The 72,089-nt window shown below is 40.0% G+C and overlaps 1 protein-coding gene across 1 annotated transcript; it reads left to right on the forward strand.

Moving 5' to 3' along the window:
- Window positions 1-2,825: 2,825 nt before the first annotated feature.
- On the forward strand, window positions 2,826-57,874 carry LOC124722989 (membrane-bound transcription factor site-2 protease). Its single transcript, XM_047248157.1, has 6 exons — window positions 2,826-3,270; window positions 3,401-3,679; window positions 19,648-19,751; window positions 30,106-30,352; window positions 42,990-43,170; window positions 56,808-57,874. The coding sequence occupies exons 1-6, from the start codon at window positions 3,196-3,198 to the stop codon at window positions 57,401-57,403; spliced, it is 1,482 nt and encodes a 493-aa protein (XP_047104113.1). The 5' UTR covers window positions 2,826-3,195; the 3' UTR covers window positions 57,404-57,874.
- Window positions 57,875-72,089: the final 14,215 nt, after the last annotated feature.

Consider the following 72,089-nt stretch of genomic DNA (forward strand, 5'->3'; position numbering starts at 1 on the left):
TCTCTTACATGTTTACTGATATTGCGCTTTTGTACGTACAAATGGTGTAGTACATTTACATTTTCTATCTTCCACCACTTGTTAGCAATGGAAGCCCACTACTCAACAAGTGAAATGGCGGAAGTGATATTCTGCTATGGTTTAGCAAATGAACATACCCTGCGAGCCCATGCCCTCTACAGCGAAAAATATTCACAGGACAGAGTGCCCTCTGATAGGCTGTTAGGCGGACTTTTCCAGCGTCTGAGGAACAGAGGTGCCCTTGCACCTCAGAAGACTTACAGTGGATGGCCCTGCACAGCCCACACACCTGACGTGGAGGAGCATGTGCTATGTTCAATGGAAGAAACGCCAAGGACTAGAGTGTGACAATTAGTGGCAGCAGAAGGCATGTTTCACTCTCTTATCGGGGGAGTATTTCATGAATATATTGGGTATTAATAACCGCTTCAGCCATATTTAGTCCTTTGTTATTAGATCACCACCTGTTTCAGGCATTAAAAGCCACATCTTCAGGTGAACATATGACTAAAACATTAGAGCAGAAAACCTTAGAATCTTTTTACCCAACATACGTTGTCTGTCAGGATAAAACACCGCTAAAAAGCGATGGATGGGTCCGCTTTTACAATCTATATTCCACTATATTGGAATCCTGCTGTTTTACCGAGTGAGGCGGCGCAGTGGTTAGCACACTGGACTCACATTTGGGAGGACTATGGTTTAATCCCGCGTCCAGCCATTCTCATTTAGGTTTTCCATGATTTCCCTAACTCGCTCCAGGCACATGCTGGGATGGTTCCTTTGAAAGGGCACGGCTGATTTCCTTCCCCATCCTTCCCTAATCTGATGAGACCAACGACCTTGCAGTTTGGTCTCTTCCCCCAAACAACCCAACTCAACCCTGCTGTTTTATTCTATGACATAACACCTTTTAGCGGTGTTTCGTTCTGGTGGACAACAAATGTTGGGTAAAAAGATTCCGAGCTTTTCTGCTCTAATATTTTAGTCATATGTTCATCTGAAGATGTGGCTTTCAGTGACACGAAACTGATAGTGATCCAATAATAAAGGACTAAATACAGCTGAAGCAGTTGTTAATACCCAAAATGCCTACTCATAGCTATGGTTGTCCCACCTACAAGATTGTCTGCACTTCATGAACAATTGCTGTATCCGCATCACCTAGAATGCGTTCAGGCCCTAAGGTCACAGGATCATCATGACAGATGGTGGTTCTGTCAGTGGCTGTTGGAAGTGTGCCGCAGATCGACTGGTCACATACAAAATTTTATTTACTGATGAGGCATGGTTCACAAGAGATGGTGTTGTGGATTTCCATAACCAGAGTGTATGGGCAGCTGCAAATATCAAAGAAATTCAGGAAAGAGAGCATCAACACCGATTCATGATCAATGTATGGGCAGATGTACTTGGTGATAGATTAATAGGGGCATATGTGCTACCACAAAGGTTAACTGGGGTACATTATCTGGACTTTCTCATTACTGTATTGCCTACCTTGCTGGTGGGTGTGCCATTGCAGCAACAAATACAAATAATTGAGTAACGTGAGCTAAGGCGACTTTATTACCAAATGTGCCCTAACAAGACCAACATGCTGCTATTATATTCTTGGCTGCCGAAGGACAAACACTGGTAGACTTCTTTTGGAGAGTGACAAATTTTTACAGAGCAGTATGTCTGTTAAAAACCACCATTATGGAATTGTCTGCCAAGTTCTGTGCTGGTTGTTATTCGACGCAAGACGCCAGTCGATCTGGGAGGCCAGCCACATCCATTCTCATCAAGCCAACTCAAGTGGGAGACACACGAGCACCTGCCCTATAGCCCTGATATCACCCTATGCTATTATCACTCCTTTGGCCCCTTAAAAAAGGCATTGAAGGGTTGGCGATTTCTAACGGACTAGGACGTGCACCAGGCAGTTACAGACTTCTTCACACAGAAGGACACATTGTTTTATCAAATGGTTATCTTCAATCTGGTGCGTTGATTGGACGTTTGCCTCAATGCTCAATTATGATAATTGGCATACCGATTCTGGACTACACGGCCTTCGAAAGGAAACTTATTGGTCGCCCCTTGTAGATTGACAGTTAACAATAAGATCAATACACATGCGGCCCGATGTGCCGAACCACAAAGTTAGTATTTGTCCTTGAGAGGGAAAGTTTGATGACCGCTGCACTAGATGAACAAAAAGCTGATTCAAACATGTTTCGCGCGTCAGATATGCGGCGATCTCCTGTCCACACGCTCCACCTTGTGTGCGCAGATGTGATTTGCCACTCAAATCTCCAACTCCAACTTCCAGATTTGCGCACATCTCATTTATGTGTAAATCTCTTTTTCACATGCAACAATCTGTTTGCGCTCGTGAGCTAGTGGCTAGCGTTGCTACCTCTGAATCACGGTGGCCCGGGTTCGATTCCCGGCCCGGTTGGGGATTTTCTCTGCCCGGGGACTGGGTGTTTGTGTTGTCCTCATCATTCACGAAAGTGGCGAGATTGGACAGTGTTCAGATTGGGAATGAGTATGGCCGCTGATGACAGCGCAGTTGAGCGCCCCACAAACCAAACATCATCACCATCACAATCTGTTTGCGCAGATATGATGTGCGCAGATATTTGCGCAGACAGATCTGCTTGTGAGTACTGGACAGGCCTTAAGTCACTGGTACCTCTTGGATTTACTCGAGTTTAGTGCACGAATAATGTCGTGTGAATGTTGCAAGCTGTAAATAAATTTTGTTCTTATTCAACAATTTCTAGTGCATGTTATTTAAGTGTTTAGTATTCCAACAATCTCACTGGCGTGCACTAGATAATGGCATTGGTCGTGACGAAGTACAGTGAGATCTTTGCCAGTTAGTTTGTATTGTAAACAACGTGTTTGTGTATGCGATAAGACATGATAGATGCATCGCTTGAGTGTTTTGTGATGTAATGTTAGATAGGGCGTTATGATAGTTCCAACACACAGTATTTTTGTATGTAATGTTAAATAAAGTGTGATGTGCAGTGTTGTTCGTACTTCTTTTTTTACTTCTTCTGACACATCGGTAGGAGTTCAGTGCGCTATGGAAACTTTTAGCCCCAGGTTTCAACACAAGTAGCTGTCAGTTTTCATTCCACATTGGTTTCGTAAATTCATTTGATTGTTACCCTGAAAATGACTTTCATAAATGTTATTGTCGGAGTAGTGGTCGTGCACTGTGGCCTTTACTTCTTCGATATACTATTTAAGGTAATTTGTAGAGAACTGAATGTATCTCGTAGCTTTCGGTAATTCAATAGATGTAAACTCTTCCTCGGCGAGTTAGCTTTAAATTTTCTGCATCATTGGCATATAAAACATTACGTTTCTTTCTTTTCAGAGCTGCTCTCACTACCCATACATCTATTTTCTTCAGAATGTTGGACTTAATATTGAACCGTTTAAAATAAAATGGTTTACTACAGCATTTAACAGGATATTTCAAAAATGGGGGACGTGGCACCCAAAGTTGTTGCGCTGCTGGTTCACAGTTGGTTCTTGGGTGTCACTAGCACTAGTTCCCCTCGCAACATACATAACGATTAAAACGTGTTTTGACTTCTGGCAAACAGCCTCTGTTGAGCACGATCGTAAGCATTCGGTTACCCTGGAGCCATTGGTGAGTGTTTATTTCATAGAGAACTAGGTACAAAACTGATAATAATTACAGTGGTTATTGCGTGGTTGATGCCAGAGGTTTTCAAATTTACATAGCTTATAGGAGGTCTGTATCTTTCAGTAGTCGAAATCTAATAATTTTCGATTTTTTTATTTCGTCACAACAGACTGATAAATCGATGATTTTTGTTCATTTCGCTACACATTTGTTATGTGTATTTAGTAACGATATGGAAGAACCATTTAATTTAATTTGCTGCATGGTTCATGGGTTTAGAACGTATTGTTGTCAAATAAAAGTTGATCTTAATACTTGTTTGTAACAGCCCTCATGAGAGCCAGTAATTTCAGTAATTAGTACCACTGAAGAAGCATTAAGTGGTAGGCAACTCACGAATGGTACAAACTTTCCACACCTGGAATGATGTGGGTGGATGGACTTATGTGTGGTGTACAGATATTTTGTTGGTTGTAAGTTGTTTTTATTGTGTATTATTATCAGTTCATTACACCTGGATCAGAATAACAATGCGATCACACCTGCTCCATTAACATGCAGTAGTGAAGTCACTTTGAAGGATAATATCTCAGCCCTATTGTGTGCATTTTTTTTATCCTGTTATGAACACCAGACTGAGAAACAAAGCACACAATTTAAATAAATCACATCAGTAAAACTGGCCTATTCTAATCCAGGTGTAGGATACTGTACAAAAGTATGAGTGAGGAGTAGTATTAGGGTTGTAACACCCCTTTGATGACAAGGTCATTACAGATGGAGGATAAGCACGGATTGGAGAAGGAAGGAAAAGGACATCAGCAATGCCAATTTCAAAGGAACCAAGCTGGTATTTGTCTTAAACAATTTAGAGACATCACGAAAAATGTAGATCCGGATGGCCAGCTGAGCATTTGAATCCTTTTCCTTCCAAATGTGAGTCCAGCCCCTTAATGACTACACCATCTCATGTGGTAAGGATACATGAATCATAAGAGTTATTTGAGGTTGAGGGTAGGTAAGAACACATAAATCAATAATGGTGACAGTGTATGAATGTAAAGCAAATGCAGTGTAGCATGAAAAGACTGAAGAAGAGGAAAGAAGAAGAAGCAGCAGCAGCAGCAGCTGATTGCTATTAATGCTCTGATAGTAATTTTTAGTCCGGAGAGTAATAAAACATTTTATTATTCTGATTTTTCCCTTCTTGCAAGTTGTGGATATGTTCAGATTTATTCGTTGACCTTTTGACACACCACCATGATTCATTTATATAAAACAAACACAAGTTATTGGTAGTTTCTTCAGTGGCCTTTAAGTATCTTTGTATTACAAATCAAGATGTAGGCTAAAATTGTATTTCTTGTGAATGTCATTATGTCATGTCATGATAAGAACAGTTTGTGTGAAACAGATTCACTGATAAAAATGTCAGCATTCCCCTGCTAGAAACGTAATGTTAGAAGAATAATGTTATCATTTGATTAATATGTTCTAGTCATGTTCTTCTCAAGTGGTTATACAACTGTACATTTAGCTTACCAGCATACATTTTTAAGATGGGCAAATGTGCCATTCTTTACACACTAATAGGGGACCAAAATGCCGTGTTTGCCATTATTTTGTACATTACTCATTCTCTGCCTACCCGACGGGAGGCCCTAGCCACACGACATTTCCATTTCCATTTGCTGTTGCACCAAAAATAATAATAATTTCGGTGTGTAAACTCTGTTAATTACAGTATAGCTAACTTATTTATTCTCATTTGTGGTGTACTCCATACAGTGATCTTTCTGGGGGTGGAAAATTACTGTCATTCAACAAGCTAGTATTTCTGTCTTTTTATGGAAAATACAAACTTTTTTGAATAATTGAAGTTTCAGTACCACTTCAGCAACTCAACCAAACTATCACCTTCCAACCTAATGTAGAACTCAGGCTGTGCTACAGGTCAGTCAGTCACCACAACCTACTAATATAGATGGAAAAAAAGTATTGTCAGTGTTCTGTTCTCTTTCTGTGTGCACACAAATGACATCACAAACTTTGTCAGTATGTTATGGTACAAAGCCGACACCTGGTATTGGTTGTCTCAGTTGGCCCAAAATTTTACTGTGCTTCACATTATGGAACTGAAGCTCTCACTCCAGGTTTGAAGTGTTAGATCCATGATTGGCAGTTTGTGGTCTTGTGATTGCAGTACAGTGGTATAATATGAGCTTATATTCAGGAAAAGGCTTGGGACTGTGATTTGATTTTAAGAGGGAAGCTAAAACAGCTTGGGTCTAACCCGCCACTACCCTCACCAAAACTAAGTTTATTGGCGGTATCATTCCCTGTATATCTAATAAAGCCCTTAAATAGTGCAAAGAGTCTCTCTACCAGTTTTTTGTTAGACACAATTTCTTCAGGTCTAGTTGTCCCGAAGATTCTGTATCTTTTACTCTCCAATGCCATGCATTCGAAGATTAGGTGTGATGCAGTTTCTTCACCCTCATCACAGATCCTACATTTAGGGTCTTCTTCCATTATATCCATTGTGTGTTGGTGTTCTTTGAAATTCCCATGGCAGGTGAGTTTGATCTCTTTCCTGTTCAATCCCAGGATTACAGAGCTTCTTTTAAAACACAGCTTGGGCATCATTACCTTGACATGTTTTTGTTTATGGACATTGGTCCAATATCCTACATGCTGTTTCCTATGCCATTTCTGTAGCTCTAATTTGATCATAGCCTTGGTGATTGTCAGGACAGGTTCTGGTCCAATAAATGGAGTTGTTGCCCCCATCCTAGCCAATCTGTCGGCTTGTTCATTGCCACAGATGCCTGAGTGGCCAGGGACCCACACTAGGTTTACCCTATTGCTTCCCCTTAGCTCCACCAGAGCCCTGTGGCATTCTGCAACAATCTTAGATCTTGTTGCAGGAGCTGCCAGTGGTTTCAGGGCTGCCTGGCTGTCTGAATAGATGTAGATGCTACGATCCTTGTAGCCTCTATGCATATTCTCCACACATGCCCTGATTGCAGTAACTTCAGCTTGGAATACGGAAACCAGTTTTCCTAGAGAGATGATGCCCTCCAGTCTTGGCTAAACCCCAACGCCAAACGATGTCCCCTGTACGGTGTCAAACTGTTTTTTCCCACTGTTCCCTGCTTCCAGTTGTTATATGGTAAGGCTTGTCGAAGCAGTTGGAAGTTGCTATATAGTCAGCAGGCATTTCCCCAGCCATTCCTATATTTACCTCACTCGCTAGCTTAGTGTGTGATTCTGGAGATCTGAATGAAACCCAGTTGTTGCCAGTTTTAAGTCTGTGTGCCCCAGCTTGCTGCCTCCACCTTGACCCAAAGGGGTAGTGGAGGTATGTCCAGCATGGCTTCCATTCCAGCAGTTGGTGTGCTCCAATTCCACCTGTTATGGCTAAGCAGGCCAATCTCTGCACCTTAGCAAGCTCCTTAGCTGCAACCCGCTGTTCTACCTTCTTCCACCACACTGTGGCCCCTTAGGAAATCCTAGGTCTGACCACTGTGGTGTATATCCATTGCATACCCCTGGGGCTTAGGCCCCAGTTTTGCCACAAGCCCTTCTAGTACTCACTAGAGTACTTTTTGCCTTGAAGCAGATACTCTTAATGTGAGGGGTCCATGTTAGCTTCTCATCTAAGGTTACCCCTAGATATTTCACTAGAGTTTCATTGAAGAGCCTTAGGTTCCAACTTGAGTGTTGAATATGTATCTTCGTAAATGGCACCACAACAGTCTTCTTAGGATTAACCCTCAGATCCTGTTTAATGCGCCAATTTTGCACGATGTCCAAAACTCCTTGTGCCATATTTCTAACTGTGTCAGTAAATTTGCCAAGTATTACTATGACAAGGTCATCAGTGTATCCTTGGTAGAAGCATTGTCTGGAATTTAATTCCTCAATGAGTTCATTCACCACTAGATTCCATAATAGAGAGGACAAATGTCCTCCTTGTGGGCACCCTCTAGTGATATTAATTACCATCTTTTCATTCATCATGGTAGCCTCTACCATCCTTCCACAAAGCATTGGCCTGGTCCACCTGCATATTGTGGTCCCCAGGTCATGCATCTCTGCTGCCCTTACCATGGAATCGAAGGTCGTGTTACTGAAGGCAACCTTGATGTCCAGGAAGATGCAGGGGGCTATTTCTTGGAAGTGAAGTTCTTTCTCCACCTTCACAACGAGTTGGCAGAGAGCTGTCTCACGTGATTTACCTGGTTGATATGCGTGTTGGTTTGAACGTAGAGGGCCCCTACTTAACCTCCTCTCCCCAACATATACATTAACCAGTTTCTCCAATGTTTTGAGAATGGAGGAGGACAGACTGATTGGTCTCACATTCTTAACCTTGGTATGATCAATTCTCCCACGCTTTGGAATGAAAGCAACCTTCATTGCCCTCCAAGCATTGGGACTGGTTCCTATTGCTAGGCTTACCCTGAACAGCCAGCATAGGATTCTTATGAGCTGCTCTCCTACCTGTTGCAGTAGAGCTGGAAAATTTCCATCTGGGCCAGGTGACTTGAACAGTTGGAATGTTCCCACTGCCCATTGGATTTTATTAAAGTTCACACACTCCTTGGCCAATTCCCAGTCCTCTCTTCTAGTGCCTGAGAACCATTGTCCCTCCGGTATCACATTCTGGTCTGTGTTGTCCAGCAGAGTATATTGAGGAAACTGAGTTTTGAGGAGCAGTTTCAGCGTCTCATTTGCTGTCTTTGTATATTCCCCATCCTGACAGGCACTTAAGTGTGAATTGCAGAGTAGCCATGTAGATGTAGATCCTCCTTCATCAATGTGCCTCCTTGATTGGTTGGTACTCTAGTAAGAATCTTGTGAAGTCTGGCTTGTGCAGCCATGCTCTCCACTTCCTCACAGAATGCCTTCCAGGACGCTTTCTTTGCTTGTCTGATTGCAAAATTGTAGTTGACAAGGGCCTTACAGTATTCAGCCCATGTCCTTTACATCTCGCAATATTAAACAGTCTCCATACCTCTTTTCTTTGCATTTCCAAGTTGTTATTCCACCAAGGCACACTCCTATTTGTGCACTTCTTGGTGAATGTGCAGTTGTCCTGATATGAGGTCACTACAGCAGAGGTAATAGGCTCTGCTACTTCCTCAAATTCTACTGGATTCCTTATCGAGGTTTTAATTTCCAGTAAGCCTAAATCAAGGTCCCTCCTATATGGCTCCCAGTTTGTTTTCCTGGGATTCCTGAAGGTCATGGTCTGTCTGATTCCCATTTCAACCTTGAATTTAACGTACATGTGGTCCAATGAGGATGGCTCCAAGGGAGGAGGAGAGTTGTATTCGTAAGGAAGGTATGCTGAGACCAAAACAATTTTCCTTGTGATAGCTTCCTCACATTGCTGCATTTTAATAGTCACTAAGTCCCTAGAGTAGAAATTCATCATTGGCATGAAAGAAATTCCATTTCTTAGATAGATGCATGTTCTGGAGTTTCTTAGATTTCTAGCATAAATCAGCTTACCTCCAGTGCCACCGAGGCTCGATACATCCCCTTTATATCCCTTGTATCAGGGCCACGTCCCCTTCCTGCCTCCCCAGGCAGCGACTCAGGGCAGCAGAAGCCCCTTTACTGTGCTGCAGATTAATCTGCAGCACCTCCGGTCTCCATCTTGCTGAGGGCTTCGAGAACCCTGATGGTGACCTGCAAGAACCGTAAAAACAATTTCAGGTCCTGCTCCCGCATTGCCTTCAGGGACTTCTCTCCGACCTGCACTACCAGGGTTCATCCTTCCGATGCAACCTTCTGGTTGATCACTCTCCAATCTTCTGTTGAGAATTTTGGGTTCTGGGCCCCTATTTTCCCAGAGTAGAGACTTCCTTAAGTATCTTTGGTACCCATATTGATACCTTTGCGGTCTTCAGAACCTCTGCTGTCGCCTTAATCAGCAGCTTCGCATCTTCCCACGGGGATATCATGGGCACCTTGTCCTTGAGCCGTTCCACCATGTGCACCCCCCCCCCCCCCCCACAGACAAAAAAGAGGGCACCATGATCTAGATAGATCCTCTTGAAGTTGGGTCCTGGGCCAGCGTTCCCCCCAATCTTTTCAAAGAGGGCCATCTGTACCAATTCCTCCTGCTGTGAGGTGATGGCCACCAGTGGATAGCCTTCCTGTGTAACTGCCAGCCTAAAAACCGAGACTGCAGTGCTATAGGTCTGTTTCCCTATTTCTTGCCTTGGTTTTTTCTGGACTCTTTATCCAGGGAGGAGGGAGTCTTTGATTCCTCCCTTATCCACTTGCTACCTGTCTTTGACGTAGCGGGGGTCTGTGTATCCCCTTCAACCTGAGACAGTTTCTTCCTGGGGGTCTTAGGTTCAAGTTCCTTTAATTCCCTCCACTTGTCTGTAGGAAGCCATTCTTTCCCTTCCTTTTTCCCCTGTTTCCTGAGTAGTTTCCTCCTCTGGGCCCCAGACAAGGCTTTGATCTTAATATGGTCTAGCTTCTCAGTTACAGTTTCCACTTCTGGATCAGGTCTAGACCCTGATTCAGTAGTGGGAATTCCTTCCATCAGTACCAGTCCTGATGTTTGGATATTTGAGGTCTCAATTTGCCCCTCAGTTTGTTTTTCTTTGTTTTCTTTAGACGTGTCCGTATTGGTCCCACGAGATTTCGGGATCTACAAGGTCCACACCACGAATACCCCACGTGGTGTAAGGCTACTTACTCAGGGAGGTCGCCCGGTATCCCTGAGGCTCTGTTTGCGACACATCTTCCCATGTGCCATGCACCCCTCAGCACAGATCGCGTCACACCTTGGGTTGGGTCAGAGAGTTGGGTACGATTAGGAGTGGATAGGGAAGATGGGACGTTCCGGGACACTCTTAGTCTGATCCATCAGCTGAGGTCTTTCCAGCAGTAGGTCCTCTACCTTCGGCATAGCCTTCAGCTTCACGTGGATACGCAAGCCTCTCCACCCGCATGGACAGTGCTTCGTCAAGGTAGTGTCCCCAGGAGAGGTCCACTGGACCTGAAGGGATACCAATTCGATTCTTCACAGAGTACGCGAAAGAACTTGCCCCCTTCTAACAGCCATGTACCGCAAGTCTCTAGAGGAATGGAAGGTTCCAAATGATTGGGAAAGAGCACAGGTAGTCCCAGTCTTCAAGAAGGGTCGTCGAGCAGATGCGCAAAACTATAGACCTATATCTCTGACGTCGATCTGTTGTAGAATTTTAGAACATGTTTTTTGCTCGAGTATCATGTCTTTTTTGGAAACCAAGAATCTACTCTGTAGGAATCAACATGGATTCCAGAAACAGAGATCGTGTGAGACCCAACTCGCTTTATTTGTTCATGAGACCCAGAAAATATTAGATACAGGCTCCCAGGTAGATGCTATTTTCCTTGACTTCCGGAAGGCGTTCGATACAGTTCCGCACTGTCGCCTGATAAACAAAGTAAGAGCCTATGGAATATCAGACCAGCTGTGTGGTTGGATTGAAGAGTTTTTAGCAAACAGAACACAGCATGTTGTTATCAATGGAGAGACATCTACAGACGTTAAAGTAACCTCTGGCGTGCCACAGGGGAGTGTTATGGGACCATTGCTTTTCACAATATTTATAAATGACCTACTAGATAGTGTCGGAAGTTCCATGCGGCTTTTCGCGGATGATGCTGTAGTATACAGAGAAGTTGCAGCATTAGAAAATTGTAGCGAAATGCAGGAAGATCTGCAGCGGATAGGTACTTGGTGCAGGGAGTGGCAACTGACCCTTAACATGGACAAATGTAATGTATTGCGAATACATAGAAAGAAGGATCCTTTATTGTATGATTATATGATAGCGGAACAAACACTGGTAGCAGTTACTTCTGTAAAATATCTGGGAGTATTGCTCATCAGTGTGGGATCCATACCAGATCGGGTTGACGGAGGAGATAGAGAAGATCCAAAGAAGAGCGGCGTGTTTCGTCACAGGGTTATTTGGTAAGCATGATAGCGTTACGGAGATGTTTAGCAAACTCAAGTGGCAGACTCTGCAAGAGAGGCGCTCTGCATCGCGGTGTAGCTTGCTGTCCAGGTTTCAAGAGGGTGCGTTTCTGGATGAAGTATCGAATATATTGCTTCCACCTACTTATACCTCCCGAGGAGATCACGAATGTAAAATTAGAGAGATTCGAGCGCACACGGAGGCTTTCAGACAGTCGTTCTTCCCGCGAACCATACGCGACTGGAACAGAAAAGGGAGGTAATGACAGTGGTACGTAAAGTGCCCTCCACCACACACCGTTGGGTGGCTTGCGGAGTATAAATGTAGATGTAGAGGCTTGGGACCTTAATTTTGCTAGTTTCTTTTAATGACACCACACAAATCCTGAATGGTTCCTTCGGTAATGCAACAGCTAATGCCTTTCCCTTCCTTGCCTAACTGAGCTAGAATTTGACTTCAGTGGTGATGTAGGTGTTGGAAAATGGAATGTAGATCCTTTGAAGCAGTAAAACAAAAATGTGTGATATGGCCCAATTATCATCTTCTTCTTGTCATCCATTTTAATTGTGCCTTCTGTCTGTGCTTGTACATAAGAGGTGTTCTTTGCTGAGGTTTTTTATTTGATTATTTAGCCTAATTGTTTTCTCATATCCAGCATAGCTTTGTCCATCCTAGAGGGATCAGACTATAACTGATAAATATTTAGGTTATTTCTGCCTCGTAAAACCTTGCAGGAAAAAAAAAATAGTTTTATTGTTTGCAAGATATATGTAACAAATTTAATCTGAACTTGGTGATTCATTATAACCAGTTTGAAAGTACTGTCAATCCTAGTTATTATAAATGGTTCTTATCAAATTTGTCAGGTCCCATGAGATGTTGGGTGTTGTTTTAGTAGAAGGATCTACACAGAACTTCTCTTTAACGGAAGATGAGTTACATTACTGGTTTTATCTTTGTAAGACATTTGTGTTTTTGCTTTCCACTGTTAAGTGTAGTTAATTTAACTTTCATATTTTTTGATTAAAAAGATTCAAACAGAAATGTATTGCCAATAAGCAACTAGTTTCTGGAACTAATGGTGTTAGAATGTCATGTTGAAGGAAAAACTGTTTCAATTGTGCTAAAGAAGTCATATCCCAGCTGTAGAGTTTCAGAACATTGCCAAATACTGAATAATGTCATTAGACAGGATGAGCCCATGCATTACACAAAGAAAATAGGGAGCTCTCAAAACACAACTAAAGCTATATGGTATTTGGGAAAAAATATTGTCATGTAAGGTAGGTGCTGACCATATTATAGCTATTCTGTAGGACAGTGAAACTGCAATTGATGTAATAGAGTTTTGTAAAATAGTAAATATTCTCTTCCTGTGAGAAGTTCACAAGTTGAATCAAAATTGTATTAGCACAGACATGTATGCAGAATCTTTGTTGGCTGGTGCTGGAAGATAATGATGTACCAAACAGCTATAGGAAAATGGTAAGAAGGAAACTGAATCAATTATTAAACTGCTAAACACTAAAGATTAAAATGGATGTTATAACATATATATTTATGAAGAACAGTGTCATACTAAGTCACATGACCAAAGTGTCTTTCATATTAATTTAGCTTCTAGAGGTGTAGGTGGGGGATTAGATGGGATAGCAGGGTAAGGGTGGGGGGATGAGCACACATTTATTTGGGGACAGGCCATGTTGGCTGCTTAGTGCAGAATGTGGCTGGGGAGGGGTGAACAAGAGAGAGAAGCAGAGAAAGGTAAAAGACTATGCAGGTTGACTGGGGAGATAGAGCACATGTGTGAGGCTGGAGTGGGAGGAGGAAAGGGTTAGAGGCAGAGGAGGATGTGGACGGTGAAGGTTGAGGCTAGGGGGATTACAGGAACAAAAGTTATGTTGTAGAGAGGTTTCTGACATGCACATTTGAGAAAAGTGGGCGTTGTGAAGATCCAGATGGTTGCAGGTTGTGAAGCCACCTTCCTTAGTGGTGACCTTCACATCACAGATGGCTCCATCATATGTCCCATCCACATCAACCACCAACAATACCGCCATTTCAATATCTGCCACTCATTCCACACCAAATAAGTCACTTACACGCAGTCCGGCCACCCACCTTTAAGGGCTCCGCATTTGTTTGCTGAGTATGAGTTCTGCAACCCCGGGATTCCTGAGCTAGGGACGGTAAGCACCACCAGTCCTTTGTCACCGTAAGCTCTTGACATGCTTCAGCAACCACCATGTAGCACAACAGTTGAACGTTGTATGTCTTGGGGATTTTGTCTTGACCTCCTGGATCGCGAGGATGGTAAAAACGTCTGTGCTGCATGCTGAGGAGATGCATGGCTGTTGAGGTGGAACAGCTGCTAGTGGACAACATCTGGGGAACCAGCCGCACATCAGTTGTATAAGGCTTTACTCAGGCATGTGGGGCTCTGTCTGGGCAGACTTTTAGTTCTCTAGCTGGTTCATAAGACCAAAATGGATCCTTCGACTTTTAATTTTATATCTGCCAGTGGGATGGGTGTACCGTTGGTAGGCACCAACACCCAACCTAATAAGAGAGCTCAGGTAGCCAGCCATCCAGGTGCAGGAGTAAATAAGAACATATAGAGTAACAGAACACAGGCTGGTAATCAGAATGTGTTTTAGTAATAAAAAGGAAAGAAGAAAATTTTGAGAAAGTCTCGCCTTTCGACATCCAGAAAGGTTTAGTAGAAATTGCTAAGACTCTAAAATTTTTAAAGTGGTTGTGAAATGGAATGCTGTTGGCAGAAACATCCAGTTCCCAACAAGCTGTTAACCCACAGACAGCGACGTGCCCGGGGGGGAATATTTCATCGACACTGAGCTCCATAGCACCTTGAACTTCAGCAAAGGTGTTGTGTTATACAGGGACTTAGTTGCTATTCCTATAGAAGAATTGAAGAGTGAGTGGGCTCAGGAGGAAACTGTTGATGTTCAGAACATTATGAAAAGGGTAGATGGAGCCCTAGTAAAATCCGACTCCTGTATTCTTACCTTCAATACCAACAAACTCCCAGACCATGTCAAGCCAGGCTTTCTTCATCTAAACATGTGGCTACATGTCCCAAACCCAATGTGCTGTTTTAAATACCAGTGTTTTGGGCATACAGCTGTTGGGTGTAAGGGAGAAGTGACATGTGGCTATTGCAGTAAGGCAGCTCAAGAAGGAGTTGGTTGTTCATCTCCTATCAAATGTATTAACTGCTCTGGAAGCCACCCTGTTTGGAGTATGGCCTGCAGAATCTTTCTAGAGGAATGTAAAGTACAGAAAATAAAAACAACAAAGCGTATCCCCCTACGGTGAAGCGAAAAGTATCTACAAGTCCGTACAGCCCCCTGCATTTGCTGCATCTTACATCTTTTGCATCAATCCTTCAGGTAAAATCAAGTAGTAAACCGTCGGACCATGTCAACATGATTCTACCTGATGCTTCATCTGCCTCTCCTCCAGGGATGGTGGAATATGAAGTATGTGTGAGGCGATCGTCTCACCACACGACAGAACCTCCACCTGCCGCAGTCTCTCATACTAAAGTGGAACTTGTGGGGATGTCTATTACCTCAGGGTAGACCACTGTGTTTGTGTTTCCGGGAGACTAATTTCAAACAATCGTACAGAGGAGGAGTAGGTATTTTCATCAGTACCAACTACCACTCCTCGCCTCTCTCCTTTACAATGAATTTAAAAGCAGTTGCAATATCAGTGCATGTGTGGCATCCGTTGACAATATGTTCCCTTACAAGCCCCCAAATGATGCGCTCTACGAAGAGTCTTTCAGTGACCACCTTACACTGCTCCCCACCCCTTCATCCTCTGTGGTGATTTTAATGCACACAGTGTGCTCTGGGGATCTACCACTACCAGCCCGAGGGGTAGAGCAACTGAGAGGCTTCTCGTGTCATCATGTACATATTTGCTAAATACGGGACAGAGCACACACTTCTTCACTGCAACTAGCTCCTTCTCTGCCACTGATCTCTGGTTTGCTCTCTAGCCCTTGCTCACACTGTTCAATGGGAAGTGGTCAGTGGCTTGTACAGAAGTGATCACTCTGCTCTGAATTCACCTGCCAAGTGGAATGGAGCACGAAAGGAAACTACCACAATGGGTGCTATGTAGAGCAGACTGGACGCTTTATAGTTAGTTAGCCCAGTTTGAACATTGTGTCAATGTCGAGGTATGGGTGGATCGTGTTACCAAAATGATCCACTGTGCCACTGACATGCATTCCACAGTCCACAGGGCAGCTGAAGAGGCAGCCTGTCCTTTGGTGGAGCGACGAGTGCTGCTCTCCAATCAGGACTAGGTATGCAGCTGTGCATAGCTTCAAGTGCCAGCCAACTGCAGAGAATCTTGCAGGCTTTCAGGTGGCGAGGGCAAAATGTCACCAGATTATTCTAGAGAACAAGAAGTTGTCATGGCAGCAGTTCCTGAACACCCTTAATCATTCCACTGAGAGTTCCGTTGTGTGGGAGATCATCAGGAGAATTTCTGGGAGAGGCGGGAGATGCCCCATGCCTGCTGTAATGAGGAACGGCACCTCCAAACCAGTCTGATGACAGACATTGCCCAGACTGTGGCAGCCTACTTTGGCACAGTTACTGCAACTGCCAGTCAGGATCCAGGTTTCCAGTGCCACAGAGTGGTTGCTGAGAGGAGAAGTTTGTACTTCTGGTCCACCATTGATGAAAATTACAACTGCCCATTCTCCATATGAGAGCTGGACACACAGACTGGTCATAACAGAATACATCACAGTGTGCTGTGGCACCTCACAAGGAGAAACAAAGATATCCTCTACATACTTTTTAATACCATTTGGGCATCAGGTCACTTTCCCAACTCGTCGTGTGAGGTAGTTTTAATTCCTTGTTTAAAACCTGGGAAAGATAGTACATGCCTGAGTAGTTATCATAGTGTTGCCATCTCTATCTGTGTGAGAAACACCTTGGATCAGATGGTCAACTGCCACCTTGTACCTTGGAGCAGATGGTAAACTGCCACCTTGTCTGGATCTTAGAATCCAGGCAACTCCTTAGTCACTTTCAGTGTGGGTTCAGGAGGTATCACTTCACCTTTGATAACCTGGCCCTCCTGAAGGCAGCTATACAGCAGGCTTTCTTGCGCCGGCATCACCTTCTAGGTATATTTTATGACATCGAGTACGCCTGTGATACTACTTGGAGGCATCTTATCCTCAAGCAGCTTCATGAATGTGGCTTTAGTGGATATCTTCCCATTTTTATTCAGTCCTTTCTCTCGCTATTGTATTTCCGATACCAAGTCAGTGGCGTCCTGTCTGATCACTTTGAGCAGGAGAACGGTGTCCCTTAAGGTAGTGTTTTATGTGCGACTGTCTTAGCCATAGCTATCAATAACATTACGCCAGTTGTGAGAAGTTCTGTCCAGTGTTCTTTGTTTGTGTATGACTCCTCTGTGTTTTGCTCATCTGTAGACCTTAACAGCAACACATCAGTTGCAACTAACTCTTCTATATTTGGATGAATAGGCACAGAAGAGTGGTTTTATTGTACTCTTTTTGACTGTTCTCATTCCCATTTTAAACTTTCCTGAGTTGAGGGTGAAGGACACTGATATTAATTTTAAAGACCAAGTGTGGTTTCTGGGCAAAAAAAAAAAAAAAAAAAAAAAAAGGGTCCCTTGAGGCTCTAAGTATTTTAAAATGTCTTAGTCATATTACATGGGGAGCAGACTGGACTTTTCTGCTCCAGTTTTACAGAGCTTTTGTGCGCTCTCAGATCGGTTATGGGTGCACAGTGTATGGGTCTGTGAGAGCCTCATATTTAATGATGCTAGATGTGGGATTCGGTTGGCCACTCAGGCATTCAGAAGAAGCACCCTACCAAGATTCTGTGCAGAGGCTGATGAACTGCCACTTCACATGAGGCGACAGCTCCTTACATTGCGCCAGGCATATAAAACACTGTCCACAACATACACATGTGCATACCATACCATTGTTCAGCCTCCAATGGAAATGCTTTTTTGTAACTGGCAATGGGCAACAAGGCTGTATGGGATTTGGGCACAGGATTGCTTTTTAGTGATGGGTGTGGTCGGTCTTAATGTTTTACATCGAGGTTGGACCAGATTTTCACCATGGCTCCTCCAGCGGCCCAGACTTATTTTAGATGTGTCCATTTTTAAGAAAGATAGTACTCCAGATCTTACATTTCAGTCTCTGTTTTTTAATATTTTAGGTTTGCACATGGTTTCATGGTAGTGTACACTGATAGCTCCAAACAAGGGAATTCCCTTGGCTGCTCTGTAGAGTTCCTCGACCGTGTCACCAGGATTCACCTTCATGATGAATATACCGTTTTCTCTGCAAATAAAGCAGTTTCATTCTGCTGGGTGCTAGGGCATGTGAGGATACGGGGAAAAGAACAGGCCGATCAGGCTTGCAGAGGACAGGATGTGGCACAGTGCCCTACTCCCCTGCAGGCTGTAATTTTTACACTATATAGGAAGTTTATGCAGTTGTGGGATGAGGAATGCCTGGCGGTAACAGACAATAAACTGCAGTCGGTGAAGTCAACTATCCGGCCATGATGTTCCTCCCGCCGGTTGCTCAGACAGGCCAAGGTGTCCCTCACGTCTTCAAATTCAGCACTGCCCTCTTACACATGGCTTTTTCCTTTGGCGAGAGGCTCCACCATTTTGCGATGCTTGTGGCGTGCAAATATCTGTATGCCATATTTCAACAGAGTGCATTTTATATCATTATGCAAGGGCAGAAACAAATATTAGTGGGGATCTGCCCTCTATTTTAGCTGATGGTGACACAAGTGTGACTTGAGTTTTAAAATTTTGTGCTGTGACTGGACTGTGGCCTAATCTTTTACGATGGAGGTTTTAGTGTGTTGCAGAGTGGCTGGCTCATCCTTTTTTATTCTTGCAGTCAACCAGCCACGTCCATTTGCTATATTGCTCTAACTCCTCCTACCACTTTCTTCCTGTTTAGTTAATGTTTTAATATTGGCAAGATACTTCATTTTAAGCCTCTGTGTGGGTACACACACAGTCACATCTTAGTACAAATAATTCACTCAAGTTCTGCACCATGGTTTCAAACAAGATACATCATTTGAAACTGGAATTTATTCTTTTATGCAAAGCACATGCAACTCTAAATTGAAGTCAACAGTAATTTTTGTTGTTGTAACAAAAGCATTTGAGTCTTTGAACATTTTGTACTTCTGGACAAGTTGGTGTTGCTCCAGTCCTGGGTGGTGCTAAGTCAAAAGGATGGCACTCATTTTGGTGGGTCAGAGGGTATGTGGAGGATAGTAAGTGACTGGGCAGACAAGGCACATGAGATCTGTTTTTGGACAAGGTGGAGAGGGTAACTGAGCAAAAACATGTGATCCTGAACATGGCATATGATACAAAAATAAGGAATTTTACAATCGTAGAATGATGAAATACTACAAAATCAAACCTTGCAATTCTAAGACCTGAAAATGGATGACAAGTGTTTGTGCATGTGTCACATTCAGAAACTTGTTCAGAAATTGAGTGTTGCAGTCTTCACTGTGAACATAATCTCCACTGGCAATGAAATGTGAAATATTGTTCACTTTGCCATATTTCCCACGCTATTACTCCCTGAGGCGCATTTTTTTGTGCTGTACATTAACAAGGAATATTCTTAGCCCATAAAGATTATTTTTTATTTTTGTTTAGCCGTCATAGTAATATTGTGCACAAATTAGTATTTTCAAGATGTGTACTTTTTCTCTCTTGTTTTCCAGTCATTTAAAAATTATGTAGCAAGTGTTAGAAGTATATTGCAAGTGTTGTATTATTTTGTGTATACTGGACTGCAAGTTTTGGCTGTCACTAATGCTGTACTGTATTCCACTACTGCAATCTAGTCGGCAGTTGTTGACAATTGCTACAGAGGCAGATATCCTCTTACAGGTACCTGGAGTAAATTTGCCAGCAAGTGAACTCGGATACTATGGATTAACAATGATTGCCTGCAGTATTGTTCATGAGTTTGGTCATGCAGTGGCTGCAGTTCGGTGAGTGAAGGTATTGTTATGAACCAACCCATATTTCCTAGTTTTCCAGTCGTGGAAATAGGTAGCCAAGAAATAGTCCTGATAAAATAATAATAAAAATAACAATAATTAAAAAGAGGCACACTCAATTGGATCTGCATCTTTTGCCCAGTAGTTCCATACTTATGCTGTGAGGTTTAACTTATATACTGTGTACCTCAAGACAAAGCCTCAGTGCTTTGAAATTGGTAAAAAAAAGGCAATTGTGGAACTTTTTTGCCTTGAATGTTTACTTCTGCACACACTCCAACATTTTGTTTCCAGAATGGTCTGTGCTTGTTTTCTTCTTTAGGCTCTATTTAAGTTTCTGACAAACTGATTGTTTCTGTTAAGAAACAGCAACATTTTCGAGCCAATGAGCATAATACTTCTCTGATTTAAGGTGTTTCATAACATTATTTTTCTTTTTGTGCCCAATTTGATAATTACAAAATCAATAGATTATACATTCCGATCATTCATGGGAATTCATAGCCATCCAACCCATACTTGACAATGCTACAGATAGACCCAGCAAGGTACTGAGCATAGAAGTAGCACTGAAAATAACTCTATTTGCACATTAAGGGAAGACTTTTAGTGTGGTTGAAATATGTTGACAGGTTTTGTTTTCCATTCGCTTTTGCAAAGAGTTGGGGACACTATAAACTGACATTCAGCCATGAGTATGCACAAACTAGAATTTAGACAACTGGAGGGGAGAGAAATGGTGAGGTGAAATGAGTCCTGCCTCCCTCTTGCAAGACAGCCAGTCTACACTCCTGTTCTGTGTTTCTGCAAAACTCGAACTGGCACATGGTCAAAAGGATTGCCGATCCTTTCTGGTTTCGTGAAGGCTGTAATCGAACTCCACGATGGACCTGGATTAGTCTCTTCAAAGAGAAAGGAAAACAATGAGCAACACACAACACAAAGCATTGAGTGATGGCTACTTCGAAATTGGTTACTGATGATGGCAGTGTCATAAAAGAGTTAGTTAAAGTCTGACCTCTACCGGTACTTGATGCAACTACAGCTCAAAACACTCACCACCTAACACTAGCACAGTAGTGTGCCTGTATTATACCAGCTTTTGAAATTTAACTATCTGATGAATGGATGTGTTTCTTTGTTCTAAGATATTAGGCCCCACAGCTGAGTCTATGTTGCATTGTGCCATGTGTATCTTTTGGAGTCCATTCAACCACATACAGTTGATGTGGCAGCAGAACATTGAGTGCATCGATACACTGTTGTGTTCATGCACTTTCAGTTTTGCAAACACATTATACATTATTGTTTTGTTTGGGCTTCACCATGATGATATGAAATACTAGTGACCAAAATTGCTAACATTTTTGATATTTTTTTGCAAAAAATAAAACTATTTCACTCTACCTCTGGTAACATAGCTCACCTGAATACAGCCTGCTATGAAACAGCATTTATTAAGTAATTTTGTGTTCTCGCCTTTTGAGACAGAATTTACATCAATATTTGGATTTATTGCAAGTGCAATTTTTTTTTTTCAGGTCCCTATTCATTGCATAGCAGGCTCAGTATATGTGAAAGTTTTTATCATCATTTTGTGTGAAAACACACTTGACCTCTTAGCAACAAATAATCCTGAGCTGATAATGGGCATCAAAACACATACTGGGACAGATAAATATTCGCTTGCTGCCTTCCTGAAAGACAATCTCCACTCCTTCCAAATTAACAGTGTAAGTCTAGACCAGATGTGGCTTGAATTGAAAGTAATAGTATCAACAGCAATTGAGAGATTTATTCCAAAGAAATTAACAAACAACAAAGCTGGTCCCCCATAGTACACAAAACAGGTCAGAATGCTGTTACAGGAACAATGAAAGAGGCATGCCAAATTTAAACAAAAGCAAAACTCACAAGACTTGCAATCTTTTACAGAAGCTCGAAATTTAGCATAGACTAAGAAAACTGTGTCTCAAAACCTGGCAGAAAATCCAAGTAGATTCTGGCATATGTAAAGTATGCTAGCGGCAAGACACAACCATGCTTTCTCTGTGAGGTAGGAATATAAATACTATCAATGACAGTGCTGCTAAAGCAGAGGTACTAAACACAGCCTTCCAAAATTCCTTCATCAAAGAAGATTAAGTAAATATTCCAGAATTTGAATCAAGGACAGCTGCCAACATGAGTAACGTAGAAGTAGGTATCCTCGGACTAGTGAAGCAACTTACATTACTTAATAAAAGCAAGTTTTCCAGTCTAGGTTGTATACCAGTTATGTTCCTTTCATGGTATGCTGATGCAATAGCTCCATACTTAACAGTCATGTACAACCACTCGCTCTATGAAAAATCCATATCCAAAGACTGGAAAGTTGCACAGGTTACACCAATATTCAAGAAAGGAAATAGGAATAATCCATTAAATTATAAGCCCGTATCATTAACACTGATGTGCAGTGGGATTTTATAATGTATATTGTGTTTGAACTTTATGAATTATCTTGAAGAGAACGGTCTATTGAAACATAGTCAACATGGATTTAGAAAACATTGTTCTTGTGAAACACAGTTATCTCTTTACTCACACAAAGTGTTGTGTGCTATCAAAAAGGGATTTCAAATTGATGCCGTATTTCTAGATTTCCAGAAGGCTTTTCATACTGTACCTCACAAGTGGCTTGTAATCAAATTGCGTGCTTATGAAATATAGTCTCAGTTATGTCACTGGATTTGTGATTCCCTGTCAGAGAGGTCACAGATTATAGTAATTGATGGAAAGTCATCAAGTGAAACACAAGTGAAATCTGACATTCTCCAAAGCAGTATTTATCTATATAAATCATTTAGGAGACAATCTGAGCAGCCGTCTTAGATTGTTTGCAGATGATGCTGTCATTTATTGTCTAGTAAAGTCATCAGAAGATCAAACCCAATTGCAAAACGATTTAAATAAGTTATCTGCATGGTGTGAAAATTGTCAATTAACCCAAAATAATGAAAAGTGAAAGTTCATCCACATGACTGCTAAAAGGAATCTGTTAAACTTTGATTACATGACAAATCAATAAAATCTAAAGACTGTAAATTCAATTAAACTCCTAGGAATTACAATTACTAACAACTTAAATTGGAAAGAACGCATAGATAATGTTGTGGGGAAGGTGAACCAAAGACTGCTTTTTATTGGCTGAACACATGGCAAATGCAACAAATCTGCTAAAGCAACTGCCAATATCACGCTTGTCCATCCTCTTTTGGAGTACCGCTACGCAGTGTGGAATCGTTACCTGACAGGATTAATGGAGTACGTTGAGAAAGTTCAAAGAAGGGCAGCACATTTTGTATTATCGAGAAATGGGGGAGAATGTCTCATGGACATGATACAAGGTTTGGGGTGGACATAATTAAAACAAAGGTGTTTCTCATAGCGGCAGCATCTTCTCATGAAATTTGAATCACCAACTTTCTTCTCTGAACACAAAAATAATTTTGTTGATGTTGACCTACATAGGGAGAAACAGTCATCTAATAAAATAAGGGAAATCAGAGCTCACACAGAAAGATATAGGTGTTTGTTTTTCTGCGAACTGTTCGAGAGTGGAATAATAAAGAATTATTGTGAAGGTGGTTCAATGAACCCTCTGGCAGTAACTCAAGTGTGATTTTCAGAGTAGCCACGTAAATGTAGATATCTTCATTGCTTGACTGCTAAAAGGAATCTGTTAAACTTTGATTACATGACAAATCAATAAAATCTAAAGACTGTAAATTCAATTAAACTCCTAGGAATTACAATTACTAACAACTTAAATTGGAAAGAACGCATAGATAATGTTGTGGGGAAGGTGAACCAAAGACTGCTTTTTATTGGCTGAACACATGGCAAATGCAACAAATCTGCTAAAGCAACTGCCAATATCACGCTTGTCCATCCTCTTTTGGAGTACCGCTACGCAGTGTGGAATCGTTACCTGACAGGATTAATGGAGTACGTTGAGAAAGTTCAAAGAAGGGCAGCACATTTTGTATTATCGAGAAATGGGGGAGAATGTCTCATGGACATGATACAAGGTTTGGGGTGGACATAATTAAAACAAAGGTGTTTCTCATAGCGGCAGCATCTTCTCATGAAATTTGAATCACCAACTTTCTTCTCTGAACACAAAAATAATTTTGTTGATGTTGACCTACATAGGGAGAAACAGTCATCTAATAAAATAAGGGAAATCAGAGCTCACACAGAAAGATATAGGTGTTTGTTTTTCTGCGAACTGTTCGAGAGTGGAATAATAAAGAATTATTGTGAAGGTGGTTCAATGAACCCTCTGGCAGTAACTCAAGTGTGATTTTCAGAGTAGCCACGTAAATGTAGATATCTTCATTGCTTTCATCCCCTGAACCCATTAATTTAATTTCAGTGGATTTAATCAATTTCATTCTCTGTATATTTGGCTCATCAGATTATTCTAATTTGACAATGCAGGAATACCAAGAATATTTAATTGTGATTGACTAGGTTCTGTAGGCTTTAAAGAAACAAAAGTGTAGTTCCCTTACTTCACATATGAAAAAAGAGAGCACTTCCTTTGTGCATTGTGTACTCAACCAGCAGGTAGCATTCCTTCTGTTGTGATACAGCAAAAAAATAAAAAAATAAAAATAAAAAATTACCAAGTAGTGTTGATTAACATAGATCAGTTTATTAAAAGGAATATGAAATTTTTAAGAGCTATCGGTTTTCATGTATATCAAAATGCTTAAACAAAAAATTCATGCTTTTATTCATGTGTGTCAAATATATACTTTCCGGATGTATTGTTTCTTTTTAGAATGCCAACTACATGCCATCTAAAGGAACTAATTTCAGTTAGTAGCAATGGTGCTGACATGTGTGTACTCAACAGTAAATGTTCAATGAATACATATTTCTCAGGACAGCAACAAACTTGTAACAATCAAATCATGTGTGAGTCCTTAGCAATTTGCTTAAGATGTGTTTCACGTTATAGAATAAACATATAGTGACAATTGAAAACCTATGATAGGTCTTCAAAATACATACACTCTTTCTTTCTTATGTCTATTATGTATTTCATTCAATGCATTTTAGGCTCTGTTTATTTGACAAAGTGTATGTGTCTGTTGTGCAGGGGTTCAAGAGACTCGAGAACTTTGTAGAGCTACAATTCCACACATCCTATGGGAACAGTGTAGTGTCACAGATTGAAGTCTTGCAACAAAGGCAGGTCACAACTCAACTTAAAACTGGATACATCATAGTTCACTTTTAACCATACCAACACTTTCATGAACTATGCCTTCGTGGTAGAGATGATTAAATGATAGTGACTCAGTTGCAGTTGTAACCCTCGCTGAATTCTGCTGTTTGAGAGAGTTTTGTGTAATTTGACTGACTGAATAGAAATGATAGTGTACAGTTTGTAATTGTAAGTTTGCATGCCAACACCCTATATTAAATTTCGAACTTTCCGTGTTTTCTGGTATAAGTGCACAAAAAGGTGTAAATAGTGATTATCATGGAGAACCTTAACACTTGCAGTACTTGTACAGGTCTTGATTACATGGTAACATCATGTTTCACTTTCTCCCTTTATTTATGCTGTAGATTCACATTATTCTGACCACTTCCTAGATGTGAGAACTACAGAATGTACATAGCTCATGAGAAACATAGTGTGATGTGCACTGTTGAAATAGGTACCTACGGAGACTGGCAGGCTACTTGTTCACATTTTTCTGACTGTTGCTTTAGACAGTGTAGCAATTTATCTGAGTTGCAAAAGGGGCGGTGACAAACATTTGGGCCAAGGAGTAAATATATTTGAAATAGTGAAATTTATAAACTTTTTCATTATGTCTGTGGTGAAAGTGCATCAAAAACAGACATAATGGCACCACTGTGAATAACTGCTGTGGAAACTATGAAACACTGTGTGCTGTTTATATCAACTAAAGTGGAGTGTGAAGTACAACTAGACTTCTACACTGGAATACCTCACTGCCCAGATATATCATAGGACTGACAGACTCTTGTTTAGCATAACAGCTTAGCAAATCTTACTGTGAATGAGGCCCCAAAGCATGATATTTACACCATTGTTAATGATGCTGCATCAGTTAACAAGACTATAAATTTGATTGCCAGTATCGAAGTTGGACCACTGTTGATTGACAGTAATGACCTTGTCCAATGAGTCTCATTTATTTCCTTTAAGGGACTATAGACATTATCATAACCAGCAAGAAACAAACATTCTACAGCTGTTTCTGAAGAAAAAAGGAAAAAGAAGACAATTTGGTCTTTTTCTAGAGGTAACAAATATTTTCATGGCATATCCTTAGAGCATTAATCTCCATGGGAAATATCATTAACTCATTATTACTTGGCAAGGTGAAGTGACCATTGTGAGAACTTGATCGTGTGACAAAGTACTGTCACATTCCATTATAAAACAGTGCACATTGTTAGCTCATAGTGTGAGTGCCAAAAGTGTTCATGGAGAAACGTTTGGTAGAAGCTGCGACAACTTACTGTTATTGGCCTCAATTTTAATGACATTGAGAATGAGAAAGGTGTGATGGTGCTGACAGAGATGGTAACGGGAGGTGCAAAAAAATGTGGACAAGAAAAAATTAAAGAAGCCAGTGATGTGCAAATTACAGGAGGAGAGTCACCATGCAAGGTGTGGCAGGATTCAAATATTTGCCCCAAAGTAGAATGAGTGAAATGCTCACAATATCTATTTTATTGGTGATGTAGATAAATGTGGTATTAGGCAGCAATTGCTGGAATATTTCGAACAATACAGAAAATATTATCTTTGTAAAAATTTCACAGCTTTGTTCACATAGAACTGGAGTTCCAGGCTACTAAATAAACTCTAAGAAATAATTGTTGCATCTGTGGGATTTTATTTTAAAAGGTGCCAGAATGAATGATAACTATTTGTGGCTGAAAGAACATACTTGCTAAAAGGGCATATAACATTAATTTTCTTACAAAAAGTGAAGCATCCAAATTAAAGTGGTCAGTAGCTAATTTAGATGAACTGTGCATTCATATAAACAGCACTGTGAATAAATGTTGCCAAGCAACAGCATGTAGAGAGCATTGTCAAACAACTGTCTCGGCCAATGTTTCATTGTTGTGAATGCTGAATTTTCTTTCATGTTCGCTTGTCCTCTATGTCTATAACAGGAAAAATGTAGTACTATCCTGTGGAAACTGAGAGAAGAAATTAAAAATATATAGAGATATGAAAAGGTGAACTTTTGACATTAATTAAGGAGCACCAACCCTCCCCTGATTATTCCACTGACAAAATTTTGCAAGAAAATGGTTCTCTTCCCAACTCTGCCATACCATATGAATTTACATCCTTTAGAAATGGTCAGGAATCTTGCAAAGAATAAGATGTGTAGTCATAATATGTCAAGCATCACACGATCTAACCCGAAAACACAATTGCTGATGCTTTTGCTGCTAATAGATGAACGTCATGTGTCTTAGAAGATAGATTAAGAAAAGACTAACCTACGTTTCTTGCATTTGTAGACCTAAAGAAAACTTTTGACAATGTTGACTGGAATACTCTCTTTCAAATTCTGAAGGTGGCAGGGGTAAAATACAGTGAGCGAAAGGCTATTTACAATTTGTACAGAAACCAGATGGCAGTTATAAGAGTCAAGGGGTACGAAAGGGAAGCAGTGGCTGGGAAGGGAGTGAGACAGGGTTGTTGCCTATTCCTGTATCTGTATGTTGAACAAGCAGTAAAGGAAACAAAAGAAAAATTCGGAGTAGGAATTAAAATCCATAAAGAAGAAATAAAAACTTTGAGGTTTGCCAGTGGCATTGTAATTCTGTCAGAGACAGCAAAGGACCTGAAAGAGCAGTTGAATGGAATGGACAGTGTCTTGAAAGGAGGATATAAGATGAACATCAACAAAAGCAAAACTAGGGTAATGGAACGTAGTCGAATTAAATCAGGTGATGCTGAGAGACTTAGATTAGGAAATGAGACACTTGAAGTAGTAGATGAGTTTGGCTATCGGGGAAGCAAAATAACTGATGATGGTCAAAGTAGAGAGGATATAAAATGTAGACTGGCAATGGCAATGAAAGTGATTCTGAAGAAGAGAAATTTGTTAACATTGTGTATAGATTTAAGTGTCAGGAAGTCTTTTTCTGAAAGTATTTGTATGGAGTGTAGCCATGTATGGAAGCAAAACATGGACAACAAATAGTTTAGACAAGAAGAGAATAGAAGCTTTCGAAATGTGATGCTACAGAATAATGATGAAGATTAGATGGGAAGATCACGTAAGTAATGAGGGGGTACTGAGTAGAAACTGAGGAGAAGAGGAATCTGTGGCACAACCAGACTAAAAGAAAGGATCAGTTGGTAGCACACATTCTGAGGCATCAAGGGATCACCAATTTAGTATTGGAGGGAAACGTGAAGGGTGAAAATTGTAGAGGGAGACCAAGAGATGAATACACTAAGCAGATTCAGAAGGATGTTGGTTGCAGTAGTTACCTACTCGGAGGTGAAGAAGCCTGAACAGGATATAGCTGCATCAAACCAGTCTCAGGACTGAAGACCACAACGACGACGTCACCTACCCTGGTGTAAGCCTTTCAATGTAAAACACTACTTTGGTGACTTGTGCAGCAATTTTGTTGCTTTTATATTCAGGCAGCTATTCAGTTGGTCTAACAAGGTTGAGTTAAACTCCTTTCAGGCCTTTCCACCCGAGAAAAAATTTAGGTGGTCACAGGGAATTGAACTCATGACCTTGATATTCCAGCAAAAATGAGAACTACTAGACCATGCAGTCAGTGTGCTTGTACTGTTTGGCTTTAGATTTTTGTGTTGTGACAGTATAAAACTACAAGGGCCACATATCAGGTAAAAAAAGTGTGCGATGACTATTGGATGAGAGAGAGTATGATGGATGAAGAAACTGAAAGTACAACAAAATCAGTCATATAAATGCATCTGGAGCTGAAACAAGATATGACAAAACAACATCAACAGCTATGGAAAACAGTGATATTGTGAGAGAAAGCAGTTTTGCTATACTGCCAGTGAAGTGTTGTGAGCAGCCAAGTTGAGATATACTGTCTCTCCTGTTTGTGTTCTTGTTCCCAATGGGCACTTCATTTAGAGGCATGTACAGACATGTATGTTGTGGTAGTGCTCCACTTGTAAGATTACTGGAGCATACACTGTTACTTCCTCCCCTTCCTGCGTCTTTGGCATAAATACAGTGGTACTGTCACCGTGGCTAGGTAACCAGGTCACTTTGACAGGTAATAGGTTACAAATTCATTTTCAGGGGTCACGTTTACCTCTACTCTACGATAATCTTTGCTGGGATTGATTTGATCTTTCGGCAGGTTGATGCACTATGTCAGCTGGCTAAAAGCGTCTTCAGATAGTTTTAAGAGCAGGATTGTGTGTTTCAAAACACTTGGTCTCCGAGTTCCACGTGTTTATTCAGCTGAGCTTCTGTGAGACCACCTTGAGGATGAAGTTTGCTGTGGAAATTCTCCAACATATACACTTTTGCGGCCACAGGAAGCACTGCAAGTAGCATGTCTCCAGGTTCTTGTGGGGACTTGACAGCACCAGCTTGAGTCACTTTTGACTCATTTAGCTGTATGCAACAGATGGCAATTACTCTCAATTGACAGCCGGCAGTTATAGTGTCACTACTGTGAAGTGCAGTGCCTGTTGAGAGACTTTGTGAATTTTTGGTACCTGCCAAGGGCTACACCGTACATGCTGATAACAGTCACTGCGACTTGCATGTCCCTAGTGAACAGACACTGTTTCTTCAGAAAAATCTGAGCAGGCACTTGCATTTAGCATGTGCTAGTTGTTGGGTGCTCACTTGGTATGTTTGACAAGTCACTTATTTTTTATTATAGAAACATCATACGAGTAGTTATTTTGGTTGAAGATGTAGTTAACCCCAAGTACTGCCAGCATATGACTCTTGGTTTATTAAAATGATACTTTATTTATCCCAGTAACTTCTCGGCGAGCTGAAGTACACTAGTCTTTCTCATGGAGGGTAAGTGAAGCTTGTAATCTCTAGCAGTTCCTATGTGATGAACATGTTGGTGCACTTGTGGCTTTTTAATGTAGGTGAAATTTTAGTACATAGTTTTTTGCACTTGTAGCTCCACAGAGTGATGAAGTGATTATTCATGGAATGTTTTCATTACCTCAATCATTTTTTCATATTGTGTGTGTATTTGTTATCTGAATGTGTAATAGTGCAGTTGCAAGTTTTGGTCATTTTCTCTCTTTCAGGGAAGATGTTCACATATCAGGCTGTGGCATAATCTTAATAGCTATTGTGCCATTAGCGTATGTTAATCTTAATTCAGATCAACTGGAATCCCTGTCTCCAAAGAGGCAACTACGAATTTTGTGTGCTGGTGTATGGCACAACATTGTCTTAGCAGTTTTTGCAGCTATATTCCTATGGCTGTTGCCACTGATTTTCTACCCAGCTTTTGATTCAGGCAGTGGTGTAGCAGTGCAGAACATCAGAGAGGTATTTGTCTGTTTACTGTTGATTTTTAGCTCTCATACAATGGTAATTGTATCAAAAGGCAAATTAAATCGAGAAAAATGTTAAAATTACAAATCGATAGAATGGCTGAGCAGTACTTACTTCGAGGGGGCAAAATTTCTAGTACTGATGAGAGAGACACTGCAAGTGGAAAGTGAAAGCTAGGGGTAGGTGATTTTTACTTGAAGTGTTTCTGTCACCAGTAATAGGGACTCTGCATACTGAACTATGGTAAACTTGTTATAAGATTAGTAGCGCATCAGTAACATCATAAACTCATTTCAACATTCAATGTATATCATGTAGTCAGTATTGATTTTCAAAGACCTGCAGTAAATTTTGCTAAAACTAATGTATGGTCTTTTTCGTAGTAAATCCACAACATTAGAAATATTGTACAATATAGGCAGACAGTAAAAGTCTTGCAATAAATTTCATGAATTTGCTATTTCTTTGATAATGACTCACTTCATGTTTATTTTTGCATACTCTCTTTCTCACTGCAACCTTTAACTGTAATGTTGTTAAACATTTTACAGTGTTAATATGGCACTACGTGTTGTATCAGGGTTTCAACACCCTGCTCTGAAATTAATTCTCCTTCTGCACCAAAAACTATTTGTTATCGACCAGCTTTATTTCAGATTCAAGCCACCATGAAAGAGTTATTGCTCCTACAGTTGCGCACCAACCGAAATGCAGTTATGTTGTGTCTCCCTGGTGTATTATAAACAAACAGTTACCAAAAAAGGTTAATGATTGATGGATATGCATGAGAAAATATTTTGCGAGGACAGTTATAGCAATGAAAATTCGTTTCACAAAATTATTCAGAGTACTGAAATCCTCCTCATTGTACTTCATGACACTTTCTGTAACGCAGAGAATTTTATGGAAATTGACTTTGGCAGCAAAAGCCTACAAACTTTCTATGAAAATTCTTGGTAGGTTTTGCTGCAGGTTCCTGTGCTGTCCAGTTGTTTTCACTCTAGGCTTCTGTGCTGCCCAGTGGTAGCATTAGTATTTATCAATTGTCACAGTTTACATTCAGTTACCGGTAAACCTCAATTCTTTAAAGAATCAAGCTCCCATGCGTAAAAAAGCTTCAAACGTCTGATCACTGTGCAAATGAGCTAATGTGTTAAATATTTGACTTTAAACATGTAAGCAAGAAAAAGTTTAGGAAAGGTTTGAAATTGCATTTAAAAGTTTTTTGGAAGTCACTAAGTGCTCTTATTATGGAACACTGCCTAAACATAGTCTGGGTAATTAACGTTCCATTTTAAGCGAAAGCTAGTTTTTCCTGCATTTAAATGTTTATGACATTATGTCTCCTGAATTACGTGTTGTACAGTGATCTAATTTTGCAGGTACAGTAAGTGGTATATGTGGGTACTGGTGCTGTGGTATATGTGGGTACTGGCGCTGCAACCTGTGTTGCAAGTATAGTAGGCAGTAAAGGAATAATAAACTAAAAAGTCATGCATGATGCTGAAGTTTTACTTCATTATAGTGAAAGAACTTTCTTCCTTTCATCATTTTGTGGGGGCTATCAGTAAGAAAAAGTTTTGGAAAGGTTTGTAATTATGTGTAAAGTTTATTAGAAGTCACTAAGTCCTCTCATCCTCAAATACTGGATGAATATAGTCTGGGTATTGCACCCCATCGGTTACACTGCCTCAAGACAAGCACACAGTTTCTAACTGTAATAATTGTGTTAAGCTTTAACATAAGATTATACGTCTTTATGAATAGCTTGCGATAGCTTTTTAAATTTGATCAACTATCACACAAAATATTGAAAATGAATTTTTTTTGCCCCTGTAACCAGTTAGATAGGCAACCTGCAACTAGGATAAGATTTTGGAATAGCAGTTAAGTAATATAGATACCTATCAGTCTTAAAATCTAAATCTTAGGAAGCTTGATTGTTTTTGATGTGAAGTTGAAGTGATGTTCTTAGAAAGGAAGTTTTGATTCCAATGAGTAACTTATGGTAATCATAAATGAACATTTTGCAGACCAATGGGAGAGTAAAGGTGATCTCCCCCTCACACACACACACACACACACACACACACACACACACACACACACACACACACACAGTAATTGTCCCAGTGCTGGGGATCCACTTGGGTGAATAGTTGTATTAGGTGGAATGGGCGAGAGGAGCAAGGGGCTAAAGGACAAATGGGCAACAAGGAAAATGTATGGGAATGTGAAACCAGCAAGGTGGTGCAGTCAGGGATACTTTTGTGCAGAGCTGAGGTTCTTAGTGAACAGATAAAAATAGGGGTTGTGGATTTTTTTTTTTTTTTTTTTTTTTTTTTGCATTGTACAGGATCTTGGAACGGAGTTTGTGGTAGCAAGACAGGGTCTGGAAGCTATGAGAGACTGGTAGGGTGAGTTCTCTGGGGATAGCACAGTGATTATCACACTAGGTTCAAATTTGGGAGAAAAACGGTTCAAATGCCCATCTGACCATCCAGATTTGAGATTTTCTTGGTTTTATGACTTCCATAATCTTCTCATTGGAGTTAGAACTTCCATCAAAAAAATTCTTTGATTTGTGAATAGACAGAAGCCAGAGGATACCAAATTTGATTAATAGAGTGTGTATGCCAACATTTAATACTACACATCCCAAAGCTTTCCATTGCTGAAGCAGCTTTGTGGTCAGGTACTTTGCCCTGGTTGAAATTTGTTTTTATTTTCTTTTAGCATTCTAGGTCTCTTTGCACATATTTCAAAAGGTTCAAATGGCTCTGAGCACTATGGGACTTAACTTCTGAGGTCATGAGTCCCATAGAACTTAGAACTATGTAAACCTAACTAACCTAAGGACATCACACACATCCATGCCCGAGGCAGGGTTCGAACCTGCAACCGTAGCAGTTGCGCGGTTCCAGACTGGAGCGCCTAGAACCACTCGGCCACCACAGATATTTCTTCCACCTAGTTGCTCCAGAACACTTTATAGTATTGGCAATGAAATCAACTACATGTGTGTCCGAAACCACTGGCTTCCACATACTGCTGTGTTCAATGTTTCCTTTCTAGCGTGGAGTGATGGAGACGCATCTTATCCAAAGTAAGAAATTGGTGCACAACTATACTGGAAAATTCATTTTTACATTTTCTCAACATTCAACTAATGTGGCATCCATCTTGTACAGTTCTTTCTCATAGTTGGTTCTCGATGTGAAATACAGTATAGTATTTCTTATGCTCAGCTATTTTATACGTCTTTAGTCATACAATACTACACTGTGCACTTTCTTACTGTGTTGAATTGATTTTGCGGTTTTCATATATCCTTCAGTTGGATCAAAAACAAGAGATGCACAGTCACATTTGAATTCAGCCACATAGCTATTAACAGTTGAAAATTGAGGAGCAGATGCCTTATAAACCTTCACCAACTTTTTAGTGAATTTTCATTGGTCATAAACTGTTCAAAATGAAGAATTTTTGTTAGGGCACAGTGTTTCAGTATTTCCATGTGAACAAAATACACACAGCTCTACTTCTTTACAAACTTATGTAAGCAAACTTACTTCACAGATCAAGTAGACAGTTTCTTATGTACTGTGCAGGCATGGCATGCAACTCAATAGGTACGGGAAGGGGAGACTGGCAAAGCTTATAGGTGACAGTGTAGTGGGTGGTGGTGGGATTACTCATGGAAAAATTCCTGTAGTAGTTGGTGTTAGAGCTGCACCTTTTTTAGATTGAAGTCAGCTGACATGTGTACATGCTTAACCCTTTAACTGCTGTGGACGTGTTAACATGCGCGCCCTTGTACCTGTCCCTTTGTATGCTCTGAACGTGTTTATGTGCGCCACCAGTCCTTCTACCTGGTACTCTGAATGTGTCTACATGCAGACACGTCCAGAGTACCAGGTAGAAGGACTGGTGGCGTGCATAAACACGTTCAGAGCACACAGGGACAGGTACAAAGGCGTGCGCGTTAACATGTCCAGAGCAGTTGAAGGGTTAAAGGAAGTCCCTCTAACTAAGGAATCACTTTCAGAGGACATTATGTTTCCAAGTAGAGAAGGAATTAGCATATTTCATCAAAATATAAGAGGTATTAGACATAAAGTTAGTGAACTGCTTATAGATGTTGAGTCTGAAATTATTGGTATATGGGAACACCACTTAAATTATTTGACAATTCAGAGGCTTCCTTTACCAGGATACAGATTAGCTGGCTGTTTCTCAAGCTGTTCCTTGCGGAGTAGGGGAGTGGCCATGTACATAAAAAAACCTGTATTCCATTTGAGTCCATAGACATATATCATGGCACTACACTGAACAGATATTTGAATGTTGTACAGGGGGAGTTGAACTTGTTGTTGTTGTTGTGGTCTTCAGTCCTGAGACTGGTTTGATGCAGCTCTCCATGCTACTCTATCCTGTGCAAGCTTCTTCATCTCCCAGTACCTACTGCAACCTACATCCTTCTGAATCTGCTTAGTGTATTCATCTCTTGGTCTCCCTCGCTGATTTTTACCCTCCACGCTGCCCTCCAATACTAAACTGGTGATCCCTTGATGCCTCAGAATATGTCCTACCAACCGATCCCTTCTTCTAGTCAAGTTGTGCCACAAACTTCTCTTCTCCCCAATCCTATTCAATACTTCCTCATTAGTTATGTGATCTACCCATCTAATCTTCAGCATTCTTCTGTAGCACCACATTTCGAAAGCTTCTATTCTCTTCTTGTCCAAACTATTTATCATCCATGTTTCACTTCCATACATGGCTACACTCCATACAAATACTTTCAGAAATGACTTCCTGACACTTAAACCTATACTCGACGTTAACAAATTTCTCTTCTTCAGAAACACTTTCCTTGCCATTGCCAGTCTACATTTTATATCCTCTCTACTTCGACCATCATCAGTTATTTTGCTCCCCAAATAGCAGAACTCCTTTACTACTTTAAGCGTCTCATTTCCTAATCTAATTCCCTCAGCATCACCCGACTTAATTTGACTACATTCCGTTATCCTTGTTTTGCTTTTGTTGATGTTCATCTTATATCCTCCTTTCAAGACACTATCCATTCCGTTCAGCTGCTCTTCCAAGTCCTTTGCTGTCTCTGACAGAATTACAATGTCATCGGCGAACCTTAAAGTTTTTATTGCTTCTCCATGGATTTTAATTCCTACTCCGAATTTTTCTTTTGTTTCCTTTACTGCTTGCTCAATATACAGATTGAACAACATCGGGGAGAGGCTACAACCCTGTCTCACTCCCTTCCCAACCACTGCTTCCCTTTCATGTCCCTCGACTCTTATAACTGTTATCTGGTTTCTGTTCAAATTGTAAATAGCCTTTCACTCATTGTATTTTACCCCTGCCACCTTCAGAATTTGAAAGAGAGCATTCCAGTCAACATTGTCAAAAGCTTTCTCTAAGTCTATGAATGCTAGGAATGTAGGTTTGCCTTTCCTTAATCTAGCTTCTAAGATAAGTCGTAGGGTCAGTATTGCCTCGCGTGTTCCAATATTTCTACGGAATCCAAACTGATCTTCCCCAAGGTCGGCTTCTACCAGTTTTTCCATTCGTCTGTAAAGAATTCGTGTTAGTATTTTGCAGCTGTGACTTATTAAACTGATAGTTCGGTAATTTTCACATCTGTCAACACCTGCTTTCTTTGGGATTGGAATTATTATATTCTTCTTGAAGTCTGAGGGTATTTCGCCTGTCTCATACATCTTGCTCACCAGATGGTAGAGTTTTGTCAGGACTGGCTCTACCAAGGCTGTCAGTGGTTCTAATGGAATGTTGTCTACTCCCGGGGCCTTGTTTTGACTCAAGTCTTTCAGCGCTCTGTCAAACTCTTTACGCAGTATAGTATCTCCCATTTCATCTTCATCTACATCCTCTTCGATTTCCATAATATTGTTCTCAAGTACATCGCCCTTGTATAGACCCTCTGTGTACTCCTTCCACCTTTCTGCTTTCCCTTCTGTGCTTAGAACTGGGTTTCCATTTGAGCTCTTGATATTCATACAAGTGGTTCTCTTTTCTCCAAAGGTCTCTTTAATTTTCCTGTAGGCAGTATCTATCTTACCCCTCATGAGATAAGCCTCTACATCCTTACATTTGTCCTCTAGCCATCCCTGCTTAGGCATTTTGCACTTCCTGTCAATCTCATTTTTGAGACATTTGTATTCCTTTTTGCCTGCTTCATTTACTGCATTTTTATATTTTCTCCTTTCATCAATTAAATTCAATATTTCTTCTGTTACCCAAGGATTTCTACTAGCCCTCGTCTTTTTACCTACTTGATCCTCTGCTGCCTTCACTACTTCATCCCTCAGAGCTACCCATTCTTCTTCTACTGTATTTCTTTCCCCCATTCCGGTCAATTGTTCCCTTATGCTCTCCCTGAAACTCTGTACAACCTCTGGTTCTTTCAGTTTATCCAGGTCCCATCTCCTTAAATTCCCACCTTTTTGCAGTTTCTTCAGTTTTAATCTACAGTTCATAACCGATAGATTGTGGTCAGAGTCCACATCTGCCCATGGAAATGTCTTACAATTTAAAACCTGGTTCCTAAATCTCTGTCTTACCATTATATAATCTATCTGATACCTTCTAGTATAGTGAAACTAAACTTCTAATTTTCGTTGTTTATAGGTCCCCTAACTCTGACTTCAGAGCATTTCTGCTCAAGCTAGAGAGGATTCTTGAGTCACTTTATAGGAAGTACCAGAAATTAATTATATGTAGTGACATCAATATTAATTTTGTGTATGATTGTGCAAAAAAAAGGGTGTATGTAGATCTCCTAAATTCATATGAACTGACGCAGCTGTGTTTTTTCCAACTAGGGTGCAGGGGAACGGTAGTGCAGCAATAGACAATATTTTTATTTATGCTTCATTACTAGATGGGCATTCTGTTAGTGAAAGGCTGAATGGCATTTCAGACCATGATGCACAAATTTTAACACTAAAAGGATTTTGTAGTCAAACAATTGTCACATATAATTACAAACTATGTACAAAAGTTATTCCAACGGCAATAGAGAGTTTTTTAAACCTCATCAAGGAACAAGAGTGGCAGGATGTTTATAGTGCTGATAACACAGATATGACAAGTATAGTGCTGTTTTCCATTAGAACGTTCTAAACAGGGTACTAGCAGTAAAAGGCAGTCTGGGTGGCTGACTAGTGGGATAAGGATATCATGTAGAAAAAAGCGGGAATTATAACAAAACGTTAGAGGTAGCCACAATCAAGCTACAGTAGCCCATTACAAACAGTACTGTAAGGTGCTTAAAAATGTTGTTAGGAAGGCAAAGAGTATGTGGTACACAAATAGAATATCTAATTCACAGGATAAAATTGAAACCATATGGTCAGTCATGAAGGAGGTGTCTGGTCAGCAGCACAAGATTGACGATATAAAGTCAGTTCATAGTAAAAATATGTCTGTTACTGTTAAATCAGATACATGTGCAGTATTTAACAATCATTTTCTAGGCACTGCTGGTGAATAAAATTAAAATTTAGTTTCTACAGGGAATCATATAACTCTCTTGGAAAATGCCTTTCCGTGATTGATGTCTGAATACTCCTCTGTGAGACAGATGATGGGGAGATTGAGTCAATAATTAAATGACTGAAGACTAAGGACTCTCATGAATATGATGGAGTGCCTAGCAGAATATTAAAGTACTGTGCTGCACATGTTAGCCCTGTATTTTACCACATTTGTAATTTTTCCTTAAGGAATGGACAGTTTGCTGAATGATTAAAGGACTCAATAGTAAATTCGCTTTATAAAAAGAGAGAGAGGGATAATGTAGAATATTTTAGGCCTATTTCTATGCCATCAAGGTTGCTAAAGTTATTGAAATGGCTGTGTATGTAAGGATAATTGATCATTTTATATTATACAATTTGCTATCAAATGTACAGTTCGGCTTTAGAAGTTGTTTAACAAATGAAAATGCTATATTCTCTTTTCTCTGTGAGATACTGGATGGGTTAAATAAAAGGTTTTGTACACGAGGCATACTTTTTTGATTTAACTAAGGCATTTGATTGTGTTGATCACAAAATATTGCTCCAGAAGTTGGATCATTTCGTAATACTGGGAGCAGCTCACAATTGGTTCACTTCTTACTTTAGCAACAGACAGCAAAAGGTCATTATTCACAGTGTTCAGAATGGGGTTTGAGAGGGGAACAGTCAAATGGGGGAGGTGCCTCAGGGATCAGTGTTGGGGCCACACCTGTTCCTTATTTATATAAATTATATGCCCTCTTGTATTATGGGTAACACTAAAATATTTCTGTTTGCTGATGACACTAGCCTGGTAGTAAAGGATGCTGTGTGCAAACATAGGCTCTGTATCAAATAGTGCCGTTCATGACATAATTTCATGGCTTGTAGAAAATAAACTAACGCTAAATCACAGTAAGACTTGGTTTTTACAGTTTCTAACACACAATTCAAGAAAACCTGACATTTTAATTTCACAGAATGGGCATATGATTAGTGGAACTGAACAGTTCAAATTTCTGGGTGTTCAGAAAGGTAGTAAACTGTCATGGGAAGCCAACATTCAGGATCATGTTCAAAGACTTATAGCTGCCATCTTTAAGGTTTTAATGGTATCTGAAGTAAGTGATCATTTGATATGAAAATTAGTCTACTTTGCTTATTTTCATTTGCTTATGTCATATGGTATTATATTTTGGGGTAACTCTTCCCATTCTAAAAAGGATATTTTTGGCTCAGAAACAGGTATTTTGACATTGCCCCCCCCCCCCCTCTCTCTCTCATATATATATATATATATATATATATCAGCTTATTCCCAAGAGTAAGCAGCTTTCACTCAGTTGATACTTGGCAGAAATCAAACCTGCATTTGGGTTGCGCTTCCTTAACTCTTGTGCAGAAAGGTGTGCAGTATACTGCTGAATCCATTTTTGATAAGCTACCACAAGGATTCAAAAATCTTAGTTGTAATCCATGCACTTTCAAATTGAAACTGAAGAGTTTCCTCATGGATCACTTCTTCTATTCTGTTGAGGAGTTCCTTGAAAAATTAAGCTGATTCATATGTTGTATTGTTGAGTGCGTTTACTTAAACTTATGGCTTGACTTTTTTGGGTTCATAAATACTTTATTTTATCTGTTATTACTTTTACGTTGTAATTTCATGTACTGACACGTTCCATGACCTTGGAGATTTGCTCCTCAATTTGGTCCTACAGAACTTGACATTTAAATAAATAAATACACTAGGGTGACAAAAGTCATGGGATATCTCCTCCTTTTGCCCAGCATAGTGCAGCAACTCAACATGGCATGGACTCAACAAGTCGTTGGAAGTTCCCTGCAGAAATACTGAGCCGTGCCACCTCCATAGTCATCCATAATTGTGAAAGTGTTGCCACTGCAGGATTTTGTGCACAAACTGACCTCTTGATTGTGTCCCATAAATGTTCGATGGGATTCATGTCTGGTGATCTGGGTGGCCAAATCATTCACTCAAACCGTCCAGAATGTTCTTCAAACCAATTGTGAACAATTATGGCCCAGTAACATGGCTCATTGTCATCCATAAAAATTCCATTATTGTTTGGAAACATTAAGTCCATGAATGCTAAATGGCAAATGGTCTTTAAGCTGCCAAAAATGACAATTTACAGTCACTGACTCAGTCCATTCCCTTCAATCACAGCCCTCACCATTATGGAGCCACCACTAGCTTGCACAGTGCCTTGTTGACAACCTGGGTCCATGGCTTTGTGGGGTTGGTGCCATAGTCAAACCCTGCCATCAGCTCTTACCAATTGAAATCAGGGCTCATCTGACCAGGCCATGGTTTTCCAGTGGTCTAGGGTGCAACCGATATGTTCACGAGCCCAGGAGAGGACTGCAGGTGATTTCATGCTGTTAGCAAAGGCACGCACATTAGTCATCTGCTGCCATAGCCCATTAATGTCAAATCTCGCCACACTGTCCTAACAGATAAATTTGTCATATATCCCACATTGATTTCTTTGGTTATTTCACACAAAAAAACACTGCTCTCAATCATGAATGGATCTCAGAATATTGAATTCCCTAATGATTTCCAACATGGAATGCCCCATGTGCCTAGCTCCAACAGCCATTCCACATTCAAAGACTGTTAATTCCCATCATGTAACCATAATCTTACTGGAAACATTTTCACGACTCAGCTGAGTACAAATGACAGCTCCGACAATGCACTGCCCTTTCGTACCTTGTGTACGTGATACTACCTTCATCTGTATGTGTGTGTATCACTATACTGTGACTTTCATCACCCCAGTGTATGTCAGTGTAGCAGAAAGAAGATGTAATTGATGTAAATGGTGTCATACCAAGAATTAAAAACTTTTATGAGACAGTATTTCTGGTAAGTACTTACCATCAGGAGGAGAACTGTGTAGTACTGCTAATAGGCACACGTTAAAGTACACACACCATCCTAACTTTTGTAACTGTTAATTCCTTCCTTGGGGAGGAAGGGGGGATAGGCTGGGGAAGGTTAAAAAATTGACAGGTCTCTCAGACCACAGAATGAGAGCCACCTTTCCATTGTGAGGATGAGGGGAAACAAAGATGAAGGGACAGGCAGTAGAGGGAGTAGAGAGTCAAGAGACCACCAAGCAAATTAAAAATATTGTTAGCCAAAGAAAGAGGTGAAAAAAATTGCTAAACACTGAAAAAAGTTTCTAAACATGGGAAGAGGTCAGTGTATATAGAATAAAATGTTACTGAAGACTGAAAAGATTGCTCCATACCAAAAAAGCCGGCAGGTAAGAATAGCAGCCAGCACACAGATGAAACAAAATTAGGATGCTGAAAAGGTGGTTAATTGTATCAAAAGAAAGAGTCATTTGAGATAGCAAAAATTTTTGCGAGTCAGAATTGCTGGCAAGTACAGGGTGGCGCAGGGAAACGGGAAATTTCGAAATAACGTCGTTTCCATGAATAAATTCATAAAACTAGTAATTTATTAACGAAAGTGAATGTATTCAGTATGCCATTATTCAGTATGTCTTTACAATCAAAATGTCCAAAATTGTCTCTTTACTTTTTAAAGATGATATCGGAAAGATGTGCTCCCATTCGGCGTTCACACTCTAACAGCCTGTTATGAAAATTCTGGAATGCACGGTGTAGCAAATCTTGGAGAATGGCAGTGATTTCGTTTTCAATGTTCTCCTTCAGTTCATGGATTGTTGCAGGACGTGTTCGGTACACCTTGCCTTTAAGATATCCCCACAGGAAGAAATCACACACACTAATATCAGGGGATCTCGCAGGCCATGCAATGTCACCGTTACGTGAAATAATGCGTCTTCCAAACAATTGACGAACTGCTGCCATTGATTGTCGAGCAGTGTGTGACATGGTTCTGTCCTGCTGAAACCACGTTTTCGACGTTAAGATTAAGCTTGTATAGTCTCGGTGTAAAGAATGTTTGAAGCATTTAAACATATCGAGCGGATGTTACTGTCACTGCACTACCATCCTCACGTTCAAAAAAATAAGGGCCGATGACACCATGACATGATACAGCACACCATATTGTGACCTTGGTGCTATGTAGTGGTCGCTGGTGAAACTCACAAGGATTGTCTTGTGCCCAATAACGAAAATTCTGTTTGTTCACGAATCCGTTCAGGTGGAAATGGTCTTCGTCTGATATCCATAAGTTACCAAGGAAATTCGCATCCTCGTTGATTTTAGCCAATATCTGGCTACTAAACTCCATACGTGACACTGGGTCTTGTTCGTGTAAGTGTTGCACTATCTGCAACTTATAGGGATGGAAGTCTAATTCGTGCAGTATTCTTTGTAAGTTTTCGTCGCTTAATCCCTAGCGAAGATGCATGCTGTCGAACGGAGCGGTGAGGACTTCTCTCGATTGCAGCTCTAGCAGCTGCAATGCTCTCTGGGGTACGTACCGTTGGAATGCCACCTGGAGGTTTCTTTTTCAAGGCAGATCCTGTTTCTTCAAAATTACGCACCCACGTTGTAATCACATGCACAGATGGGACACGTCCATGACGTCCAAGCTGGTAATGCTGTCGAAATGTTCTCTGCGTGGCAGTCGCACTATCACCATTTTTGTAAAATGCTCTCACAGCTACTGCATGTTCTGCACCAGTCCAATTCTCCATGATTACTAAATGGCAATGCATTCACATCAATTGTGCAAAGTTTCGAACACCTGCCGGCACTACAGTGCTGCCAACTGTAACGTTCAAAATTTCCCCTTCCCCTGCACCACCCTGTACTTACCTTCAGGTGGTAAAATTTCCTCTCATCATTGCAAAACTGCATTTAATGACCTACATTGTCCAGTGTGTCCATAAGCATTCCTGTAAAAGTCTCATAGTTGATGCAAATGCTTAAAATTAAAAGCAGATGTAGTGACATGAAGTAACGCTTGTAAAGTATCCTTGTTCTTTTTTTTCCCCCTGTATCAGAAGTTATGCAGTTTGATGTAGTTCCAAATAAAATGTATGTTTAATTTTTAGACATCTGTCTTATATTTTATGCATTGGGTACATGTTTTTATATATCAATTGTTTTAGGATTCTGCACTCATGGGGCCAACTGGACTGAAAGTTGGAGACAGGGTGGTGGCAATAAATCAGTGTGAAGTTTTGGATTCAGAGACTTGGTATCACTGTACTTTATTGGCAATCAAACAACCAAGTCCTGGATATTGTATATCAGCTGAGTTGGTCAAGGAACATGATGAATCTGTGCCAGGTAACTCCTACGATGTAGCTTATTGTTGTCACATGAAAAGTTTTCAATTGTTGACCCTCTATTCCAGAACTGTAATTATTTATCTGTGATATTTTTGTAAAACATATTAATCAGTTATTAATTTTGAGCCAGATACTTGTTATTGACATTCCCAGTAAATGAAGGATTTCAACAACTGTGTTGAATGGATGGAAAATCAAACTTGTGCGTGCGATGACTTGCTGACATTGCAGGATATGCTGCAATCTACTCACCTTGTGCAGTCATTCATGGCTTGTGTTTGCTTCCTTGATGAAGTCTTGAGCTGTTGAACTGCTAAAAAAAAGTATTAACACAGTGCTGCAGAAGCACCCAGGAGCAATTATCGCCTAGGCATAACAATATATTGGTAATAGGCAGATTTAACTGGACTCAGGGGCACCCCAATCAGTTGAAAAGGAAAATTCTATTGAGGAAACTAAAATTACAAGGATGTAGAATGGCTGGTCAGTTCTTGTCTTCAAGAAGTCAAATTCTGAGTACTATCTGATAGAAAAAGTTTATTTCCACTTTTATAGGAAGTATTAGGGATTTTACCTCCTCATGGTAAATATGATTCTTTGGTACTCTTATTTTAAGATGTCCAATAATTTTTGTGCTAGAAAGTTTGGAGAGAACGTAGGAAAAAGGGGGGGGGGGGGGAGTGAGGAAAAGAAGTGGCCGCAGGTGAGGTAAGTTGTGGATCATGATGTTAAATAAAGTGAATAATGTTAATTCACTTGCCGAACAAGCTAGTGGACCTACCTCAGTTGGACTCTTCATTCTTCAGTAATGTCCAGGTACTGTCACAAGACAAAAGCAGTTAATATGGATATGAATAAACAATTTGGGTGTTCTTGCTATTTATAGCATTGATAGTTTTATGATAGTGTCAACAGGCTGTTGTCTTTGGTGTTATATTTATCAGCTCTTATCACTGTGTTGACTTATCTCTTAAAATTAAATTATATTTAGTGACGCAAATTTTCAGGAAGAAATATCTTGACAGTAGCCAAGTACAACTATATGCTCTATGTAATTTTTATCATTATTATTTCTATCCCTTCACTTGCCTCATAAGTCTTGAGATTGAAATCTACTGCTGGCTTGTTACTAACATTTGAGGGGGTAAACAGAAACAAGGCGAACATGAAAAATGATTCTTTGTCGATAAAGTGCTTGGTCACTTTTCATCTTTGTATGACAATTTTAATTTTCTTACCAGAGTTGTCATTGAACCATGAGCAACTGTAATTATATCCTGTTATTCTTTATATGGGGTGGTTATAATTAAACTTGAGAGGGCCCTCATGAAAAACGAGTGATCGTAGGACAGCGAAATTTTGTTCAAATGGTTCAAATGGCTCTGAGCACTATGGGACTTAACATCTGAGGTCATCAGTCCCCTAGAACTTAGAACTACTTAAACCTAACTAACCTAAGGACATCACACACATCCATGCCCGAGGCAGGATTCGAACCTGCGACCGTAGTGGTCGCGCGGTTCCAGACTGAAGCGCCTAGAACGGCTCGGCCACACCAGCCAGCCGAAATTTTGTGGGAAGATTTGTAAGGACATGCAGAAGAGAAATAATGAATAAATCAGTGAAAGAAACACATTTTATTTTCCGTTTAAGAAGGTAATATCTGTTAATTGTGTACCATATTTACGTCCCAGGTTATAAAAATTGCTCAGTGCAACAACTGTCTGCATATACGACAGCCTGGAACTGCACTAGAGATTGCTCTACTGCTGCCCAAAACAATGGTGGACCACAAAATGTTCAGCAGTTGTGACACAGCTCGTACACTGCTTGAAGCTCACACATTGCATCCAGCATTCTCAGCCATTCCAACAGTAACTTCTTCAACAGTTTGTGGTGGAGCTGGCCATCAACCTCTTCCAGGGGAAATTCCCAAATTGCCAGATAATTCAAACTTCCAAACTGTGTTCTTCATGCCCAGTGTGGAAAGAGGACGTCTCTGTATTCCTTTAATGCATTGTTACTCGAAAAGAGCAGCAGCACTATTGCTGTTGTTTTGACAAAACTGCTTTGCGAATAAAGCCTTGCTCACCTTGTCTACTTCCATGTTGACTGCCTGTAACTGTAATGCATACTGATGCTTCTGTTTCAACCGTGCACTGTCTGAACATCTTTGCTACAAAGTTGGATATCCATACGGTAAATAGTTTCCCTTCTACACTGGCTCAATTAGCAAAAGTTTAAATATCATCACACTGTGTTGTCTTCCACTGATATGATTAAGCTTGCTTCTGGTTTTCCAAGATGTTCATTTGTGCTGCTCCAGGGGAACAGTTTTATGCAACAGTCATCTTCACAACCTGATGATGATTCCAGTTTAGGAGCAATTTCTATACATTACTTTTCCCATATTGCTGTAATTTTCCTTGAATCTTGAAGGCCAGCATACTTTAAAATACCGAGAGCCATGCTACATAAAATAGCATGATAGTCTTCATAATAGCTGCTTCATTTCAGGACAGCAGCAATCTGCCCAGCCATTAATAAAGGTTTTTCGACAATTGCTCCTTAAAATTTTGGAATGCTCACTTTACAGATTTCTGAACCATTAAGAGGTTTTCACCCTGCATATTCAGGTGCCTGGGTGTCACAAAGTTTGACTAAATGAAAAATAAGCTCCACTCAAAGCATGAGCATAGTCAGGAAAAGTCACTCATGTGAAAAACTGCTTGCTTTGCAGACAGTAGATGTTGATGGATGGCTAGATTCATTAGATGGTGAATGTTCTACAGAAATGAAAGTAATATTGACTTTACCCCAAGGGAGCATATGTTCTCAATATATGTAAATGGTATATCAGATAGGGTCAGAGGCACTATAAGATTGTTTGCCAACAATGCTCTTCCCTGCAAGGATAAAAAAAAAAGTTGACATGTTCCACATCCACGAGGATCTCCTCAGCATGGATCTATGGAACGAAAAACTAATCTAATCATTGGACAATCATAAGGAGATGGAGAAAGACATGGGCAAAGTTTCCACTTGATGTAACAAATGTTATCTGTTTGTAAATGTTGATTAATGCAAGAAAATGCTTATAACAAAGGGAAAGAACCAAATAGTACCCAAGATTAGTAGTGAACATATGAAATTGGACGAACATCTGATATCAGTATTAACAAAGGAGAATAGAGGAATTTTATTTGTGGTAAGATGCTAGTGCAATGAATTCTAGTGTATTGTTTCAGTGTTTGGATCCCTTATAAAGGTGGCATGGCAATAGACACTGAATGAATTTAGAGACACACTGCTGGGTTCATAATGGTTCGTATAACTACATAAATGTAAGAGAAATGATCAGAGAACTTAAATCAGAAGGTGACATTCTTATAAGGAATTCATTGGGTTAATTTAAATAACTTTTATTCAGATAAAGTAGTGTGACCATTATGCTACCACCATATAAGATGAGGTAGATTATGTTATGCATAGAGATATTCAGATGGTTATTTTTCTGTTGCTCATTATGCAAATGGAATATGATGGAAAAGCAATAGCATTGGTACAAAGTACCCTCTGCCATGCACTGTACTTTGCCTTGAAAAATATATATGTAGATGCAGGAAAATAAATATGCAAGGGAATGGATGGAAGTGACAGCACATTAAGAGAAATAAGCACATCACCAGAAGCGACAACAACTTCATGCGAAAACTGTCCTCCATTACACTGATTAATTGAGGTTAGAGAGAATATGTAAATGACAGGTCTCGAACTGATAATGTACTTGAAGGTTGTAGTGGGAAACACCCAACTGAATTCTGCATCAATATATGACGTATGCTATGAAAGAAGATATGCCTAAACTGTGAGGACTTGCAGGTAGAAGAGGCTGACAGTTTTAAATTCTCAGTGTGATAGAACTGCTGAAACTTCTAAATAAAACTATACTTTCAGTGTGAATGTGTCAGACATAGGTGACATGAAAAAAATAGACATACTATGCTTACTTTGATTTCATAATGGTATACTGTGTAATTACAATTATTTCTGGTTTTAACTCAAAAACATCCTGTGGAAAACTCTTTAAATAACTGTGTGTACTTACTACTATATCTCAGCATATGTATTACTCAGTAAAGTTTCTTTCTGTAACAGACAGTTCATAAAACCCATACTAAGATTTAGGACAGGTGACATAAAGACTTACTTTGGTCCAGAAAGGTGTCCATTTTTCAGTCCCACTGATTTCCAGTAATTTTCCAGTAACTATAAAAAGTTGAGGCACAAATAAAATACTGTTTAAGAGGAGCCTGAAGGACATACTGGTGGCCAACTCTTTCTACTTCATCAACAAATTTATTAACGGTACATATTGATGTATGTGTTACCAATAGTGTCACATAATGTGAGTGCCATGTAATTTACAAGTTATGCACAACTGATGGAATATAACTGTCATAACTGTCCTTCATCACAGCTCTCTCTCTCTCTCTCTCTCTCTCTCTCTCTCTATCTCTATCTCTAACACACACACACACACACACATGGAACACTGCATGCATTTGGTGAGTAGTGATCATTATACATATTAATGTGTCTATAGTCGCATGTTTGTGCAACTGTAGCATTAAATTGTAAACAAAAATGAGCCATTTTTAAAGCTTGGTTCCCATCCTCGAGGGCCACGTGTCTAAGTACCTGTAGAATGAGTAGTAAAGCAGAGTGTATTGATTCTGTGTAAAATATGCATTCTATGTTCTGTTTTAATTACATGTCCCAAATCCATGAGGATCTCATAACTATGGTGCAGGGATTGGCAGTACACCATAAATGTGAATAAATGTAGCATGTTACACAGATACAAATATTGAGAGACCCATTACTGTTCAAGCCTGCTGTTGCTGAGTGGGTTCAGACAGAACAGATCCTGTGCAGATAACCTCCTTATTTTACTACAGATCATGGAGAAACATAACAACAGGGAAGGAGCTACACACTGCCTTTGTAGATTTAGCAGAAGCTTATGATACAGTTCCTAGTGCAAAACTGTAGGAAGCTGTGAACAATATAGATATGGATGACCATCCTTTACAAATTGGTATTGAAATGTTCAGAACTAGTAAGGTACAGGTAAAAAGAGTGTCAGAATTATCAGAACCTGTTAATGTTACAAAATGGCTAAGACAAGGTTGCATTCGATCACCCACATAGACATAGACATAGACATAGAAATGGCTCTTCAAAGATGGAAGAATAGCTGTAGAGAAATGCGATGTACAGGTGTTTGTGTTATTTTCTCTGGTGATGAGGTCATTCTAAAATAAGATGAATACAGTCTTGAATTCATGGTATAACATTTGTGTCAGGAATATGACAAATGGGAACTACAGATAAGTGTAACAAAAATTTAATATCTGGAGGTGAATAGGGGCACTGGTTTTGAACTACACATTAATGACGAAGTAGTTATGAGACCGATAGAGAAATTTATATATCTAGGGACATGTATTGATGAAAGTGGATTGGGTAATGCAGAAATAAAATGGAGAATACAGCAAAACAGAAAAGTAATAGGGTGTATGAATTCTTGTTGGCGGGTCAAGAACATTTCTAACAACAATAAGAGAGGAGTGCCTAAGCCAGTGATTGAATCTGTCCTATACTATGGATCAGAACTATAGATTTTAAATGCTGACCTCAAAAGAAGACTAGTAGCTGTAGAAATGGGTTATTTACAAACGAGGGCCAGGGAGCTGAACAGGATGCTCTAGACACTGGCAAAATCTCACATAAGTGGTGTTCCAGTAAATGCTATTGGTAGGTGGGGATACACTACACATGGCCTGCACCTGAATAGGATGGGGAAAAGTAAGTTAGCTTCTCTATTAGCAGAAACTGTAAGGGGGTCCACAGTCACACAAGGGGTGATCCCTGTGGTTAATGGGTCCAGGCAGACAGGTTTTTTAGGTTAAAGCCAAAGTCCAGACAGATGACAATCAAGATAAATAGAATAAAAGAAACTTCACGTACATTTAATTGGGGTAAAGCTAAGGGCAGTATCAACATACTCCATCAAAATATCAGGGGAATAAAAAATAAAGTAGATGAGCTGTCAGTGTGTTTAGATGAGATTGATATAATCTGTCTGTCTGAACACCATGTAACTGTGGGCATGGATAGTGTCAGTATAAGTGGGTATAATTTAGCATCTTACACTTGTAGATCTAGGATGAATAACGGAGGAGTTGCCATTTTCATAAAACAAGGGTATAAAAGCAAAGCTGTAGAAGTAAGCAAATTTTGTGTTGATCAACACTTTGAGGTTTGTGCATGTGAACTTCAGCTATATAATGTAGTATTGATATTAGCAACAGTCTACAGGTCCCCATTAGGAGACAGGGAGCTGTTCATAAAAAAGTTTGACTCCCTATTATGCTGTCTGTCAGACAAAAGCCGGCCGAAGTGGCCGTGCGGTTAAAGGCGCTGCAGTCTGGAACCGCAAGACCGCTACGGTCGCAGGTTCGAATCCTGCCTCGGGCATGGATGTTTGTGATGTCTTTAGGTTAGTTAGGTTTAACTAGTTCTAAGTTCTAGGGGACTAATGACCTCAGCAGTTGAGTCCCATAGTGCTCAGAGCCATTTGAACTATTTTGTCAGACAAAAAGAATAACTTATTAATCTGTGGTGATTTCAATGTAAACTTTCTAAGTAATTCTGATAGGAAAAGTGAACCAGAAGTGTTATTAACAACATATAACTTAGAATCAGTGATCAATTTCCCTGCATGTATAGCTCAGGACAGTAGCACGCTAATGCCAGGTGTACTGGTATGAAATGAGCATTTTTTGTGAAAATGAAACACTAATTTTGAATTGAAAAGTAAAAACATTTTATTCAAAGTACTGACCATTGCTTTCTATACATTTTGACCACCTTTCTGGCAATTTGTGGACACCACGCCAATAGAAATGTTCGTCTTTTGAAGCAAACCAATCAGACACTCAATTTTCAACTTCTTTGTAGGAATCAAAGTGTTCCTCAGCCAATGCGTGTCCCATTGATGAAAACAAATGGTAGTCGGAAGGGGCAAGGTCTGGTGAATACGGCAGGTGGGGTAGCAACTCCCAGCCAAGTGTTTTGATTGTATCCTGAACCAGTTTTGCTTTGTGTGCAGGTGCATTGTAATGTAAAAAAATTACTTTGCCATGTCTTCTGGCCCATTCTGGTCTTTTTTCGATCAATGCATAGTTCAAATTGATCATTTGTTGTCTGTAGCGATTAGTATTCACAGTTTCACCGGGTTTTAGAAGCTCATGATACACTACACCTTTCTGATCCCACCAAACACAGAGCATTGTCTTCTTGCCAAATCGATCTGGTTTTGCAGTAGATGTTGATGGTTGTCCCAGATTAACCCATGATTTTTCTCGTTTAGGAGTCTTAAAATAAATCCATTTTTCATCGCCAGTAACAATTTGATGCAAAATTGATTTCTTTCATGTCTTTGAAGCAAAATTTGACAAATGGTTTTTCGGTTTTCCATCTGTCTTTCATTAAATTCATGTGGCACCCATTTTCCACACTTTTGGATCTTTCCCATATCCTTCAAATGGGTAGAAATTGTTTGTTGTGCAACATTTAACATTGCTGCCATTTGCTTCTGACTCAAAGTATCATCTTCATCTAATATTGCTTGCAATGTGTCTTTGAACTTTTTGGTGGTCTTCCATGTTCTTCATTTCTTACATCAAAATAATTATTTCTGACCCGTTGAAACCATCTTTTGCATGTTGCTTCTGATAGAGCATGATCACCAATGCCTCGACAAGCGTTCAATGTGACTCTGCAGCACTTTTTTTCAAATGAAAACAAAAAATTAATGCTTTCCGCAAATTATCGCTTTCTGGTACAAAATTTGACATTGTTAATGTTGTGGGTTGGCAGGAGAGCCAACACCGGGTTACTAGAGGAAGCTGAAAGGCACGCGTTTTAGCTCACGCAGGCTGGCGTGAGGTCTGGAACAAGACAAGGAAATTAGAATTTAGAAAAACGGACGTAGCTGGTGGAATAATTAACTTTAATCCATAACTGTTGAACATCGCTCTTGACTGTACATTATTCTCAATATCAATAGTAACTGAACATGGCACCTTGCTAGGTCGTAGCAATTGACATAGCTGAAGGCTATGCTAACTATCGTCTCGGCAAATGAGAGCGTATTTTGTCAGTGAACCATTGCTAGCAAAGTCGGTTGTACAACTGGGGCGAGTGCTAGGAAGTCTCTCTAGACCTGCCGTGTGGTGGCGCTCGGTCTGCAATCACTGATAGTGGCGACACGCGGGTCCGACGTATACTAACGGACCGCGGCCGATTTAAAGGCAAGTGTGTTGTCTGGCGGTGACACCACAGTTAACACGATGAAAACATATGAAGATGTTCGTTCCATGACTTGATGTATACTAAATATCTTTGACAGATGTCATACCAACCAAACAAAAAAAAATTAAGGCTCATTCACAACAAATGTTCCCTATCAACACATTTGCATCTTAACGCTCATTTCATACTGGTACACCTGGTACATAATGTATTTGTACAGAAAGAGGATGTAAAACAAACACGTGCTTTCCCTGTGGTAAACGGGTTGTCAGACCATGATGCACAACTGGTTAACTTACAAAACCTAACAGGGCGTACAGTTCAGAAACCATTTAGTAAAAGTATGAGGTCGCTCAACCCCCTATCTATACAGCACTTCAGAGAAAGCTTAAGAAATGTTAATTGGGGAGATGTATATAATGAGCCAAATGCTAATGATAAGTGCAAAACATTTCTTGATAAATTTAATCACTCTTTGAACATTGTTTCCCAAAGAAAATTACTAAGTGTAACACCACACACTTTTCAAAGAAACCTTGGATTACTACCGGTATTAAAGTGTCTTCAGAAACAAAAAGAAAACTGTATGAGACAGCAAGAAATAGTAAAGATCCAGCAGTAGTTTTACACTATAAAAATTATCGTAACATACTGAGAAAAGTTGTAAGGAAATCAAGAAATATGTTTGTTAGAGGCGAAATTAACAACTCCGGCAATAAAATATAATCAATATGGAATGTTGTTAGAAGGGAGACAGAAAAAGTAACCACTGGGGTAGGTAGTATTACTGTTAAGAGAACAAGACCATCCTAACCAACAGTACACAAGTAGCTAATGTATTTAACAATCATTTCTTAAGTGTGTGAGAAAAAATTGGTGAGAACAGTTCAAAAGAAGAAGCTAGGCAGAACATGGAAGAGTCTGTTTTGAAAAAATTTAGTCAGATTAAGTTTCACCTAACAACTTCTTGTGAAATAAGTAAAATTATTAAATCTCTGAAAAATAAATGTTCTGTTGGAATAGATGGCATCTCTAATAAGATATTAAAACAACGTGGATCAGTTACAGCTGATGTTCTGAGTCATATGCAATGCATCACTAACTCAAGGTATTTTCCCAGACAGGTTAAAATAAGCCATTGTCAGGCCTCTCTACAAAAAGAGGGGCACCACAGATGTCAATAATTATCAGCCAGTATCCTTACTTACAGCATTCTCAAAAATCTTCGAGAAAGCAATGTACTCGAGTGGTTAGCCATCTCAACAGTAATGGGATACTTAGTAAATCACAGTTCGGATTTCAAAAATGCTGTTCCACTGAGACAGCAATATACAATTTCACTGTCCACATAATAGAGTCTTTAAATAGTAAAATGTCACCAATAGGAATTTTCTGTGACTTGTCCAAAGCATTTGATTGTGTGAACCATGACATTTTGTTACAGAAATAACAATTCTGTGATATAAATGGAATAGCATATGAGTGGTTTAATTCATACCTACAGAACAGAAAGCAAAAAGTTTCCTTATATGAGTCAAGTGATTTAAATAAGTTTGCCACTTCATCTAACTGGGGTGAAATTACATTAGGTGTTCCGCAGGGTTCAATCATGGGTCCCCTTCTGTTGTTGATATGTGAACAACCTCCCTTCCTGAAACTCCCTGGCAGATTAAAACTGTGTGCCCGACCAAGACTCGAACTCGGGACCTTTGCCTTTTGCGGGCAAGTACTCTACCGTCTGAGCTACCGAAGCACGACTCATGTCCGGTCCTCAGGGCTTTACTTCTGCCAGTATCTCGTCTCCTACCTTCCAAACTTTACAGAAGCTCTCCTGCGAACCTTGCAGAGCTAGCACTCCTGCAAACCTTGCAGAACTAGCACTCCTGAAAGAAAGGATACTGCGGAGACATGGCTTAGCCACAGCCTGGGGGATGTTTCCAGAATGAGATTTTCACGCTGCAGCGGAATGTGCACTGATATGAAACTTCCTGGCAGATTAAAACTGTGTGCCCGACTGAGACTCGAACTCGGGACCTTTGCCTTTCGCGGGCACGTGCTCTGCCGTCTGAGCTACCGAAGCACGACTCATGTCCGGTCCTCACAGCTTTACTTCTGCCAGTATCTCGTCTCCTACCTTCCAAACTTTACAAAAGCTCTCCTGCGAACCTTGCAGAACTAGCACTCCTGAAAGAAAGGATACAGCGGAGCCATGGCTTAGCCACAGCCTGGGGGATGTTTGCAGAATGAGATTTTCACTCTGCAGCGGAGTGTGCGCTGATATGAAACTTCCTGGCAGATTAAAACTGTGTGCCCGACTGAGACTCGAACTCGGGACCTTTGCCTTTCGCAGGCAAGTGCTCTACCGTCTGAGCTACCGAAGCATGACTCACGTCCGGTCCTCACAGCTTTACTTCTGCCAGTATCTCGTCTCCTACCTTCCAAACTGTGGCTAAGCCATGTCTCCGCAGTATCCTTTCTTTCAGGAGTGCTAGTTCTGCAAGGTTCGCAGGAGAGCTTCTGTAAAGTGGCTAAGCCATGTCTCCGCAGTATCCTTTCTTTCAGGAGTGCTAGTTCTGCAAGGTTCGCAGGAGAGCTTCTGTAAAGTTTGGAAGGTAGGAGATGAGATACTGGCATAAGTAAAGCTGTGAGGACCGGATGCGAGTCGTGCTTCGGTAGCTCAGACGGTAGAGCACTTGCCCGCGAAAGGCAAAGGTCCCGAGTTCGAGTCTCGGTCGGGCACACAGTTTTAATCTGCCAGGAAGTTTCATATCAGCGCACACTCTGCTGCAGAGTGAAAGTCTCATTCTGGAAACCTCCCTTCCTATCTGAAACAGGAAGCTGAATTACACTGTTTGCTGATGATACAAGCATCATTATTAATCCAGTAAAAGAAAGTCCAATTGAAAATGATACAAATAAGGTCTTTGGAAAAGTCATTAATTGGTTTTCTGCAAATGAGCTTGCTCTTAACCTTGAAAAAACACAGTACATCCAATTTTTTGCTGCAAAAAGTACAGTTCCTTCAATAAATATAACACATCAATAGAAGTCAGTAGACAGGGTAGAGCATACTAAGTTTTTGGGTGTTCATATAGATGAAAATCTTAATTGGAAAATTCATATTTTGGATCTCCTTAAGTGACTAGGTTCAGCAACTTTTGTGATCAGAATAATTTCCAATTATGAAGATATAGAAATTAGTAGGCTAACATACTTTGCATACTTTCCCTCTCTGATGTCATACAAAATAATATTTCGGGGTAACTCAACATTTAGACAAACAGTATTCACTGCTCAAAAGAAAGTGGTTAGAATAATGTGTGGGGTTCATAGTCTCACATCTTGTAGGCATCTTTTTAAAATATTAGGAATTCTTACAACAGCCTCACAATACATCTACTCACTAATGAAATTTGTTCTCAACAACATAGACCAGTCTAAAAACAACATTGATATTCATGATTATAATACCAGAAAAACGAAAGACTTACACTATTCTTTGCTCAACCTATCTTTGGCACAGAAAGGGGTAAAATATGCTGCTATAAAAATTTTCGACAAATTACCAGATGAAACAAAGTGTCTGATAGACAGCAGTAATAGCTTCAAAAATAAATTGAAATCATATCTCCTTGACAACTCCTATACCATAGATGAATTCTTGAATAGGAATAAATAAGTTTATAAGTATAGTATATGCATTTTGTGCCATTTAAGGGAATGATGTAAATAATAGAAATATTAATCTATAACTCTGGATTGTAATATATATATGTTGAAGTAATAGCTAGAATGAAGGCAAATGAAACAGTGATAGATAGAATTGAAAGAAAATCATTAAAGTGATATGGGTATTTGCTGAGGAAGCCAGATCACTGGTGGCCAAAGAAAATTTTTGAATGGAAACCACCTGGCAGATCATGATACTCTTTGAAAACCACATCAACAAAGTAATGCAGCATGGCAGGGTACCCAAGGAGGCTTGGCAGAAGATAACAGGAATACAGCAAAATATTGTTATTAAGTGAACCTGGTGTTATTAATTCTGTAATAATAATAATAATAAATAGCAACAACAATAAAATATCTCAGAGTCTGTATCCACAGCAATCTATAATGGAACAGCTTTATCAAACTAATTGTGGGCTTCAAATCAGTGAAATAATTCTAAGGAAATGTAATTCATTCATGAAAGAAGTGGCTTACATACCAATTCGTGAGTATTACTCGTTAGTCTGGGAATGTTAATAGTAGGATTAATAAAGAAGATCCAAAGAAGAGTGCCCTGTTTGCTCCTAGGTTTGTTTAGTGAACACAAGACCATCGGAGATTATGCCATCAAACTCCAATAGCAGGTGCTGGAAGAGAGGCATTGTGGATCGCTTAAATGTTTACTGTTAGAACTCCAAGAGCATAAGTTAAAAAAAGAATCCGGCAACATACCTATGTCCTCCCTCCCTCTCTCTCTCTCTCTCTCTCTCTCTCTCTCTCTCTCTCTCTCACACACACACACACACACACACACACACACACACATTCACACAATAAATATGATTAGAAAACGGGAGAAGTTACTGCCCATACACAGGTTAACTGACAGTTATTCTTCCTATGCAACGTTCACAAATTAAACAAGAAGTGAGGAAATGATAACGGTACTGGAAGTACCCTCTGCCAAACAGCGTGAAGTGGCTTATGTTGTATTGATGTAAGTGAATATATGGGATGCATGCTATATCTAAATTAATTGTAAAGTCAGTTATGTCTTCCATTCTTCATCAATCACTCAAGACTTGTTACTCATGATTATTTTAAATATGCTGACACACTACATCCAAAACCATTGCGATAACAAAAATATGTCACATTGAATGGTCATTCTTTAGTAACACCTCATAAAAATCTACCTTATATGTGTAATTTAAGTTTTGCTAGTATACATTTTGTATTTCAGTAACTCTTAATTGTAAATAACAGTATAGTCTCGATTGCAGGATGATTCTGTACAGTATTGATTATAATCAACTTTTATTACGGCTGCATATGTTGTTGCACTGTTGGCACAACCTTTATCAGTTATTTTTTGGCAATTTATTGCAATGTATTATTTGATGTCAGTTAGATCATACCTTTTATATTGTCATGTATATATTGCTGTTGTTTACTGTAGATGTAAAAAAGAGAAAAGAAATCTAAATTCTACCCAGTCATTTGAACCATGTCTCAAAAGATATTTTTATTCTCACTTTCCAGTTCGACAGCTTCCTAATGGTGCAGTTGACTGTTGTGGAATGAACAGCCCAGATCACCTCTGCTTTGAATATTTGGAAAAGGAAGGAGGAACACTAGAGTTACCTCAGCATTCTTGTCTACCAGGTCGAAAAGTGGTTGAATCTGCTGCACTTATGTGCTCAAAAGCTACTGACTGCACATCAGATCTCCACTGCTTAAAGCCATCCCTTGAAAATTCAACAAGACTTGTTCGAATCGAAAGATTAGACGCAAAGGTAGTTTTATTTTTGGGTCGACCAGCTGAAATCTATCATACAATTGCAGTTAGTGATTATGTTCCTTTATATTTCATTCCTTCAACGTTGCCTGAAATGGTGACCCAAATATGTAAATACTGCATATTATTTTCATCTGGATTGGCTGCAGTTAATGCCATACCATGTTTTTTTCTAGATGGTCAGTACATAATGAGAGCCTTAATTGATTTCCTGCTAGGTAAAAAAATTCCCTTGAAAAGTGTAAGGCAGACATTAGCAGTATTTATTACCATCATTGGTACATTTTTTCTTACTGTAAATGCACTCAGCATTGTTATAACAAAAGTTTATTATTTGTAATGACAGCCTACCACTGTTGCAGTTTTTCATTTGTGTATATATTACATTAAGTCTTCTTGTCTTTCTTTAGTAAGTAACTACTGTTAAAGCAGTATTTTTCATAGTGCAGCTATTAAAATTAGTTTTGATAAAAAAAATTGTGACTTAAGTTATTATTAGTGATATGATCTTTAAAATAGAAGTAATTGAAATCTCTTCAGCGGATGTGTGTTATACATCTTTCATCAGACATCTCAGCTTGTATATGGCATTGAAGATAATATTATCATCTACCACTAATTCAGTTAGAGACTACAGTCAACTTCAAGGTTGATAATGTACAATGCACCAAATATGGTATGTCCATGGAAATGCTACCTTGACAGCAGTTGTGTGTACCTTCCGAATAGTTATGTTATTCATTTTTGCCATTCACATTATTATGGAAATTGCAGGGGAAGAGTTGGCAGTGTAGGGGAAGAAAATATGTGAAGATCCATATTAGGAGGGGGGAGGGCGGGAGGGGGGGGGGGGGGGAAGCTGACAATATCACAATGTAAATGTTTTTAACTACATCTCATTAAGCAAAGTGAAAATAAAATTGGCTTTGTTCAGGAAGAGTGCATCATATTCAAAGACATAATAGTATTTATTATTGTATTCATATATGGTGACATTAAAATGTAATGAATACATAGTGACAGTTAAAAATTTACGGCAGACTGGGTCATGAACCTGGATTTCCTGCTTATTGTTACTTTAACTGTTAGGTGATCTGTACATGCCTCCAGGCCTGACTCAAACTCATTGTCACTGTTGCATCCGCATATGATTTTCAAACACTATTACTAGAGGTTCTCTTATGGAGTGTGTGGGAATTGCATCATTGGAATAGCGGAGTGTGTCCATGACCACGGTGCACCCTGCCACAAGGGTATTCAGTACATTTAATTTGTTTCAGGTATTAACTGGGATGTGGCTTCTAAAATCTTTCATTGATAACATGAAATGTGATCAAAGCATAAGGTATGATAGAAATGACAGACAGTATAGACTGCTTTGAATAGTCGGCTCATAATTTTGTAACAAAAATGTAGCATTTCACATGTATAGAAAGTATCTTTCTGCACGTTTGCTCCAATGTTATTATTTGTCCAGGGGAGAAAAATAATAATGAGACCCATATCATGGTGGTAGAAAATAGAAAGTCAGAAGGTAAAACCAAAGTGAAGCCATGAATACAGACAAAATACATGTCTGTTCAATGTAATGCAGTATCATCACTGAAAAGTAGAAAATTCCCTAAGAGTTGCATACAAGTATTATTTTCACGCATGTCTAAGTGTATTGAACAGTACCCTTGAAGTTCTTCCATTGACACAATATATTTTCTGCAATCAGTTGCATGTTGCTCTTGTTGAATATAAGTAAATACTACCTTTTTTAAAAGCCTTTTTGAAACGTGTTATCACTGATGTTATAATACTTATAGTCAACAATTTCCTTGTCTTTATTAATGGAAATGAAACATGTGGAACCATTAATCACCACGCCTAATATGATATCCACACAAATTAGTTTACTAACTGCTCAAGATAATTTATGGATAATGCATGCAGTGCAATACCAGAAAGTCCTTGACTCTGATAACAGTTTTAATCACATGAGTTTCCCAGCCCATAGCTCACTAAGTTGAAATTTCTAGCTGCATCACGACCAGGAGGATATTTAAACACAACATTCTCAGAATCATTGTGCCAGTACAACCTTTGAGGCAGGTGGTCCATAAAGTCAGCTGATGTCATGTTTGACCCACCTTTAACTCTTACTGCATCCATCAGCTGTCTAAAGGAACTGAAGATGGCCTCTGTACTCAGTTGGCCAGTGCCACTTTTGCGAACATGTCTCATGATTTGCAGGCAGTGCATTTAGCAGCCACCACCGGAGCCTCTTCCCCATTTCAAAGGAACCAACGCCCCCCCTCCCCCCCCCCCCAAAAAAAAAAAAAAATCCTCACCAACCAGTAGGCATATCGAACGTATGCACTGACTTATTTCCTGTCCTGGCAGGCATTTCCCTGAGAGACTGTATTGTCTGCATAATATTGCACTCTCAGTAATCAGCATACCCATCCTTGGCACTTCTGCTGCCCTTTCAGGAACATCAGCCTCCCTCCTAGCAAATGAGGTGTTTCTGCCATTCACACTCAGATGAGAACAAATTAGCCAGGTTAGGCGTATCAAAAAGCGAAGAAACATCAGGAATCTAAGACAGTATGAGATTCTTGGCACAAATCATCTCCCTTGTTGCTATCTTCTTAATATAAAGCTGTAAAGTTGATAATAATTTGTCAGCCTTTGGATTCATCGCCAATGTTGTGTGCATCACTCTGTGTGCTACAGAGAGGTATGGAGATTAAGCCAGGATATTTGGCATATCAAAGGGTAAGTGCTATACCACAAATCAAAAGGTCTGGAGTTCAATCCTCATTGGGTCCTAAGATTTTTCTGTCATATATCACTGCTTTTACCTCTGGCAGTAATTTGTTAATATTAAAAATGCTAAGTTGCACTGTCATTTCGTACTACTGTAAACTTAAGTTATTATATGGTTTTAACAATTAATTTTGTCTAGATTACATAGTAAATAAGTGTATTATTATTACCTGTTCCACTTAACCTTCCAGTCATATTACTCGTTAAAAGTGAAAAGTTTGTAAAAATAGAAATCATACTTTCAGGTTTTAATTTACTTGCAATAAACATCATCTTGATTTACTTTTTTTCATTTCTACTTCATGTAAAAGACTAGGTATCTGAGTACTTAACACTTTGGAGACTAAGCCCGAGCATAGCTCGGGTCACAATGCTGTGTTCCAAAAATTTTGCTTGAATGTAGCTCGGGCTGCGATTTTCTCGACACCCAACGCACCTGTTTCTCGGAAAGTGTACTGATTTTGTATGAGAACACTTTAAGGATGTCTCACTATCTGTCCCTCGACAGTTGCTGCCCTTTGTTGTCAATTTATAGAATTATTTGAAAAGCAATGTTAGTACCAGCTGCTGTTGCGAATGGCTGAGCCAATATGTGATAAGTTGATGTAATTTCGTGCCTGTACGCAGTATGTTTTGCAGTTTACAGTAATTCTGCTACAAATACGTAATTTTTTTTGAGTAAGCGAGAAATTTTGGAAGCTCAAGAAGAAGAAATTGCACAGTAACTCACTTCACACTTTTCTTTCTGGCCCCCCCCCCCCCGCCTCCCCCCTCCCCCAACCCGCCCCCTCTCCAAAGGACAATTATACAATTATACTTTCTGTCATCATTACTTTAAAATTTGTAATGTATGAAAGAACTAAAGCAAATTTGAAAAATAGATCTTGAAGCTTGGTCTCTTCTTTTTATTATCCATTACTCTTGAAAATTTATCAATCACACGTGCCAGTAATGCCTTTGAGTGGCTGGTCTCCAAAGTGTTAATTTTCTTATAGACAAATAAATGTAGGATTGATTACATTTAGTTTATATTATGTTATTTAGTGCTAGAAGACAAGACCAGCTGTTTACGTGTATCTTCACGTATAAGCCCAACTGTAACATATCACTAACACATACAAATACATTTATATCTGTGTAATTATTTTTAATATTATAACCATAGCTGACAAATGTGCATGGTGCTGCAGATTATTTCATAACATGTGATTGGTGTGAGAGGATTGTGAATTGCAATTTCACTGGGGCAAATGCAGTGGAACAGAAAAAGCGATTGTTAGTGGGGCTCTTCCATGGTTACGTGTAAAAGACATAAATATTGCAGAACAAAAATGCAGATAATTAAGCCTCAAAAATCATATTAGAGCAGTCTGTGGGGAAAATAGGATGAGGGAAAAGGTAACAGGAAATGTTTGGATAAGTCAGCTACTATTGAGATAAAGAATAGACGAGAGGAATCTTATTCAGCTGTAGAAGAAAGTAGGGTGCAGTATACTGTTTATAAGAACTTCCCCACTGGGAAACGCAAATATTCTTAGGAAAGTTTGAGTCATTATCATACCATCTAGTAGAGCAAAGAAAGCAGATGATCATCTGTGGAGATTTCAATATTAATTTTCTGTAAGACACAGACAAAAGAGATGGCTTGGAAATTTTACTTAACACTCGTAAAATGAGTTTTTGATGCTACCACTTGAAATAAACAGAAAAAACAAATAACATTTTTGTAGATGAACATTTAATCAAAGATTTAAATATTTTTTCATAAGCAAATGTGCTCTCTGATCATGATACACAACTACCCATACTAAATAACTTACGTTTTTGGAGTGAAGTTGTATCGTGGAAAACAGTTGAGAGTAATATCATGGTAGTTATAATGGCTATTCTTGGCAAATTTAATTCTTAATTGCCATTTGTGAAATTATGATGAAATGTATACCGATTTACAGAAGAAATTGAAATACCTAGGCTCTTACATGCAAATGATGGAGGACTGGAGGCTGAAGTACAGCACAGGATAAATAGTGGATGGATGAACTGAAGGAAACTGAGCAGAGTACTGTGAGATAAGAAGGTTAGCTGCAGAATGAAAGGAAAGCTTTAGAAGTCTGTGGTGATGCCTGTGATGCTGTATAGTGCAGAAACTTGGCCAATTACCAAAGCCCAAGAGAAGGAAGTGGCAGAAATGAGAATGTTAAGGCGGATGAGTGGGGTGACATGAAACGATAGACTAAGGAATGAGTACATCAGGGGAACAGTGAAAGTGGGGCCCATAGGGGAGAAGATCCAAGAAAGTAGGCTAAGGTGGTATGGACATGTGCAGAGAAGAGGGAAGTTCTACGTGGGGAGAAGAGTTGGGGACCTAGAAATCAAAGGATTAAGGAGAAGAGGAAGACCGAAACTGAGGTGGAAAGACAAGGTAGCAGGGGACCTATGGGAGAAAGGTTGGCTCAGAGAAGAAGCACTGATAGGCATTTATGGAAGAGAAGGATCCAGCAAAGCAATTCCAACCCTACAGGATGTGGGAAAATGGTGAGATGGTGGTGGTAGTGGTGGTGGTGATATAGTTGTTAAATTTTGTAAAATACCTGTAAATTTTGTTAGGTTTTTTTTGTTGTATATGGCATCACAATGTCAAATTAAGAATCTAGTTAACTCCTCCAAAACCAAAAACTCTAATGGAGCTGATAATATCTTGTGGTGATGTCAGTTTCTGTGCAAGTAGCTGATGCAAGGGGTAGAAGATAATCACTGGCTTGGCAGAGAGTCTTAATTATTGATAGAGAGTTTCATTGAATATTCTTTGTGTTTACTTGTTTGCTCCAACTTAGTGTCCACAGCTCATGGTCTCGCAGTCACATTCTTGCTACTCGGGCATGGGGTCCCAGGTTCAATTCCCAGCAGGGTCAGGGATTTTCACCTGCTTCAAGGTGACTGGGTGTTTGTGTTGTCCTCATCATTTCATCATCATTCATGAAAGGGGTGAATTTGGACTGAGCAAAGGTTGGGAATTTGTACGGGCACTGATAACCGTGCAGTTGAGCGCCCCACAAATCACACATCATCATCAGCCAACTTAGTGTGCGTGCAAATAAAAGAACATACTGAGTGATCATTGTATCCGCAGTTTTCATATGGGAATTTTTTCTTGTTGACAAAATACCCTTAGTGGTGCCCCAAGGTGATTCTGTGAGAGGAGATTCGGACCTGAGTATTTCTTTTGCAATAATGAAGGACACAACATTGAAAACACCAGAGACTGAATATGAAATGGAACAAACCCTGTCTCTAACTACACTGCAATGTACAGCCACTGACTTAAATCGGCAAAACGTATTCCATGACCTGTTTTAATCATGTCACATTTCTGTTGTTCTGTCCTAATCACCCACTGAAATGGTTCCCACATGTAGAGTGCATTTTTCAGCAATACGGAGTGCGTACCGATGATGACAAGTACACAATCATGGACATTTAGAAGGAGCGGTGATAGGAGATACAGATGTTCTGCTGCAGTGGTACAACACATCAGTAAAGGGGGCATTCGTGTAACACCACACAATGTTGCTGGAGCTTCGGCTGCAGAAAGCTTTTAACGATGAGCAGCTAGGCAACAGATCCCTATCTCAAATGTTGCAAGCTTTACATGCTTTTGCTGGACCTGATGTGCTGCCTGACCAGTAGCTTGCTATGGCTTCATAAGTCGTCAGCCAGTATTCACACAGTCATGTCAACACATCAAGATTTGTTGTTGCAGGTGTTGGCAGAGAAGGGTGACGCAGTAGCGAACATCCTGTCTGAAGTTCCAGTATATGCTAAAATTGAGAGCATGACTGACAACGGCCACAAAATCCATGTTGAAGCAGCAAGTGTCACCACTAGCCCTGAATCGTGTATAATGGGCGCAGATGTATTAATGGAGGAAAGAAAGATGGAACAGTTAGAGGATCAGATTGTGTACCTGAAAGTGAAGCTGTTGGCACAGCAGTGCAAATTCTGTTGCCACTATGAGTGTACTCCTGAACGGCAGACAGGACACCAGAAATATGATCAGCATAGATTTGATGTGACTACTGGTCAATGGTGCTGATATCGCAGGCATTTTGGAGGTGCAGCTCACAAATTCACCAGCCCCTGCTGTTGCCCAAACACCACAGACAGACGTTAGAGGACCTTACGTTCATCATCAGCAATATATGCACCCGCAACTGAAGGACGAAAGACAAAATCACCGTTAAGAATTGTCTTGTAGGTTCCAGGTCTGCGGTGAGTGTTTACCCCAAATGCAGGATTCTAGTGAGAGTCATTTATGAGGTATCATATTTTAAAAAGTTGTCCAGCACCGAAAAGTTCTTCAGCACCGACACTAGTACAGTGCCTTTGGTAGCACACAGTAAAGAACAACACAAGTGCATACATTACTTATGTGGATTCTGACCAGAAACGAGACAGTTGACCATCATAGGTTGTGTTCAAAATGACCACCAGCAGTGGCAATACATGCTTCTAGTCCGGTACGGAATGACTGCTGCACACATGCTAGCATTTCAGCAGAGATGTCCGAGCAGACTGCAGTAATACAGCGTTAAATATCATCAAGTGTGGTTGGTATGTCCTTGAAGATAGCGTCTTTCAGTTTTCCTGACAGAAAAAGTCTACAGGTATCAAATCCAGGCAACGGGCCTGTCAAGGTACGGGTCCTCTGCATCTAATTGAAAGATTTGGAAACAATTTGTGAAGATATTCTGTAGTACTTTGTGCACTATGAACTAGACAGCCATCATGCCGGTATCACAGATTCCTCCTAGTCTGCAGAGGAGTGTCTTCTGTCATACGTGGAAGATGGTCTGTTAGGAGGCTGTGATACTTCTGCTCATTCAGTGTTGTGTTTATGAGAAACTAGCCTATGAGCCAATGGTTCGCTATCCTACACCACACATTTGCACCCCATGGACGCTGACATTCCACGTGATGAAACCAACAAGGATTTCAGCAGATCAGTAATGCATGTTTCGGCAGTTTAACAGGCCATGATTGATAAATGTGGCTTCATGACTAAACAAGATACACAATACATCTGGAGTATCCTGTCTTAATGCCCATGTATAGAAGTTAACACAATTCCCATAATCATTGCTGTGCAGCTCTTGCTGGAGAGAGATGTGACGGGGATGGAACCTATGTTGACAAAGAAGGCGCAGGACACTTGCCTGACTTGTACCACTTCCTCATGCGATTGTGTAGGAGCTAACGTGCGAATCAACTGCAACAGCAGTGAGAACATTAATTTTCCCCTCTTCTGTTGTCACATGTTTCCTTCTGTTAAGTGTTCTAGGTGCTACACTACCATTTCACATAACTGGTTGAAGGTGTTGGTAAATAATTGCCGAGATGGTCAATGGGATGTATTGCCACGTGCATCATACAAGGACAAACTGCATTTTTTCTACACTCTCCATATACCATGAGTATATCAGCTTTTTCTACATTGATAAATCCTATCGTCCACTCATAACCTACTGCTTGAATTGTCCCACGCCAACTGACTAGTAAGTCACAATTCCCTCAAGGAACACACAAGCACGTTGTAAGCAAACATAATAACATTGTACCTTGCAGCTATACAGGTTGAATGGCACAAACAAGTGTCAGTGTGGAAACTTTTCAAACTATGCTGACTCGTAAACGACTTGCACTAGAATCCTGCAACAAACACCACTGACATTCTAATTTACCCAACTTTTAGTTTGTTAATGTCAATAGGCATTGTTCCATTAAAAAAAGTGTATGTTTGCACAAAAAATACACTTACTAAGTATTATTACAGTCTTTGTATTGGCTAACAATAGGAGCCCCTGACTAACAATCCATTCTGTGAAAACTATACACCAATAATGCTTTCCATTTCCGTAATATTTGTGGTGCAAGTTTTAGGTGATTCATCCTGTATAGCCCAATTTACGATCGATGTGTGTCACATTTCAGGTAGAAACAACATTGTCGCATTTTGCCTGTCACATTATTGTGCCAGCCTACATGCGATGCTGTGGGCTTAGATAGTAGTGAAGCAATAAGAATGCAAAGTGCTGCACAACTTGATCCATAATGCACAAATAACCCTGCAACTGAAACATATTTCTGTCCCATATTATGCCATAAGTGTCTGGTGCAACACATCCCAAGGCAAACAACTCCCAACATTCTGAAGCACTGCATAATCTGGCTCAGCTGGGCAACTCCAAAATACATGGCAAGTAGGGTGGCGTGGCCAGAAATCCAGAGGTATCGCTGAGCTTGGGCGCAGTGCTGACTCAATTGCTGTGCACAGCAAAGTCAGCCGACATACCTTTGCACCGGATGTACATTTTCCAACATCGCATGCAAGATTTTTGCACATAGGCATACATTTGGACATAGTAGGACCATTACCTTATTCTGCTGGTCACTGTTATCTAATTACTGTAGTAGATCATTTTGCAAGGTTTTCTAAAGATACTACTATAGCAGACATCTCTGTGGATTTGGTTGCAAAGGTGTTTGTTGTTTACATGGTTTTCGAGGTTTGGCGTTCCTAAAACCATTACGACTGATCGCGGATCCCAGTTCAAGCTGCAGCTGTCTAATGAGTTCCTTTAACTATGCAGCTGCAGCCATCTTCACACCACTAGGTACCATACCGCTAGTAATGGAATTGTGGAGAGGCTGCATCGTGTGTTAAAGGTGGCACTGGTGTATAACTCATCAGTGTGGTCAGATGCCTTGCCGTTGGTATTGTTAAGCTTGCACACATCAGTAAATGAGGATCTGTAATGTTCACTCGCCCAGATAGTCTATGGCGAGCAGTTACTTATGCCAGGTGAGCTCATTGTACCAACACCATTCCAGTCGACCTCTCCAGGAACAGTGACCATCACTTGCCTGGCTAAGAGATGATACCATTCACCCCACATTATGTCCACTGTATACTGGTCCCTACAGGGTACTTTTGAAAGAGGAGAACACATTCAAGAATGATCTGAATGGCAGGCATGAAACAGTCTTCATAGAGTGATTAAAGCCTGCCTTCTTCTAGAAGAAGGAACCTCGGCAGCACTTTACCGTCAGTTTTCCACTTATCTGCACCGAGCATATGACCCCGAGTGACACTGGAGATTCCAAAGGCCCACAATATTCTGCCAGCTACTTCCATGACACACACATGCGCTGGCCGATCATCACAAGGGCTGGCCAACAGGCTAAGCACTAGGACCCAATATACTGGAGTGCCCAGCTTTAAAAAAGGGGGAGGGGGTGCTGGTGTGGTGGTGGTGTGTGTTTGTAGTTCCTCTGAAAGTAGCCGATGCAAAAGAGAGAAGATTAATCACTGGTTTGGTAGAAGAGTCTTTATTATCAATGGAGGGTTTTATTTAATATTCTTGATGTCTACTTAGTGCGCTTTATGTTTACTCAGTATGCACATAAAAGAACATACTGAGTAATCATCGTGTCTGCAGCTTTTTGTATGGGAATTATTTCTGTTGACAAAATAGTCATCATCTCAAGTAAAATACTAAAATCCTGTTCTTCACTTATATGCAATGTATTCAACCTCATATGCAATAAATCACTATGACGGGAGTTATATCCAGACAGGCTGAAATATGCTATCTTCAAACCCTTTTACAAAAAAGGCATTAAAACAGATATTAATAATTACTAACCAGTCTCAATGCTTACACACTTCTCAAAGGTAATGGAAAAGATTATATATGCAAGAACCATAACACACCTTTCTCTAAATGAGATTCTCAGACAATGTGGATATCAAAAGGGTCTTCTCATAGAATGTTATTTTCCAATTCACAAATCAGATTATACAAAATTCATATGACAAAAAGGATTTGATTCTGCAATTCACTGTATCCTGTCAGAGAAGCTAACATATTAGGGTGTCAGAGGTCTCACAGGTTGCTTGTTTTCATTCTGTCTAACTAAAACTATACAGAGAGTTACAGTAAGAAACACATTGAAACAGCATCATCAAAATGGAAAATAATCACCACAGGGATCAACATGGGACAGCTCTTGTTGCATATAAATGCTCTTCAGTAATACGGGACGGTTTTTACTACCTGTGATGACGCAAGCTGGGATATTTTTACTTCCCCTCTTTTTTTGCCATCTGCCTCCTTATATACTTTTTTTTTTTTTTTTTGCTAATAACCATTAACATATAGGAGTGTAATCTGCATTTTCATAAAATAGAAAGGTTGACCCTCAGTTTTAAAGAATATAATTGATTTTCTGATTTGTTTTGACTATTCTTAGTTAATACTTTTGTTATAGGGTGGAATCAGTAATTGTTTCTTAACTTAAATTCTATTGTTGGCTGATAAACAAATATAATTTCAATAATAATTGTAAACATTTGGAAGACAAATTGCTAGTATTCTTAAAGTATCTATTTGGCTCGAAAACATGTTAGCAAAGCCAGCCTTAATTAATTTCAAAGTAATTAACAGTTTTGTCAAATGTATTGTTTGTTAATTTCATCATTTAAACAAATAATTGGGCCTAACCATTGTAGTAGACAAAACTGTTAAAAAGAACCAATTTTTTGATATATTCAGTTAATTTAAAGAATAAGTTTCAATTGTAATTTCTGTAAATTTAACTTTGAACAATGTGTAGTTTCAGTACGGTGAAGGTGTATAAAGGCCCAATTGTTGGTCATGAGACAGTCAGTGCACGGCCGAGTTTCAGATGAGAAACCTGTGTTGGTTAGAACAACAACAATGCTTTAACTTAACTGTGAAATAAGTGTTACACTTTTAGGCCGTTCGTGTTAAAACAATGACAGTGTCTGCTTCATACGTACCTTTCTATTCTTCAAGAGCAGTGAACTTGGTGGTTAGGTTTTTACTGCTCATAGATGTTCAATAGTAAACTATTGTAGCAGTATGTGGAGGTCTGCCTGCAAACTATTAATGAGGCTTATGGAAAGTTTAAACAATAATGCACTGGCTGTATATATATCATCTATTATTGGAGGGAGGGAGGGAGGGGGGGGGGGGGGGTTGTGGACAGTGAAAGTAAAAGATTGTGAAACGCAACTGTGCATCTGTCAGCTACATCAATTACAGTAGACTGTAGTTGCACTTCCAGCCCCTATTTTTTGCCCAGTGCGTCAACACCCAACGACAATCAACAAAGAAATAAGAGAAAGCAAAACCATCACATACCATGTACAAACTCTAGGAACTGATCACTGAGAGGATACAGAACAATAAAGGTCTAATGAACTTATCTCCGGAAATGGATGGTTCCATGCTTGAGACCATTTATTCAATAATACTTTGTTGCAGAGACTGCGGTCTAATACACGGTGTACCATGCATCCACAGTTGCAGTACACATGATTTCCTCCTAGAGGGTGGTACTGTTCCTCATATTTCAGTGCCCTAGCATCCTCTCCTGCCATAGTAATTGGTAATCGCGAATCTCTTGCCCAACGTAAAGTCCCAAGCGACTGGAAAAAAGTGCAGGTGACGCCTGTATATAAGAAGGGTAGAAGGACGGATCCTCAAAATTACCGACCAATATCCTTAACATCGGTTTGTTGCAGGATTCTCGAACATATTCTCAGTTCGAATATAATTAATTTCTTTGAGACAGAGAAGTTGCTGTTGATGCATCAGCACGGCTTTAGAAAGCATTGCTCGTGCGAAACGCAACTCGCCCTTTTTTCACATGATATCTTGTGAACCATGGATGAAGGGTATCAGACGGATGCCATATTCCTTGACTCCAGGAAAGTGTTTGACTTGGTGCCCCACTGCAGACTCCTAACTAAGGTACGAGCAAACAGGATTGGTTCCCAAATATGTGAGCGGCTGGAAGACTTCTTAAGTAATAGAACACAGTACGTTGTCCTTGATGGTGAGTGTTCATCGGAGGTGAGGATATCATCTGGAGTGCCCCAGGTAAGTGTGGTAGGTCCACTGTTGTTTTCTATCTACATAAATGATCTTTTGGATAGGGTGGATAGCAATGTGCGGCTGTTTGCTGATGATGATGTGGTGTACGGAAAGGTGTCATCGTTGAGTGACTGTTGGAGAATACTAGATGACTTGGACAGGATTTGTGATTGGTGTAAAGAATGGCAGCTAACTCTAAATATAGATAAATGTAAATTAATGCAGATGAATAGGAAAAAAATCCCGTAATGTTTGAATACTCCATTAGTAGTGTTGCGCTTGACACAGTCACATCGATTAAATATGTGGGCGTAATATTGCAGAGCGATATGAAATGGGACAAGCATGTAATGGCTGTTGTGGGGAAGGCGGATAGTCGTCTTCGGTTCATAGGTAGAATTTTGGGAAGATGTGGTTCATCTGTAAAAGAGACCGCTTATAAAACACTAATACAACCAATTCTTGAGTACTGCTCGAGTGTTTGGGATCCCTATCAGGTCGGATTGAGGGAGGACATAGAAGCAATTCAGAGGTGGGCTGCTAGATTCATTACTGGTAGGTTTGATCATCACGCGAGTGTTACAGAAATGCTTCAGGAACTCGGGTGGGAGTCTCTGGAGGAAAGGAGGCATTCTTTTCATTAATCGCCACTGAGGAAATTTAGAGAACCAGCACTTGAGGCTGACTGCAGTACAATTTCACTGCCACCAACTTATATTTCGCAGAAAGACCACAAAGATAAGATAAGAGAGATTAGGGCTTGTACAGAGGCATATAGGCAGTCATTTTTCCCTCGTTCTGTTAGGGAGTGGAACGGGGAGAGAAGATGCTAGTTGTGGTATGAGGTACCCTCCGCCACGCACCGTATGGTGGATTGCGGAGTATGTATGTAGATGTAGAATGTTGTGTCCAACTACTTCTCGTGCTGACTCACCTTGTAGTGGATGTGATACAGCATTATACACAATGATTCTGTATTCAAAGTGAGAGCTTGCCAACATGATGTTTCCAGAATGAGATTTTCACTCTGCAGCGGAGTGTGCGCTGATATGAAACTTCCTGGCGGATTAAAACTGTGTGCCCGACCGAGACTCGAACTCGGGACCTTTGCCTCCACGGGCAAGTGCTCTACCAACTGAGCTACCGAAGCACGACTCACGCCCGGTACTCACAGCTTTACTTCTGCCAGTACCTCGTCTCCCACCTTCCAAACTTTACAGAAGCTCTCCTGCGAACCTTGCAGAACTAGCACTCCTGAAAGAAAGGATATTGCGGAGACATGGTCTGGCCACAGCCTGGGGGATATTTGCAGAATGAGATTTTCACTCTGCAGCGGAGTGTGCACTGATATGAAACTTCCTGGCAGATTAAAACTGTGTGCCCGACCGAGACTCGAACTCAGGACCTTTGACTTTCGCCCGGTACTCACAGCTTTACTTCTGCCAGTACCTCGTCTCCTACCTTCCAAACTTTACAGAAGCTCTCCTGCGAACCTTGCAGAACTAGCACTCCTGAAAGAAAGGATATTGCGGAGACATGGCCTGGCCACAGCCTGGGGGATGTTTCCAGAATGAGATTTTCACTCTGCAGGGAGTGTGCGCTGATATGAAACTTCCTGGCAGATTAAAACTGTGTGCCCGACCGAGACTCGAACTCGGGACCTTTGCCTTTCGCGGGCAAGTGCTCTACCAACTGAGCTACCGAAGCACGACTCACGCCCGAGTCTCGGTCGGGCACACAGTTTTAATCTGCCAGGAAGTTTCATATCAGTGCACACTCCGCTAGATCATGAGTAAAGTTCAGGGGATCACTTTCAGAAAGCTTTGAGATAAAGACAGGAGTTAGACAGGGAGACGGACTTTCACCTCTTCTCTTCAACTGTGCATTGGAGAAGGTGATCAGAGAGTGGCGAAAAGAAATGGAAGTGCAAAATATACCGAGCAGTATTTACCTGGGACACAAATGGAACGGACTAGTAGTAGACTGTTTAACTTTCGCAGATGATCTGGCACTTATAGTAAGCTCAGTGGAAGTAGCAGTAAAGCAGCTCAATATGCTCAAATTCCAGGCTGCCAAGGCAGGACTTCAATTGTCACTAGAAAAGACAAAATACCTCACCAACATCAGTGATACTCCAAGTGAACTACAGTTGGAACAAGATCAAATTGAGAAAGTTGACAGATTCAAGTATCCAGGAGAATGATTGGAACATACACTATCAGAAGGAACAGCACTAACAACTCAGATTAATAA

Source organism: Schistocerca piceifrons, chromosome X (genome assembly GCF_021461385.2).
Source record: "Schistocerca piceifrons isolate TAMUIC-IGC-003096 chromosome X, iqSchPice1.1, whole genome shotgun sequence".
Taxonomy (NCBI): domain Eukaryota; kingdom Metazoa; phylum Arthropoda; class Insecta; order Orthoptera; family Acrididae; genus Schistocerca; species Schistocerca piceifrons.

What these genes read in the sequence shown, in the direction of transcription:
- LOC124722989 (XM_047248157.1), top strand. Translation starts at nt 3,196, where the DNA reads ATGACTTTCATAAATGTTATTGTCGGAGTAGTGGTCGTGCACTGTGGC. An exon ending in CATGCAGTGGCTGCAGTTCG is followed by an intron (nt 19,752 to 30,105) that starts GTGAGTGAAGGT and finishes TCTCTCTTTCAG; the next exon opens with GGAAGATGTTCACATATCAG. An exon ending in ACATGATGAATCTGTGCCAG is followed by an intron (nt 43,171 to 56,807) that starts GTAACTCCTACG and finishes CTCACTTTCCAG; the next exon opens with TTCGACAGCTTCCTAATGGT.